This window comes from Somniosus microcephalus, chromosome 4, assembly GCF_052327205.1.
Source record: "Somniosus microcephalus isolate GS21.2 chromosome 4, FLI_Smic_1.0, whole genome shotgun sequence".
Taxonomy (NCBI): Eukaryota; Metazoa; Chordata; class Chondrichthyes; order Squaliformes; family Somniosidae; genus Somniosus; species Somniosus microcephalus.
The window spans coordinates 197577582-197649670 of NC_140990.1; the positions used below are offsets into that span (position 1 = coordinate 197577582).

At 46.5% G+C, this 72089-nt stretch overlaps 1 protein-coding gene and 1 long non-coding RNA gene across 2 annotated transcripts; both read right to left on the minus strand.

The window, feature by feature from the left end:
• Positions 1-25143: 25143 nt before the first annotated feature.
• LOC147120118 (uncharacterized) lies at positions 25144-38224 on the minus strand. The gene is made up of 2 exons (XR_015077847.1): positions 38097-38224; positions 25144-27013 (listed from the first exon to the last, which is right to left on the minus strand). It is a non-coding gene; the product is annotated as an uncharacterized LOC147120118 (long non-coding RNA).
• A 214-nt stretch (positions 38225-38438) lies between these two features.
• On the minus strand, positions 38439-44200 carry LOC147120119 (secreted phosphoprotein 24-like). The gene is made up of 5 exons (XM_085984204.1): positions 44149-44200; positions 43814-43938; positions 43394-43516; positions 40127-40297; positions 38439-38564 (listed from the first exon to the last, which is right to left on the minus strand). The coding sequence occupies exons 1-5, from the start codon at positions 44198-44200 to the stop codon at positions 38439-38441; spliced, it is 597 nt and encodes a 198-aa protein (XP_085840330.1).
• Between the last annotated feature and the right edge of the window lie 27889 nt (positions 44201-72089).

Sequence of the window (72089 nt, forward strand, 5' to 3'; positions counted from 1 at the left end):
GTGTGGCGTACCGATCACAGAAAGGACACAATCCGCTTTTCGGTCCATAGACTATGGCCTAGAAATTGGGTTTTGGCTTAGCCAGGGCTTTAGCGCCGGAAATTAGTGCCGGCGCTAAGTCCCCTGCGCGCGCCAAAAATTCAGTGGCGCCGCGCCCAAACGGCTGCCGGCGCTACTGAAGGGTCTTAGCGCCTGGAAAAGGGCGCTAACTGCCGTTTTGCGCCGCAATTCCGGCGCTGCGGCACCCGATGCGGTGCGGCAGGCTGGGGAAGTGCAGGCCTCCTCCTTCCGTTAAGGAGGAGCTGCCTGCACCCGGCCGCGGCCCGCGCAAATCTGCTTAAAAATGAGCCCGGCACCTCGGACAAGTGCCGGGCTTGCATCTGTTCCGGGGGGGGGGTAGAGAAGTCCGGGGAGGGAGCTGCGGGCAGGCGGCCGGCGGGAAAGCGGCCGGCCGCCGCGGGGCCTTTAATGCGCCGGCGCTAACTGCAGTAAGGCACCTCTGACAAAACGCTGGTTGCGGCTGCCACGGGCGAGGCGGCCGCAACTCAATTTCGGAGTTCGGGCGGGTTACCACGGCAACCGGGACGCTGCGCACACCGATGACGTCATCGGTGCCGGCGCAGCGCTACCGGAGCAACGCCGATTTAGGGCCCCAGGGAATTTCACTACTGGCCATAACTCCGGCGCAAGGCCCTCTAGCGCCTCAAATGAGGCGCTAAGGCTACTGAATTTTCAGCCGTATAAATCAGGCGTCATGCCTTTAAGAAGGATCACACCTTTAAGAAACTCGATCTGCAACATAGTTAAGCCCAGAGCGGGGGAGGAGCAGTCGAAACTGTGGACTGAGGAAAGGCAGTCAGACTTGGTGTAGGCTCTGACGCCATTTTGTGTTCAACATGCAGTCTCAACAATTAAACCTTTTCTGTTGAACCTCTCCGAGTTCAGTATTTATTGCTAGGAGTACGTAGACTCCTACAATATATATATTTTCTGCGTTTCCTTGCCGTTATATTTAACTGGCACCCTTATTTTTCCTCTGGGGTAAACCTTTTGCCCCGTGTATGTCTTCAATGCAATGGACGTGTCCTTTAAGGGTATGTGTGAGAATAGCCGCTCATAGTCTCATTGATTTATGACAGTTAGGGCTGATCCTGTGTCCAATTCCATCTTTACTGGGGACCCTGCTATCGTTAGGGTGACCCAAATGGTTCGGTGATCCTCCTTTGCGGTCACGTTGTGTAACTTTAGACAGCTTAGTCTCCTGCTCCCGGAGTCCTTATCACTCTCCGGATCTTCCGAACTACTGTCTGTCAGTTTCTTTACTTTCCTGTACTGTTCCTTAGTAGTTCTTGTCATGCGGGTTTTCTTCCCTGACCTGCAGACTCTTGCTATATGTCCCATTTTTCCACATTGCCTGCATACTTTGTCCTTAAACCAGCAGTCCTTCTGCTCATGGGTTTTTCTGCCGCAGCGATAGCACTTTTCTGCTCCATATGCCATTTCGTTAGCGCTGTATTCTTGTGGTTTCTGTTGTATTTCCGCAGCTCCCCGTGCTGCTGCTTCGTAGGATACTGCCACGCTGAAAGCCTGTTCTAGCGTCAGGTCCTTTTTTGAAAGTAGTCGTTTCTGGGTTCCTTCACTCTGGAGCCCGCAGACAAACTTATCCCGTAAGGTGTCTGCCAGTCCTGCTCCGAACTGGCAGTGCTTCGATAACTTGCGTAGTTCCGTAAGATAGTCAGCATTGCTCTCATCTTTGTGCTGGTTTCTTTTATGGAACTTGAATCTTTCTGCTATCAGCAGTGGTGTAGGGCTTAGGTGTTCCTGTAAGATATTAACAATCTCCTCAAAACTTTTCTCCATTGGTTTAGCTGGGGTAATTAAATTCCGCAATAGGCCGTACATACTTGCGCCCATCAGATTTAATAATACCGACGCCCTCTTTCCATCGGCCACCTCATTTGCCTTGCAGTACACTTCAATTCTTACCACATACGTGGTCCAGTCTTCTACCTCGTTGTCAAAAGCAGTGATACTGCCACTTTTCGGCATCTTGGGTGATTTAAAATGGCGCCTCCCGCGCTTTTGCTTCTTCCCCAATGGAATAAAATGGCGCCTCCCGCGCTTTTGCTTCTTCCCCAACGGGATAAAATGGCGCCTCCCATGCTTTTGCATCTTCCCCTTGCTGCCACGCTGCTCCTAGCATTCTACAGGGTAATGGCAGCGACCCACGGCTTCAGCGCGTCTCGCTTTCCTTCCCCCCGTTTATTTTCTCTCCGCTGCCCGGTTCTTGAGCACCGACCGTGCCCTGTGCGCTCCACCCTCTCTCTCTCTTGTTTTCTTTTCCTGGCGACGCTGCGCGGCCCGTTTTGTAGAGCCGCTCGATCGAGCTTGAGCCCGCTGCAGTCCGGAAGGGTCAGCGCACTACCTGCTACCAACACGATTTGCTGGAACACCTTAACTGGGGAGCCAAGCACAGCTCTCCACAGTCTCTCCCGCAATTCTCTGAACACCGATGAATTCTTTGGGCGGTTGCCCGCGGTCGACGCCCATTGCTCAGACTACGACCTCCAAGAACCCTCCTCTCAGGGCGAGACCCCCATGAGATGGTGCCACACTGCAGGTGTGTTTGAACTTACTCGTCGCCACTGTAAAGTCCGCGCCTCAATAATACACGGACTTCGGGAGAACAGTTTAACAGGTACTTTACTGAACAGGAGGGCAACGTCAGACTGAAATACAGAAGCCTGCTAGGGCCTTTTATACAGGGGTGGTCACTGCTGGTACTGCAGTCTAAAACCAGTTATTCCCTTAAAGGTACATACACAACATAAACGTCCATTTTTATTAATTTTCTCCTTTGCCTTCACACGGAGCCTGTGAACCGTACAAATAAATCTCCGCAACCCTCCCCCTGTGAAAATATCATACATTAATACTTAAACCAATCCACGTTATTGTTATACGTTATTAAACCAACCCATAGCTCCATAGATTTAGGCCTGCGATATGACTACATTATTATGTACATTCATACTTAAACCGCCACACATTTATGCGCAGAACACTTCTGCGCAGTTTCCAGTCGTTGGCAGCAGTCACTCTGTTTTTTAATTCGGTTTGTTTCAAATTTTGCTTTGGGTCCGTGTGAGATCTGTGCTACCATCACTGTTGCATATTTTGGGACTTCTCTATCCTCTTATCTGTTCAGCTGCCTTGTTTTTGATCACTCTTATAGGTGAGTCCCAACTCCCTGTGCCTTTGAGAGTGCCTTCACTGACCTGAATATTTAGATAATCTTTCAGTGATGTGTCCAGGATAATGAGTGAAACATCCTTTCCATTAAAAACATTTTAACTATGGAATTATACACTGCCTCCCTAGGATTCTTCTCCCATTTTAACTATGGAATTATACACTGCCTCCCTAGGATCCTGTTGTGTATGTAATATGTGTGCTACTTTGAACCTATGGACAGAACTGCACTACTTGTAGGGTGTAGTGATACGCAGTACCACTCCTGGCCATAGGGGTATAAATAGTACTGTGGGTACTGATCTCCCCTCAGTTCCCGCCTGTGGGTATGAAGTAAAGACCTACGTGCAGTCCCTACCTCCAACCAGTAAAGACCTGTTTGAGTTATACGTTTAAGTCTTTGTGTTAATTGTTCAATACAATACACATACTTAACAGATCCTTCTCCCATTTTAACTATGGAATTATACACTGCCTCCCTAGGATCCTTCTCCCATTTTAACTATGGAATTATACACTGCCTCCCTCGGATCCTTCTCCCATTTTAACTATGGAATTATACACTGCCTCCCTAGGATCCTTCTCCCATTTTAACTATGGAATTATACACTGCCTCCCTAGGATCCTTCTCCCATTTTAACTATGGAATTATACACTGCCTCCCTCGGATCCTTCTCCCATTTTAACTATGGAATTATACACTGCCTCCCTAGGATCCTTCTCCCATTTTAACTATGGAATTATACACTGCCTCCCTCGGATCCTTCTCCCATTTTAACTATGGAATTATACACTGCCTCCCTAGGATCCTTCTCCCATTTTAACTATGGAATTATACACTGCCTCCCTAGGATCCTGCTCCCATTTTAACTATGGAATTATACACTGCCTCCCTAGGATCCTTCTCCCATTTTAACTATGGAATTATACACTGCCTCCCTAGGATCCTTCTCCCATTTTAACTATGGAATTATACACTGCCTCCCTAGGATCCTTCTCCCATTTTAATAATGATCATAGAAACAACTAGATGTAAAAAGACCAAGGTCCATCTAGCTCACCTTCTACCATCCTGGTAACAAAAACCACAAGAACTTGCATTTATAAAGCACCTTTAACATAGTAAAATGTCCCAAGGTGCTTCACAGGAGAGTTATCAAACAAAATTTGACATCCAGCCACATAAGCTGATATTAGGACAGACGACTAAAAGCTTGGTCAAAGAGGTAGGTTTTAAGAAGCATCAGAAGGAAAAGAGGGAGAGAGATTTAAGGAGGGAAATCCAGAACTTAGGACCTAGACAGCTGAAAACACGGCCACCAAATGTGGAGCGATTAAAATCGGGGATGTGCAAGAGGCCAGAATTGGAGAAGCACAGAGATCTCGGAGGATTGTAGGGCTGGAGGAGGTTAGAGAGATCGGGAGGGACGAGGCCAGGGAGTGATTTGAAAACAAAATGAGAATTTTAAAATTGAGGCATTGATAAACCAGGAGCCAATGTAGTTCAGCAAGCACAGAGGTGATGGGTGAACAGGTAGTTTTATGATACAATGATAATGGAGTTGTTGTCTAATCATAGCAATCAATATCTAACAATTAATCTATAACAGGCACAGACAAGATATAAGCAATAAATCATTACAATTTTAGACCTTGTTTTAGGTTTAAACTATTAAGTAAATGTATTCAACAAAAGAACCAGCTAATAAATAGTAGTCATACAGGTACATCTTTATAGTGTAAATCCTTCTACCTAACTCCTTAACAGGAAAATAATAAAATTCTTTCATAAATAACTTTTTATATATACAGTTTCATTTACTTCTTACTATTGCAGGAGCTTGTATCAAACTATGTCTTGGAATATTTCAAACCAGTAATCATATTTTGAAGATTTAAACGGACTCTGATTCAGACAACTATTGCCCCCTAAGTATACAGAAAATAGTTACTGGGACTTCCTGTATTTTAAATAGCTGATCACTTAAATTTAAAAGGAACTGCCATTCATATACAACCTGAACCAATAATAACATAAGCAAACAAGAATAAGAGCAGGCCAAACGGCCCCTGCTCCGCCATTCAATAAGATCAAGGCTGATCTTCGACCTCAACTCCACTTTCCCACCGATCCCCATATCCCTTGATAAGAACATAATCACACAGCATTGCTTAAAATCTAAATTAAGTGGTTTGATTCATTGCTCAAGACCATTACCATAGAGATAAACTGACAAATTTGCTAGAACAATGCATCTGGATTTTAAACTCTTGCATTATGACTGGGTTTAAAGGGATAGCCACCGAGCCAAACGTACTTCTTCAGTCATAATGTTGTTCTTAAAAGACAAAACTGATTTGCTGCCCAGATTTAGGTCTGAAATAATTTTTTAACATCAGTTAGCTCGACATTCAGGATTAAAATAGCCTAACGGCACATCCCTAGTGACTTTATGTTCCATTTCTCAAAGGCTTCATGAGTGCTAATTTTGCCATTCACTATTTTAAATGTGTGTCCCTTTGCCCTACCATCATGGTTCAGTTTGAATTAGTGTTGCACAACTATCTTTTCTGTGCCATTTATTGGCCCGGAATTTGCAGTCAGCAGCGGAGCGACGGCGCTCACTGCTGACCTCGAAGAAAGCTGTCCACAAAGATCTACGAATCTGGTGCCAAATCGAGCGAATCTCCAGCGTCCAGCAACAGTGATGTCATCAAGCAGACAGAGCAATCCATCACATTGAAGAATTCTCAGAGAGCAAACCAGGAAGTAAAATGCACAGATTCTAATTTACTTTCTATAAATTTTACAGGGAGTGAAATAAAGATTGGGACATACACATAGCATTAAGGTACAAGCTGAAATATCATAAACAAACTTAAAAAAACATTTTTTAAATCCATGTAATTTTTAATGATATTAATGGAAAAATTTGACATTCCACAAATATAAAATTAGTTTTTCAGGGCCAGAAGAGTTGTTCAGCAGTCAATATGCCGTTCAAAACCCGTTACGTCTCTTTTAACAAGGTTTAACTTTTTCAAGGGGGGTGGTGGGTGGGTCGGTTAGCAGCGCTATTCCAGCGAATTAGGGGAAGTTTTCATCCTTCAGTTTGATTTGAATTGATTGCCGGCTCTGGGGAGTTCCACAGCAGAACCTGTAGCGGAGCAGGAAATGACAGACTGCAATTTCTGGATTTCTGCGTTTATCTGCAGCTGCACTAACTCCTGAAGTTGCTGTCAGTTTCAGAGGGATAATGACGGTGAATCATAGAATAATTATAGCACAGTAGGAGGCCATTCAGCCCGTCAAGCCTGTGCCAGCTCTTTGCAAGAGCACTTCAGCTAGTCCCAATCCCCTGCCCTTTCTCCGTAGTCCTGCAATTTATTTTCTTTCAGGTACTTGTCTAATTCCCTTTTGAAAGCCACAATTGTATCTGCCTCCACCACCCTCTCAGGCAGTGCATCCCCGATCATAACCACTCACTGCATTAAAAAAGTTTTTCCTCATGTCGCCTTTGGACCTTCTGCCAAATCTGTGCCCTCTGGTTCTCGACCTTCCGCCAATGGGAACAGTTTCTCTCTATCCAATCTGTCAAGACACCTCATTTTGCCTGACTGGCAGAGCTGATTCATGATCCTGCACCACTCCAGGCCCCAAATCCTGCCAAACTTCATCTCCATGGCACTGCTGCCCTTCAGGCCAACGAACCCGAACACCCTGTCACAACTTCTCTATTGCAATGTCCAAAGTAGTGACTTTTTTCTTTTCTATTTTTCTTTCCTGTCCTCCTCCCCACTCCTTTTCACTTTACACCACTAATCCACCTTTTTCTTGTCATTTTTCTGGCCGGAATGTTCCCAGTCCTGGGGGTGGGTCAACAATAAAAAATCACGGATATTTCTAGCACATCGGGAACCCGCCGTCATCACACCAACTTTCACACTTAACTCGGACGCGTTTCCCAGCATGCAACGGACCCGCTTGGGAGAGGCGGGCCACCTCATTCAAGTATTTAAATGCTTGTTGAGAGACCCTTAAGAGGGTTTTTAACAGCAGCTTTTGGCTTTAACTTCAAGAGAACAGGAGTCATGCGCCTCAGAAACCTCACCTGTGAAGGGGAGGCGGAAGCTCAGTGCCGTTTGTGCGAGTGGATTAATTTTTTTTTATTCGTTCCTGGGATGTGGGCATCGCTGGCAAAGCCAGCATTTCTTGCCCATCTCTAATTGCCCTTGAGAAGGTGGTGGTGAGCCACCTTCTTGAACCACTGCAGTCCATGAGGTGAAGGCACTCCCACAGTGCTGTTAGGGAGGGAGTTCCAGGATTTTGACCCAGCGACAATGAAGGAATGCTGATATATTTCTAAGTCAGGATGGTGTGTCACTTGGAGGGGAACTTGGAGGTGGTGGTGTTCCCATGTGCCTGCTGCCCTTGACCTTCTAGATGGAAGAGGTCATGGGTTTGGGAGGTGCTGCCGAAGAAGCCTTGACGAGTTGTGCCTTGTAGATGGTGGAAAGGCTTTGGGGAGTCAGAAGGTGAGACACTCACTGCAGAATACCTAGCCTCTGACCTGCTCTTGTTGCCACAGTATTTACGTGGCTGGTCCAGTTATGTTTCTGGTCAATGGTAACCCCCCAGGATGTTGATGTTGGGTGATTCGGCGATGGTAATGCTGCTGAATGACAAGGGGCGATGGTTAGATTCTTGCTTGGAGATAGTCATTGCCTGGCACTTGTGTGGCATGAATGTTACCTGCCACTTAGCAGCCCAAGCCTGAATGTTGCAAATGGAACTGAACACTGCGCAATCATTAGCGAACACCCCCACTTCTGACCTTATGTTGGAAGGAAGGTCATTGATGAAGCACCTGAAGATGATTGGACCTATGACACTGTCCTGAGGAACTCCTGCCGCGATATCCTGGGGCTGAGATGATTGACCTCCAACAACCACAACCATCTTCCTTTGTGCTAGGTATGTCTCCAGCCAGTGGAGACGTTTCCCCCCGATTCTAATTGACTTCAATTTTCCTCGGGCTCCTTGATGCCACATTCGGTCAAATACTGCCTTGATTTCGAGGGCAGTCACTCTCACCTCATCTCTGGAATTCAGCTCTTTTGTCTATGTTAGAACCAAGGCTGTAATGAGGACTGGAGTCGAGTGGTCCTGGCGGAACCCAAACTGAGCATTGGTGAGAAGCTTGTCGGTGAGTAATTGTCGATTGATAGCACTGTTGACGACACCTTCCATCACTTTGCTGATGATTGAGAGTAGACTGATGGTGCAGTAATTGGTCAGATTGGATTTGTCCTGCTTTTTGTGGACAGGACATTCCTGTGCAGTTTTCCTCATTGTCGGGTGGATGCCAGTGTTGTAGCTGTACTGGAACAGCCTGGTTACTTCTGGAGCACAAGTCTTTAGCACAACAGCCAGGGTGTTGTCAGGGCCCATAGCCTTTGCTGTATCTAGTTCGCTCAGCTGTTTCTTGATATCACGTGGAGTGAATCGAATTGACTGAAGACTGGTTTCTGTGATGGTGGGAACCTCAGGAGGAGGCCGATATGGATCATCTACTCGGCACTTCCGTCTGGAGATGGTTGCAAATGCTTCAGCCTTGTCTTTTGCACTGGCTTGCTGGGTACCACCATCATTGCGGATGGGGATATTCATGGAGCCTCCTCCTCCTGTTTGTTGTTTAATTGTCCACCACCATTCATGGCTGGATGTGGCAGGACTGCGGAGCTTTGATCTGAACCATTGATTGTGGGATCGCTTAGCCCTGTCTATAGCATGCTGCTGCCATTGTTTAGCATCCATGTAGACCTGTGTTACAACTTCCTCAGGTTGGCAGTTAATTTTGAGGTATGCCTGGTGCTGCTCCTGGCATTGTTATTCTGCACTCCTCATTCGACCAGGGTTGGTCCCCTGGCTTGAAAGTAATAGTAGAGTGAGGGATGTGCCGGGCCATGAGGTTACAGATTGTGGTGGAATACAATTCTGCTGCTGCTGATGGGCCACAGCACCTCACGGATGCCCAGTTTTGAGCTGCTAGATCTGTTCTGAATCTATCCCATTTAGCACGGTGGTAGTGCCACACAACACGATGGAGGGTGTCCTCAGTGTGAAAACAGGACTTCATCTCCACAAGAACTGTGCGGGGTTCACTGCTGTCATGGACAGATGCATCAGCAACAGGTAGATTGGTAAGGACAAGGTCACGTATGTTTTTCCCTCATGTTGGTTCTCTCACCACCTGCCTCTGGCCTAGTCTGGCAGTTATGTCCTTCAGGACTTGGCCAGCTCAGTCAGTAGTGGTACTACCGAGCCATTCTTGGTAATGGACATTGAAGTGTCCCACCCAGAGTACATTCTGTGCCTTTGCTACCCTCAGTGCTTCTTCCAAGTGGTATCAACATGGAGGAGTACTGGTTCATCAGCTGAGGAAGGGTGATAGGTGGTAATCATCAGGAGGTTTCCTTTCCCTTGTTTGACCTGAAGACATGAGACATCATAGGGTCCAGAGTCAATGTTGCGGACTCCCAGGGCCACTCCCCCCCGACTGTAAACCACTGTGCTGCCACCTCTGGTGGGTCTGTCTTGCCGGTGGGACAGGACATACCCAGGGATGGTGATGGAGGAGTCTGGAACATTGACTGAATGATATGATTCTGTGAGTATGACTATGTCAGGCTGTTGCTTGACTAGTCAGTAGGACAGCTCTCCCAGTTTTGGCACAAGTCCCCAGCTGTTAGTGAGGAGGACTTTGCAGGGTCGAATGGGCTGCATCGTGTCCGATGTCGGTGCCTAGGTCGATGCTGGGTGATCAGTCTTTTTCTTGCTTTTCGTAGGGGTTTGTTACAACTGAGTGGTTTGCTAGACCATTTCAGAGGGCAGTTAAGAGTCAACCACATTGCTGTAGGTCTGGAGTCAAATATAGGCCAGACCAGGTAAGGACGGCAGATTTCATTCCCTAAAGGACATTAGTGAACCAGATGGATTTTTACGATAATCCGATAGTTTCATGGTCACCATTACTGATACTAGCTTTTTTATTCCAAATTTGTTTAATTAACTGAATTTAAATTCCCCAGCTGCTGTGGTGGGATTGAACTCTGGATTACTAGTCCAGTAACATAACCACTATGCTACCATTCCTACTGAGAGCTAGGAAAAACACATAAATACTTTCACATTACACCTGATTACTTGACTAATGGAAAGGTTCTTGCTGACACCATTTTGTGCAGAGATTTAGCTGTCAGCAGTTTGCAGGTCATTTTTGCAACCTCGAACGCACTGTCACCACATTGCTAGTCACTATCTAAACATTGAGGGATTGGGCCTATGATATCCACTTTACCTGCCATCTACTACATCAGCATGGGTGCTGCTTATGCTGTCTCACCTTGGACCTCAGAATTGGACCAAGATGAGCCCCAGCACCAACAACACCAGTCTTGCTGCACAGCAGTGGGGCAATGAACGCTCAAGTCTATGTTTGTATCCCTCCTCGAGATAAGGTCTATGAGCGTCTGCCATCTGTTGTCCACATCAAGCATGTTCTCATGTGACTGGCACATTTGCTGCTCCATGCAGGTGGCCATACTTTCCATGGAGCAGCACATCGTCACTATCACCTGCGAGATGGTGGTGCACATATTGGAGATGGAATCCTCCATTCTCTGCACTTTTGCAGACATCACAGCTGCAAAAGCTGCCAGAGCCTCGTGCAATTGTTGCTGCCCCTCCAAGATCACCCTCTTTCTCGATGGCTCCTGAGGCTCAGCGTCTGCATGCAGCTGAGCAGAGCTTGGAGTGTCCTGCACCCTCCAGCAAGGAGTCTCCACTGCTGTCCCTGTCAATACCTTCTGCTCTTGCGGACTTATGATGTGAGAGACACCAGGTGACAACACTACTCTATCTAGCACGGGACCCACCGAGGTGTGCATATCTGCACTGGTGCTGGGTGCGCTTCGATCTGCTGACGGTGCACCCTCAGAGGCTGGAGGTTCCTCTGAGGAGTCGTCTTGCTCTTACGACTGGACAGTGAGGTAGAGGCAGTTGATGGACCTGTGGGAGAGTAAAGAGATGAATTAGAAGCTTTATATTAAGAATGGGTAACGCTACCATTATGCACATGATGACATTTCACTGGCTGCTGACATCAGTTACCATATGAGTGACTGCTGTATGCCATGTGGCTATATGAGGTATAATTCTGTCATCAGGTTGCTGGGTTGACCCCCTCTGTCCATCTCCCACCCTCAGCAACTCTGCAACTCCAGAGATCTCCAGGGCCTCCTCCTCTGCTGGAGTTAATTGAGTGAAGACTGGAGGGCCACCTCCGGTTCTGGGCTCTGTTGTCCTGCAAGGAGGGACAGAAGAGAACTTTGAGTGAGGACGATGGAATGATTGTAAGGAATGAATGGGTTTCATCTGTAGAGGGTGACTATGAGGGAGTGGCGTGACATTGCCAAATGGTTTCCTTCTGTTGTGTTACTTGCTATGATTGCATTAGGATGAGGGTGAATATCAGTGGTGGTTTGTCAGATGGTGATTTGAGTATGTACATAGACAGAGAGGGATGGGTGGACCTGCAAGGCAGGTTGCTGTGAGGAATGATGTGTAGGAGTGGGCTTGGGAAGGCAGAGTGATGGGGTTATGGTGACAGGTACATCAAGATGTAGGTGATTGTGGCATTGCACTCACCTTTCCTGACCTCATGAGATCATTGAATCTTTTCCAGCACTGGACCCATGTCATCCTGACCACATCTCTGTTCTGAACCTTGGTGCGACCCTCTGCCTTTGTGTCTCCATGACCCACACTTTTATCAGTTTTATGACATTACTCAGACCTCTGGATACCAACTTACTCACTCATACATCAACCTTCTAATGAGATGTGTGCAAGGCTGCTTTAAATATCGGCACTGGAGCCAAGTCATCGATGATGTCTCAGACCCGTTCCATTTAACTGGGCCAGAAACGCGCATGACTGGTTTAATTGGGGCCATTAAGTAAAAGTCGCACTGCAGAATGCGCTATTCACATCTTCAGGTTCCCGACCCGCTACACAGCCTGGAAGCACGTAACCCGACTCCAACGTAAAGATTCCGGCCAGATTGTCTCCTACCTCCCAACCAATTTCCAATCCTAGTCAAAAGACTACCTCCAATTCTGTGCTCTCTCATTTTTTCCATTAATTTTTTGTGTGGAATTTTATCCAATGCCTCCTGGAGAGCCATATAGATAACATCCATAGACACTCCTTTTCTATTTTATTAGTGACCTCCTCAAAAAAAAAATGAATGACATTAATCAGAAATGACTTATATTTAACAAAACCATGCTGGCTCTCTCTGATCAGTTAATATTTGTTCTCTCTCCCACCTCCTCTCCCCACCCTCCTCCCACTCCCTTCTCCCTCCCCTCTCTCCTCCTTCTCCTCCCTCCTCCTTCCACCTCACTCTCCCTCCTCCTTCTCCTCCCTCCTCCTTCTCCTCCCTCCTCCTTCTTCCTCCTTCCCCCTCCCCTCTCTCCTCCTTCTCCTCCCTCCTCCTTCCACCTCACTCTCCCTCCTCCTTCTCCTCCCTCCTCCTTCCACCTCACTCTCCCTCCTCCTTCTCCTCCCTCCTCCTTCTTCCTCCTTCTCCCCCCTCCTCCTTCCCCTCTCCTCCTTCCCCTCCCTCCTCCTTCCCCTTTCTCCTCCCTCCTCCTTCCCCTCTCTCCTCCTTCTCCTCCCTCCTCCATTCCCTCTCTCCTCCTTTCCTCCGCCCTTGACCCTAGATTGATTTGCAACAACATTCTAGTCGGTGTATTTTGTTGTGGGTTACAGTTGAGTGATGAGGACTCATATTTCAGCTGTAGTGTCATTGCTGCTACATAAACTCTCAAATAGGAGAAAAGGCTTTGCTCAATTTCACACTGCAGAAATTATCCTCATCTCTTGCGTCTCACTGAACCAATGAACCTTCTCACAAGCAGACCAAGAGATGTACTTTGTGAGAACTCAAAATGCTGAGTGAAGAATTAAAGAAGGAAGAAATGACACACTTTTGAGGGAATTTGTTCCATTTTATTTTATTCGCTTAATCTAAGGTATAAGAAGAAAATTAAAACAGCGCACACTGAAGCATGTGTTGAATATAGCCACACAGCATCAGTGCATGAGTGTGAGTTACTCTGGTCTGATTTTCATAATTGAAAGAACCTCAAAAATACTTCAATTAGATTTGAATTGCACAGAATCTACAGCACAGAAATGCTCTAATCATTAGGGGAAGTTGAATTTATAGCTGGAACACGGTGGACAATATCAATTACCTTCACTCTAATCAGTAGTCATAGTAGCAATATTAATGGCACGGAGTTGTCTCATTATTATGTGTCAAATAGTTTTCTCAAGTTGAAATATTTAACTAGTTGTTTCAAAAGCAAATAACTTCTCAAGCCTTGAGAATTTCCTATCATGTTTAATCTTTTTCCTCTGCCGAGTGTATATTTATACTTGAAAAGGAAAAAAATTGCAGGACTATTGGGAAAGAGCAGGGGAGTGGGACTAATTGGATAGCTCTACCAAAGAGCTGGCACAGGCACGATGGGCCAAATGACCTCCTTCTTTGCATTATAATTCTATGACTGTCTCAATCCACTCTGGAATTAACCAAATGGGACATTCCAACTTCCTTAGCTAATGTATCAATTGAAGCATTTTTGTGGTACATTACATAAAGCAGCATTCAATCGTGATTATTCTATTAGGATTGATGTGTGCGAGCAGCAGTTATCAACAACAGCTACATGCATTTATATAGTGAAACGTCCCAAGGTGCTTCACAGGAACGATTATCAAACAAAATTGGACACCGAGCCACATAAGAAGGTTGGTGACCTAAAGCTTGGCCAAGGAGATTGGTTTTAAAGAGCATCTTAAAGGAGGAGAGAGAGATAGAGAGTTGGAGAGGTTTAGGGAGGGAATTCCAGAGCTTGGAGCCTAGGCAGCTGAAGGTTTGGACGCCAATGGTGGAGCGAACAAAATTGGGAATATGCAAGTGGCCAGAATTGGAGGAGTGGAGAGATCTCGATGGTTGTAGGCAATGTTCCCCCTAAGGTGCGCGGGCTCTCGGCCACGTATCAATCAAGCGGTCCCGCGCAGCCACTCGCAAGCTGTTGCCGCTGGAAGACACTGCACATGCCACGCTACAAATTTAAAGGGGCTGCGCACGGAAAGAGAAATTAGAGGGAACATTGCTTGTATGGCTGAAGGAGGTTACGGAGTTAGGGAGGGGCCAGGCTATGATCAATTTTTAAACAAGGATGAGAATTTTAAAATCGAGGCGTTGCTGGACCGTAAGCCAATGTAGGTCAGTGAGCACAGGAGTGACCTACAGGGGTCAACAGGACTTGGTTCTAGTTAGGATATGGGCAGCAGACCTTTGGATGAGCTCAAGTTTACGGAGGGTGGAAGGTGGGAGGCCGGTCAGGTGAGCATTAGAGTAGTTGAGTCTAGAGGTAACACAGGCATGGATGAGGGTTTCAGCAGCAGATGAGCTGAGGCAGGGGCGGTGACGTTACAGACGTGGATGTAGGTGATCTTGGAGCTGGAGACGATTTCAGAAAAAATGTGCATCTTTCTCTTTTAGGATTTTTTTGGTGCCCTCATTAGCTACAGTTCTGCAGCCTTTAAAAAGAGAGAGGGAAGAGGCAGTGCAGGTTGTTGGAGGGAGAAAGGAAAAAAGGGCGAGGAGGGAGCGGGCCATTCCTGTTATTGCAATGACTGAGCATAAGTACGTTGAGCACTTGTAACTTTATACAAGCACATCTGCATGAAAGAAATTGGGAGAACTGGTTTTCTCCTCACACTCAAAGATTTCACAAGTTCTCCGATACGGATAAAAATTGCATAGGATTACATAAGATATACGGCACAGAAACAGGCCATTCGGCCCAACCAGTCCATGCCGGCGTTTATGCTCCACATGAGCCTCCTCCCGTGTTTCCACATCTAACTCTATCAGCATAACCCTCTATCCTTCTCCCTCATATGCTTATCTAGCTTCCTCTTAAATGCATCTATGCTATTCACTTCAACCACTCCCTGTGGTAGCGAGTTCCACATTCTCACCACTCTCTGGGTAAAGAAGTTTCTTTTGAATTCCCTATTTGATTTCTTGGTGACTATCTTATATTGATGGCCTCTAGTTATGCGGGAGACAATCTTTTCCACTTCTTCATCAGAAACGGGGTCCCCAAGCATGTCATCCGGTAACTAGCCATTTCATTATTCAATGAATTTGTGAAAAGCAGATTAAAGCAATTGAACAATTACTCATTTTCAAATTCCCAGTACAATAATCTATCACTACTGGTAAGGGAGGCAATGAAGACTTCTCCCTCTGGACCCCCACCCCAACTCCCAGCTGCACCTCTGATGAAGGGCACCACGTTTGGGTGGACAATGGTTCTGCTCCAAACAAGGCCTACAGAAACCGGGTACAGAGATTGGGATACAACACTCAAGAAGCTCGACACTATCCAGGACAAAGCAGCCCGCTTGATTGGCACCCGATCCACCACCTTAAACATTCACTCCCTCCACCACCGGCGTACCGTGGCTGCAGTGTGCACCATCTACAAGATGCACTGCAGCAACTCACCAAGGCTTCTCCGGAAGAACCTCCCAAACCCACGACCTCTTCCACCTAGAAGGACAAGGGCAACAGGCACATGGGAACACCACCATCTCCAAGTTCCCCTCCAAGTCACCCACCATCCTGATTTGGAAGTATATCACCGATCCTTCGTCGTCGCTGGGTCAAAATCCTGGAACTCCCTCCCTAACAGCACTGTGGGAGTACCTTCATCACATGGACTGCAGCGGTTGAAGAAGGTGGCTCACCTTCTCAAGGGCAATTAGGGATGGCCTTGCCAGTGACGCCCACATCCCATAAAATGAATTTTTTAAAAATACAGCGTATCTCAGTCTTGAATATACTCAACGACTGAGCATCCACAGCCTTCTGGGGTAGAGAACCCCACAAGTCACAACCCTCCGAGTTAAGAAATTTCTTCTCATCTCAGTCCTAAATGGCTGACCCCTTATCCTGAGACTGTGATCCCTAGTTCTCGAATCTCCATCAGGGAAACAGCCTCTCAGCAGTGTGGATAGACAATATTTTGGTTCATTGGCTGCAGCAACTGATGAACCAGGTCAGAGAATGCAGAGTCAAGGAACAAGTAGCAGAATGGATTGCTGGCTGGCTTCAGGACAGAAAGCAGAGAGTATTGGTAAAGGGTAGCTATTCACAGTGGCAGAAGGTGGGTAGTGGTGTTCCACAAGGATCAGTGCTGGGACCACTGCTGTTCACAATTTACATTAACGATTTAGACTTTGGAATCAAAAACACAATTTCTAAATTTGCGGATGACACCAAATTGTGGGGCCTAGTCAATACTGAGGAGGACTGCAACAAATTACAGGAGGACATTAATAAACTTGCAGAATGGGCATATAATTGGCAAAAGAAGTTCAACACAGATAAATGTGAGGTATTACATTTTGGTAGGAAGAATAGGGAGGTCACTTATCACTTGGAGGGTGCGAGCCTAGGTGGGGTAGAGGAACAAAGGGATCTCGGAGTACAAATACACAAATTACTAAAAGTTGTGACACAGGTTAGCAAGGCCATAAAAAAAGCAAACCTAGCACTAGGGTTTATTTCTAGAGGTACAGAATTGAAAAGTAGGGAAGTTATGCTAAACCTGTATTGAACCTTGGTTAGACCACACTTGGAGTACTGTGTACAGTTCTGGTTGCCATATTGTAAAAAGGATATAGAGGCACTGGAGAGGGTGCAGAGAAGATTTACAAGGATGATACCAGAAATGTGAGGATATACATATCAGGAAAGAATGAACAGGCTGGGTCTATTTTCTCTTGAAAAAAGGCTGAGTGGTGAACTAATAAGAGTTCTTTAAAATTATGAAAATTTTTGATAGAGTAGATACAGAGAGAATGTTAGCACTTGTGGAGAAGATAGATAAGGGAGAACCAGTGGATGTGGTGTATTTGGACTTTCAGAAGGCTTTCGATAAGGTCCCACATAAGAGATTAGCGTGTAAAATTAAGGCACATGGGATTGGGGGCAAGATATTGACTTGGATAGAGAACTGGTTGGCAGATAGAAAGCAAAGAGTTGGAATAAATGGCTCTTTTTCCAGGTGGCAGGCAGTGACTAGTGGGGTACCGCAGGGATCGGTCCTTGGACCCCAGCTATTCACAATATATATTAATGATCTAGACAAGGGAACTAGATGTAATATCTCCACATTTGCAGACGACACAAAGCTGGGTGGGCATGTGTGCTGTGAGGAGGATGCCGAGAAACTCCAGGATGATTTGGACAGGTTGGGTGATTGGGCAGAAGCATGGCAGATGCAATATAACGTGGATAAATGTGAGGTTATCCACTTTGGTGTCAAAAACAGGAAGGCAGATTATTATCTGAATGGCAATAGATTTGGAGAAGGGGAAGTGCAACGAGACCTGGGTGTCCTTGTGCACCAGTCGCTGAAGGTAAGCATGCAGGTGCAGCAGGCGGTTAAGAATGCAAATGGTATGTTGGCCTTCGTAGCGAGAGGGTTTGAGTACAGGAACAAGGATGCCTTGCTGCAGTTGTACAGGACCTTGGTGAGACCACACCTTGAGTATTGTGTGCAGTTTTGGTCGCCTTATCTGAGGAAGGATATTCTTGCCATGGAAGGAATTCAGCGGAGATTCACCAGGCTGATACCTGGGATGGCAGGAATGACGTATGAGGAGAGATTGGGTCGATAATGCTTGTACTCGCTGGAGTTTAGAAGAATGAGAGGGGATCTCATTGAAACTTATAAAATTCTGCCAGGACTGGACAGACTAGATGCAGGGAGGATGTTCCCGATGGTCAGGGAATCCAGAACCAGGGGTCACAGTCTAAGGATAAGGGGTAGGCCTTTTAGGACAGAAATGAGGAGGAATTTCTTCACCCAGAGAGTGGTGAACCTGTGGAATTCTCTACCACAGAAGGCAGTAGAGGCCAATTCATTATATTCAAGAAGGAGTTGGATATATTTCTTAAGGCTAAAGGGATCAAGGGGTATGGGGAGAAAGCAGGGACCGGGTACTGAATTTGGATGATCAGCCATGATCACATTGAATGGCGGAGCAGGTTAGAGGGGCCGAATGGCCTACACCTGCTCCTATCTTCTATGTTTCTATGTAAGAGCATAACTAGAGGCCATCAATATAAGATAGTCACCCAGAAATCAAATAGGGAATTCCGAAGAAACTTCTTTACCCAAAAAGTGGTGAGAATGTGGAACTCGCTACCACAGAGAGTGGTTGAAGCGAATAGTATAGATGCATTTAAGGGGAGGCTAGACAAGCATATGAGGGAAAAGGGAATAGAGGGTTATGGTGATAGAGTTCGATGAGGAAAAACGGGAGGAGGCTCAAGTGGAGCATAAACGCCGGCATGAACTGGTTGGGCCGAATGGCCTGTTTCTGTGCCGTAAATCCTATGTAAACTTAAGGCAGGCCACCAACTTGGAGAGTAGCAGCATTAAACCAGCAGAGTCAAATCAGGCAGTTTTTAGGCACAAGGAGTAGACCCTGTGATAAAATATAACAATAGGACATAATGAAGAGACAATCAGTAAATGTGGAAATCTTTGGCTGATTGAGTGTTCATGGATTATTTTGATATAAGCCTTCAGGTCTCTTTTCATTGGTTCATGAAGGGTTGTATGTGTCCATTCCCCGAAAGGATGGAAATGTATTCCAAATTTGAGTTCTGTTTATTTATGAGCAATGCAAAGGCTTTTCACCAGCATTACGAGCTCTGAAGATGGGGTTATTCCTTCTAATGGAAAAGGTTTTCGATAATTATCAATAGATTCTCAAGTGCTGCTGGCAATGGTTTGTCTGGTGGAATTTCCTGGGCACCATCGTCCTGATGAGGGGATTGATGGCCTCCAGCTTCTTCCTCTTCATCTTCTGCAGATGGAAGATCCAATACCACCCTAACTGGAAAAAGATTCAGCATGCCACCATTATTCTGGAGACCCAAGCTGGGTTGACCTATCCAGGCAATGGAAGCAGGCTTTCAGCATACTAATAGTCTGTTCAGTAACGATGTGGGTTCCCTGATGTCATTTTGTCACCAGAGGACATATTGGTGTTATCAGCCATTGTTGAACTGGGTAACCCTGGTCTCCAAGCAACCATCCTCTGGTGGACATAGCTCTGGTTAAACAATGCAGGTATCTGTGATTGTTGGAGAACGATAGAATCATAGCTGCTCACATGCATTCACATGCAGAATGATGTGACTGGCACTCACAAGTTTCATATCCACAGAATGAAAAATCTTCCTGTTGATGAAATTTAGGGCATCTTCAGTCAGATCCTTTAATGCTCCTCTGGGTGGCAATAATGATGCTCTGTACTTGGAGGAATCCTGCCACTCCGTAAAATTCCAATGCTTTCTGTCTCTGTTGTGGCGTGTCCATGGGGAAGGATAGGAAATCTGTGGCCCAAAGGCACAGGGTATCCATCACCTGTTTAATACAGTCATGCACTGCTGATTCTATTAGGTGACTTATGTCGCCTGAGGCTGCTTGGAAACTTCTGGTGGCATAACATTTTAGAGTTGTTGTTGCCTTTACAGCCACTGACAAGGTTGTGTCCCTGGTAGACAGAGGCTTCAGTTCCAATGCCAATAGCTGGCACAATGGGGCTCACTAGTTCTGGAGGAATCCACAGCCTTCTTTACATACTGCCTTTGGGAGAATTCCATTGATGATCTCTGTGGTATGGCATGGATACCTATATTTTGGGTAGTGCCAACATACATGATGCTGGATTCTCAGGGCTACCCACCTCTCCTCCCCCCTGTCTTCATCATCATCTTCCTCAAAGCAAAAGAACAATGGACTACCAAAAGGTAAATTCATTTTATATATGGTTATTCTGCCTTTAAACTCTTTGCATATAGCAGCAGCTACTTTTAAATCTTGAATTCTCAGCACTGTACTGTCAGGTGAGTCTTCAGGCTCTTTCAAGAAATCTGTTTACATTGACTTCTGCACCTCACGATCCTTTGTCCCCTCTGGGACCCTGTACTGAATCCCAACACCTCCCCTTATATAAAAACAATGCTTTCTGGGAGTAGGATAGCAAAATATTGGGAGTACATAACCATGCTCCTCCAACTTCACCTACAGAGGGGTGGGCTCAAGATGAGCAGATCAGGGTTATGGTAAGGCCAGTGGAATAAAAGCAGAGCAGCTATTTTTAGGGGTGGTTGATCGACAGAAGTCTCCCCACCCTATTTCCCTTGTCAGATCACTGATATACCACCCAGAAAATCCAGACACATGTATCTTGGATCCAGCCATCTTTTAAATGGGCTTTATAGCCCCAGTCCCTTATCTCTCGCTAAGGTGAAAGAAAGAGAGGTGTGAGTCACAGCTTATATTCTGACATACAAACTGCTCTAAAGTCTATGGTTAGAAGGTCCACACAGAATGGTTGTCTTTGAAAGAATGTGTAACAGGAGGAAGGAAACTTGAGGAGTTTGGGGAGCTACTTGTAGGATAATCCACATCAGAGCAGTGGGAGTCTTTCAGAAAGGAAATAGAGAGAGTACAATGGCAACATGTTCCTGTAAAGGTCAAGGGTGGGACCAACAAGCCAGGGAACCCTGGATGTCAAGGGGTATACGAGAATGGATTAGGAAAAAAAGGGAGGCTTTTGGCAGATACAAAGGACTAAAAACGGTGGAAGCCCAAGAGGAGTATAGAAAGTGCAGGGGGGTACTTAAAAAAGAAATTAGGTGAGCGAAGAGGGGACATGAAAAAACACTGGCGGGCAAAATAAAGGAACATCCCAAGGTGTTTTATAAGTATATTAAGGGCAAGAGGATAACCAGGGAAAGAGTAGGGCTCATTAGGGACCAAAGTGGCAATCTGTGTGTAGAGCCAGAAAATGTAGGTGGGGTTTTAAATGAATATTTTGCATCTGTGTTCACTATGGAGAAGGACGATGTAGGCATATAAATCAGGCAGGGGGATTGTGATATACTTGAATAAATTAGTATTGAGAGGGAGGAGATACTAATGGTTTTAGCAGGCTTAAAAGTGGACAAATCCTCAGGCCCAGACGAGATGTATCCCAGGCTGCTGTGTGTGGCAAGGGAGGAGATTGCAGCGGCTCTGACACAAATTTTCAGAACCTCTCTGGCCACAGGGGAGGTGCCAGAGGACTGGAAAACAGCTAACGTAGTACCATTATTCAAGAAGGGTAGTAGGGATAAACCAGGGAACTACAGGCCAGTGAGCCTAACATCAGTGGTAGGGAAATTATTGGAAAAAATTCTGAGGGACAGAATTAGTCTCCACTTGGAGAGGCAAGAATTAATCAAGGATAGTCAGCATGGCTTTGTCAGGGGGAGATCATGTCTGACCAATTTGATTGAATTTTTCGAGGGGGTGACTAGGTGTGTGGATGAGGGTAGTGTAGTTGATGTGGTCTACATGGACTTCAGTAAGGCTTTTGACAAAGTCCTGCATGGGAGACTGGTCAAGAAGGTAAGAGCCCATGCGATCCAGGGCAACTTGGCACATTGAATCCAAATTGGCTTAGTGGCAGGAGGCAGAGGGTGATGGTCGAATGTTATTTTTGTGACTGGAAGCCTGTGTCCAGTGGTGTACCGCAGGGATCGGTGCTGGGTCCTTTTGCTGTTTGTAGTGTACATTAATGATTTAGATATGAATGTAGGAGGTATGATCAGTAAGTTCGCAGATGACACGAAAATTGTTGGGGTGGTAAATAGCGAGGAGGGAAGCCACAGTCTACAGGACGATATAGATGGGTTGGTCAGATGGGCAGAACAGTGGCAAATGGAATTTAACCCTGAAAAGTGTGAGGTGATGCATTTTGGGAGGACTAACAAGGCAAGGGAATACACAATGAATGGTAGGACCCTAGGAAGGACAGAGGATCAGAGGGACCTTGGTGTGCATGTACATAGATCCCTGAAGGCAGCAGGATAGGTAGATAATGTGGTTAAAAAGGCATATGGGATACTTGCCTTCATTAGCTGAGGCATAGAATATAAGAGCAGGGAGGTTATGATGGAGCTGTACAAAACGCTAGTTAGGCCACAGCTGGAATACTGTGTGCAGTTCTGGTCGCCACACTATAGGAGGGATGTGATTGCATTGGAGAGGGTGCAGAGGAGATTCACCAGGATGTTACCTGGGCTGGAGCACTTCAGCTATGAAGAGAGACTGGACAAGTTGGGGTTGTTTTCCTCAGAGCAGAGAAGGCTGAGGGGGGACCTGATTGAGGTGTACAAAATTATGAGGGGCATAGATAGGGTAGATAGAAAGGAACTTTGCCCCTTAGTAAAGGGGTCAATAGCTAGGGGCATAGTTTCAATGTAAGGGGCAGGAGGTTTAGAGGGGATTTGAGGAAAACCTTTTCACCCAGAGGGTGGTTGGAATCTGGAACTCACTGCCTGAAAGGGTGGTAGAGGCAGGAACCCTCACAACATTCAAGAAGCATTTAGATGAGCACTTGAAATGCCATAGCATACAAGGCTACGGACCAACTGCTGGAAAATGGGATTAAAATAGACAGGGCTTGATGGCCGGCACGGACATGATGGGCCGAATGGCCTCTTTCTGTGCTGTATAACTCTATGACTCTATGACTCTATGGGGAGCATTGCAACAGGAGGCTCAGCTGCATAAAAACCTCTTGGTCAGAAACAGCAAAATGATCCCAGCAGTTAGGTTGAGAACTCAGAGTGTCCTTCGCACTTGTTATTTGACATCAAGAGGAGTGACCCTCCCTTCAGGTAGTTTTCTGCTCTAACTCTATTCCCAAGGCTGTTCTGAATCACTAAACATCAGATCCTATGCCGACTCCTCAGATTAACTTACCTCCCAGCTAAAGTGGTGTTTTTCCACAGTTGCAGAAAAAGGACAAGACTGGCAGTTCATAAATCCTTGTCAAGCTTTAAAGCCAATGGCCTTTGATTGAACATGCATGAACCCAGGATGGTTTTTTTTGTCAGGAAGAAGACTTGTTTGTTTGAAAAATGAAAATTCAGCTTGAGCATCATCATTTTCTGGGTCTCCTCCCACCTCAAGCCTCACTGAACAGCCTAAAGCTGGACCGAGACAACATCCAGGCTTGGGCTGAAAAGTGCTTGGTGATAATCGTGTCAGGCAATGACCATCTCTGACAAGAAACAGCACTACTATGTCCCATTGGCCTTTAGCATCGCCATGATTGCCAGGTCTGCCATATTAAAAGAAAGAACTTGCATTTATACAACACCTTTCACAACTTCAGGATGTCCCAAAGTACTTTACAGCCAATGACGTACTTTTAAAGTGTAGTCACTATTGTAATGTAGTAAACGTGGCAAACAATTTGCACACAGCAAGCTCCCACAAGCAGCAATGTGATAATGACCAGGTAATCTGTTTTTTAGTGATGTTGATTGATGGATGAATAGTTGCCAAGACTCCGGAGAGAACTCCCCTGCTCTTCTTCAAAATAATGCCATGGGATATTTACATCCACCTGAGAGAGCAGACGGGGCTTCAGTTTAACATCTCATCCGAAAGGCAGTACCTCCGACAGGGCAGCACTCCCTCAGTACTGCACTGGAGTATCAGCCTAGATTTCTGTGCTCAAGTCTCTGGAGTGGGAATTGAACCCACAACCTTTTGACTCAGAGGTGAGAGTGCCACCAACTGAGCCACAGCTGACACTGTAAACATGTTGGGGAGTCTCCATGGACCAGTTATATCAACACCATGGCAACAAGAGCAATTGCAGAGGCTGGTACTCTGTGTTGAGTGACTCACTTCCTGGTCCCTCAATGCCGCTCCACCATTTACAAAGCTGAAATCAATAATGTGAATATCACTAGTCTCCTGGATGGTGCAGACACAATAACACTCAAAGGGCTCAGCTCCATCCAAGACAGAGCAGTTTGCTTGAATGGCACCATGCCATTGAAATCGGTATCCACTTCCTTCATCACCAGCGCAGTGGGAGCAGGGAGTTACAGAGGGACATAGACAGGTTAAATGATTGGCAGATGGAGTTCAATGTGGGGAGGTGTGAGGTCATCTGCTTTGGATCTGAGAAAGACAAATCAGAATATTTTCTTCATGGTGAGAGACTAGGAGCTGTGGAGGAGCAGTGTGATTTAGGTGTCCATTTATATAAATCACTAAAAGCTAGTGCACAGGTACAAAAAGTTATCAAAAAGGCGAATGGAGTGTTGGCCTTTATCTCAAGAGGACTGGAATTCAGAAGTGATGCTTCAGTTGCACAGAGTCTTGGTGAGACCACATCTGGAGCACTGCGTTTAGTTTTGGGCACCGAACCTCAGGAAATAAATATTTGCCTTGTAAGGGGTTCAGCACAGATTCATCAAGATGGTACAAGGGTTTAAAGGGTTAAATTATGAGGAAAAGGTGCATAAACTTGACTTGTAGTCCCTTGAGTTAGTTTAGAAGGTTGATGAGTTGTATAACAAATCAGCCATGATCTAATTGAATGGCAGTAGAGGCTGAATGGTCTATTCCTGTTCCTATGTTCTTTAGCTGCTGTGCGAGCTCTCAGTGGGAGGTACAATGCCTGTGGGCAGTGGCAAGATAGGTTCTAATCAGTTTCACATTGCAGAAATTATCCTAATTCCTGGCTCTCACGAAACAATGAACCCAATCATGAAAATGGAGCTGACAGAGAGCTGGAATTTGTGACAACTCACCAATGATACATAATGATTTAAATGAGGATGATACAGAACATAAACAAAGCCATTCCATATAATTAATTTTATTAATCTGAAATACAGCAAGCAAATCAAACCCGCTGACACTGTGGGATATGGCACTGGCGATGTTGATTGTGGGAGTTCCATTGTGGTTGTGAAATCTCCCAGATGGTTAACGCCCCGGGTGTAAATTACTTCTCATATTGTTTTCTTCTTCTTAGGCAGTCCCTCGGAACCGAAGATGAGTTGTTTCCACATTAAAAATGAGTTCTCAGGTGACTGATGAGTCCAATGTGGGACCTACAGTCTCTGTCACAGGTGGGGCAGATGGTGGTTGAAGGGGCGGGTGGTGTGCTTGGGTTGATGTGCGCTCCTTGTGATGCCTGCGCTTGGCTTCCGCTTGCTCCAGGCGAAGAGACTCGAGGTGTTCGGTGCCTTTCCGGATGCTTCTCCTCCACTTTGTGTGGTCTTGGGCCAGGGATTCCCAGGCGTCGGTGGGGGATGTTACTTTTTCAAGGAGGCTTTGAGAGTGTCCTTGAAGCGTTTCCTCTGCCCACCTGGGGCTCTCTTGCCATGCCGGAGCTCCGAGTAGATCGCTTATTTTGGGAGTCTCGTATCGGGCATGCGGACAATGTGACCTGTCCATCGGAGCTGATCAAGCGTGGTCAAAGCTTCGATGCTGGGGATGTTGGCCTGAGCAAGAACACTGACGTTGGTGCGCCTATCCTGCCAATGGATTTGCAGGATCTTGCGGAGGCAGCGTTAGTGGTACCTCTCCAGTGCTTTGAGGTGCCTGCTGTACATGGTCCATGTCTCTGAGGCATACAGCAGGGCGGGTATCACTGCTGCTCTGTAGACCATGAGCTTAGTGCCGGGTTTGAGGTCCTGGTCTTCAAACACTCTCTTCCTCAGGCGACCGAAGGCTGCACTGGCACACTGAAGGCGGTGTTGGACTTCGTCGTCAAGGGAGCAAGAAAGCAGCTCTACAGAAGGCTGAAGGCCGAGGTCCAACAAAAAACTCACAACCTAAAGAACAGATGGTGGGTGGAGAAAGCGCAGGAGATCCAGCAGCTAGCCGACAACCACGACGTGCGTGGATTCTTTAGCGTAGTCAAGACCATCAAGCCCAAGCACCCAAGGCCCTACCCCACTGCGGGCCAAGAACGGAGAGGTACTCATCAAGGACAGAGAGGCAGTCAGTGCCCGCTGGAAGGAGCACTTCGAAGATCTCCTTAACCGCAACTCTGTCTTCAACTCCATTCCGCAGCATGCTACCCGCCACCATCTCAGCACAACCCCAGCCCGGCATGAGGTTGAAAAGACGACTGAAGAACAACAAGGCCTTAGGAGCAGATGGAATCCCTGCCGAGGCACTAAAGCACAGCGGAGAAGCACTACTGGTGCGAATTCATGAACTCATTTCTCTTATCTGGAAGGAGGAGAGCATGCCAGGGGATCTCAGAGACGCCGTAATTGTGACCATCTTCAAGAAAGGTGACAAGTCCGATTGCGGTAATTACAGAGGAGTTTCCCTGCTGTCTGCCACAGGGAAAGTCATCGCAAGAATCCTCCTCAATCGCCTTCTCCCAGTGGCCGACGATTGTTTTACAGAACTGAAATAGCCCCGGCGATACAGTAATTGTTTCTTATCTGGGTTCACATTGACATCTGGTATGAAATGTATCACATGATTTAGTTAACTGGCAAATTGTTGAGCAATGACAATATCAGGAACACTAGTATGATAGCACTCCATACTATAGCCTATCAATTAAATAGTAAACTACTTTCTCATATTTAAAAATATTAAACATAATGTTTTAAAAATGAAAATGGTTCAAGCTGTATGGAATTTTCTTCATGTTTACCATCTTTGCCTTGATATCTCCATCCACTCTTCCATTTTCTTATAAAATCTGTAATTCAATCATCAGAATTAATTTAATTGGGCTTTCTACCAATTTCAGCTGAATATTAGTTAAACATTTTACTAAGAGATTTTTGGTAAACATTATTCAGTTAGTGGCCAACTGCAGTGAATGAACTGAAAAATTTCTTCTCATTAAAATGAAAACTGAAATATATAGCCAAAACATTAATGTACAAATTGGTAGAAGTTATTCTTCAGTTGCAAGAGGCCCAGTTCTAGTCACCAAGACCAGAGATTTTCAAGCACTGCAGATGGTTCAGATAAGAACCATTACGACAAAAGCAAAATATTGCGGATGCTGGAAATCTGAAATAAAAACAGAAAATGCTGGAAATATTAAGCAGGAATTCTGATGAAATGTCATCGACCCAAAACGTTAACTCTGTTTCTCTCGCCAGACATGTGGGGAAAAATTTGGTCGCGCCCCATTTGGGGTGCTAACTTTGATGGGGCGCTACTTTTAGCGCCCTAAAAACGTTAGCACCCCTGCACCGTAAATTGAGTGGTAGCGCCCCAAGCAGGAGGCGGGGCGTTACTGGAAACACTCCCCCTCCTTCTTGGGGCACTATCATTGAATATCGCGGCACTACGTGCAGCAGTGCCATGCGCGTCGTTATGTAGCGCCGCGATATTACAGGTCTCCCTCCCCTGATTAAAGGAGAGGGGCCTAGTGCAGCTGCACCACCGGGGAGCGGGATGCCGGGAAAACAGCACCCAGCAAGAGGAAGTACAAGGGGGCAGGTGCTGGCAAGCGGCCCCAAAAGAAATGGCCACCTAGCACCTGCCCTTTAATTTATGCCGCCGCGACCGCAAAAGCGCCACCCTGACCCTGTCGGACATAGCGTCCGGCGGTAGGTCAGGGGGTGCAACCAAAGCTTGTGCCCGAGGCGCTGTGCACGGCGATGACGTCACCGCTGGAGGTGCAGCGCCGCTGGGTGCTACTGGCTACCGCCGCCACCAACCTCACGTTGAATTTCGCGGGAGGCATTAGCGGTGCTGCGCCCGGGCGCTAGGGGATTTGCGCCCCATTAGCGCCCACGCGGGGCGCTAATGGGAGGCGCAAAGCAACCCAATTTTTTCCCCATGGTGCCTGATCTGCTGAGTATTTTCTGTTTTTAAGAACCATAAGGAGCTGAAAAGTGTGTAATATGGAATACTGCAGGTACGTTGGCCTAGAAATTGGTCTCGGGCGGTGGCACAAAACGGGCAGTATCGGATCGGCCGCCCGTTACACGCAGTGCCTGAGATTAAGTTCTATTGCAGTCATTGGAAGTGACTATCAGGAGCTGCGTGTAACGGGCGACCGATCCGATACCGCCCGTTTTTGCGCCACCTCCTGAGACAAATTTCTAGGCTATTGACGTGTCAGCCTTGAAAGGACTAAGAGGTGACCTTACAGAGGAAGATAAGATTGTACATGCTATAGAAAAGTTAAATCTTGAACACAATTCACACTCAACCATGACAATAGGACAAGGGAGAGCAAGTTTAAACTCATCAAAAACAGATTTAGGACTGAAGTCAGGGAAATAGAGTTTCCAAAATAACAACAGAAAATGCTGGAAAAACTCAGCAGGTCAGGCAACATCCGTGGAGAGAAATTTGAGTTGACGTTTTGGATCGAAACCCTTCTTCAAAACTGGAAAGAAAAGAAAATGGATCGAAGGCAAAGCTGTGATGGAACAAAAGGAGAAAAAGAGACAATAAAAGGTATTCGAAGCCAGACGAAATGGTAATAGGCCCGTAGAGACAAAAGACAGCTGAGATTAGGTGTGAAGTGTACTGTCAGGTAAGAGACAGCTGCCAGGTGAGAGAGAGAAACAAAAGGAAAGGAGGCGGGGGGGGGGGTGGGGGGGAGAAAGGAGGACCCAAAACAAAGGGGTGGAAAAAATTATAAGTAAAAAAGTAATAGGGGCCGAGGTTATGATCTGAAATTGTTGAACTCGATATTGAGTCCGGAAGGCTGCAAAGTGCCTAATCGGAAGATGAGTTGCTGTTCCTCGAGTTACGTTGAGCTTCCGTGGAACAGTACAAGAGGCCAAGGATGGTGAGGACCGAGTGGGAATGGAGCGGTGAATTATTTCCACTTTGGGTGCAATCGGCAATCTGGGCACAAATTATGCTTGAAATTGCCCTGGTTTTCTGAAGTGATTTTATGGTTCAAGCTTCCGTCCAAACTTATTTGCATATTCATAAGCGTAAAATCTTCAATGAACCGGTGCAATCGGCGTAATAGAACATAATTGTTTATTTTTTTCCCTTGCATTAAAAAATATTCATTGATGTGTTTAAGAGTGATAACCTGGTGCAGTTTTATTAATTCAGCTGAAAATGTGTTTATCACAAAAGATAAGGGGGGAAAAATTGGGTTTTGCCCATTTTGGGGCGCTAATATCAGCCGGGCGCAAAGTTTAGTGCCCAGCGCTAATTATCGCCTCCGACTGCAAAATTCGCCTCTATCGCCCCTGGAGGTGATTTGAACGGTAAATCAAGCATTACACACCTCTCAAGGCACTAACGTCAGGGAGCAAGGCGCTATCTCAGAACACTACCGAAGCTCAGGCGATATCAGTTACCATGGAAGCCAGACAGACTGACGCCATCCAGTTCTTAAAGTGGAGGGGCCATCTTGCTGGCCAGCCACACCCTGTTCATTGCAGCCTTGAATCTCAGCCTGGAAAGACCTCAAAAGCAATTGTGTTGGATGCACTAATGGATAGGCCCAGCGAAAGAAGTCGGCGCTTAGGAACCTCAAAAGTGGTGCTGAGGACCAAAACTCCTTAGAACAGCATTAAATCTCTCCTGACGTCTCTCTCCCTCTCAACCTGCGTGTACCAAAAATTTTGCCGACAAGAAAAGGCATGAAGCGCCCGTCTTTAAATAGCGCTCCCTCAGCCCCTCCCCTCTACCTGTTGTTCCCAGCGGCAGGCGCTAAGGCAAGGGGCGCGACTCAATATTCAGTCCGGGGCTTTGCATGCTTGACTGATGTCACGATCTGTGGGAGCAGGAGATCATGGCGGTAGTGTTTAGCGCCGCCGCAAAACGACTGGTCAATTTCGCGAGCGGCGCTAAAATCACCGTGCTCGGATGCTAAGTTCCTAGCGCCCCCGTTAGCGCCCCCCAGAGGCACTAACGGGAGGCACTAACCAACTGAATTTTTCCCCTAAGCATTTTTAATGAATGTCCAGTCCAGCACCTGTGAGTAACCTGATTTTAAATCACTGAAAAATGACTTTAAAAAAACTATACTGCACCATTTACTAGTTTCATTGGTGTATATGAGTCAGTTTCTTGATAAATTAAATATTTTAAATATGTAAAAATCTTTAAAACGTGCCTACTAGAGTCTTTGCACCTAAAACAATTAGCTTAATTTGAACAGCCTCCTCCAACAGTTGCAAATGGACACAATAGGTGGAATAATTCCGTTCCAAACGCGTGAGTACGGTCGGGGTACTCACGCGTCTGGCCGGAGGAAATGCCGGTTTTCAGCATGCACAGCGCATGCGGGGAAAACCGGCATTTCCTGTCCTCTGAACGAAGGGGTTCAGAGGCACAGCGCGTGCGACTGCACAGGCAGCGCGTGCGCAGTGAACTTCGTCGATTCCATTCATGGATTCAGTGAGGTTAAGTCCTTACAACTTACACATGAAAAAAGCATGAGTAAAGTTGCTCCAGAGGCTGCGGAGGAAGATATATTTTATCGTGGAGCTTCTGAAAGGCAATATTTTTGTTTGGGAAAGGGAGGAAAGTTATTTTAAGAAATGATGAGGTAAGTTTTAAAGTTAAATTTTTTTTTTTTTTTAAACGGGTTTTCAGTACTGTAGGTAGAAGGAGCAATTGTGGCTGTGTGAATTGAATTTGCTGTGTTTATTAAATGTGAAAATGACTGTTCTAAAATGAGTAATGTAACATTTCCAACATTTTTAAGAAAGAAACTGTTCATCAGTAATGGCCCAGTAATTCCTCTCTGAACGCGTGAGTACGGTCGGGGTACTCACGCGTCTGGCCGGTGGAAATGCTCGTGTTCAGCATGCACAGCGCATGCGGGGAAAACCGGCATTTCCTGTCCTCTGAACGAAGGGGTTCAGAGGCACAGCGCGTGCGACTGCACAGGCAGCGCTTGCGCAGTGAACTTCGTCGATTTCATTCATGGATTCAGTGAGGGTAAGCCCTTACAAGTTACACTTGAAAAAAGCACGTGTAAAGTTGCTCCAAGGCTGCGGAGGAAGATATATTTTATCGTGGAGCTTCTGAAAGGCAATATTTTTGTTTGGGAAAGGGAGGAAAGTTATTTTAAGAAATGCTGAGGTAAGTTTTAAAGTTAAAAATTTTTTTTTTTAAACGGGTTTTCAGTACGGTAGGTAGAAGGAGCAATTGTGGCTATGTGAATTGAATGTGAGAATGAGTGTTCTAAAATGAGTAATGTAACATTTCCAACACTTTTAAGAAAGAAACTTTTCATCAGTAATAAGTAATTATGTATGTATGTCCGCATATATTCCTTTACGTATATGTATGTATGTTTTATATTCCTTTACTTATGTGTATGAATGTATGTTTTTAATTATGATTTTCCAATAAGTTACTTTCTCTGAAAGTCACAATTAAATACATACATTCATACACATAAGTAAAGGAATATATACATACATATACGCAAAGGAATATATACAGACATACATACATAATTACTTAAAAGAATATATTACTGATGAAAAGTTTCTTTCTTAAAAATGTTGGAGTCATTTTCACATTTAATAAACACAGCAAATTCAATTCACATAGCCACAATTGATCCTTCTACCTACAGTACTGAAAACCCGTTTTAAAAAACAAAAATAAACTTTAAAACTTACCTCAGCATTTCTTAAAATAACTTTCCTCCCTTTCCCAAACAAAAATATTGCCTTTCAGAAGCTCCACGATAAGAAATATCTTCCTCCGCAGCCTCTGGAGCAACTGTACTCATGCTTTTTTCATGTGTAAGTTGTAAGGACTTGACCTCACTGAAAGCATGAATGAAAGCGGCGAATTTTACTGCGCACGCGCTACCTGTACAGTCGCACGCGTTCTGCCTCTGAACCCCTTCGTTCAGAGGACAGGAAATGCCGGTTTTCCCCGCATGCGCTGTGCATGCTGAAAACCGGCATTTCCTCCGGCCAGACGCATAAGTACCCCGACCGTACTCGCGCGTTTGGAAGGGAATTACTGGGCCAACATTTTACATGTCAATAAAATGAAAAATTTAACAATTGCACGATTTGCCCCCTCGCATCTGCGACTGAGGTTCCAAGGAGGTGCATTGCGCAAGAGGTCATCGTCGTACGTATCCTCACACTGTTCCCTTTCGGGAACTGTATGAAGTGGTGGAAGGATTTCTGGCCACGTTAACACTCCTTCCGTGACCATAACCATCTTCATACCAGCCATTAGGGTGGTTAGTCCTATGGCGTGAGGGTTTTACGGGCTCCCACAACCCATCTGAGGGGGGGGGGGCCACCCACACCCGCGGACGCAAGTATCCCGCTGGATGTCCACCCAGAATTTATAGTTGGAGCTCCGACTCCACTTGCCGGGACTGTCTGGAGCGGGGTTCGAAACCCTACTCCTTCTGGCCCAGCGGCGGGGATGCTTACCGCTACGCAAAAGGCCCGCTCCGCGCAAAAGGTGACACCCATATGTTTCCTGCGCCTTTTCCCTCCCCGTGACTGGAGCCCTATGCTGCCACTTGAAAGACCAAGCTATCATCTGTCCTTTTTGCGGCGCCTTTGACTTCTCATTACCAATGATGAGCAGGCGCTGCGCCTCCACCTCGTTGAGGAGATTGCTGAGGTCATCATCAGTTCAATTGTGAGTTCTTTTAATGCCGTGAATTGTGCTCATTCCAGCCATTTCACGTTGCTAATCGGATTGGGCCTTTGGCGTAGCGGTAGGATCCCCGCCGCTGGACCAGACGGGGTAGGGTTTCGAACCCCGCTCCAGACAGTCCCGGCAAGTGGAGTCGGAGCTCCGGCTCTAAATTCTGGGTTGACATCCAGTGGGATATTTGCGTCCGTGGGTGTGGGTGGCCCCCCCTCCTTGTATAGCTTGTGGGAGCCCGTAAAACCCTCCCGCCATAGGACTAACCACCCTAATGGCTGGTTCAAAGATGGTTACGGTCACGGAATAAGTGTTAATCACGGCCATAAATCCTTCCACCACTTCATACAGTTCCCCAAAGGGAACAGTGTGAAGACACGTATGACGACGACATTGCTAAATAAATGGAATTTAAAAAATTCTTTTAGGGCTTTTAAAAGTCTTTAAATTGCTTTAATTCTGTTTAAAACTACTTCAGATTCTTCAAAATAATGTAAACATTTTTAAAAGTTTATAAAAGTTACCAAAAGCTTCATAAAAATACCAAAAACCTATTTAAAATGCTGCTTTGCATGTAAAAATGCTTAGCAGCTTGTGAGAAACATTGGGGGCGTGTCCTATTAAACTGAGACCTCAAGGGGCGTGTCTCAGTTGCACAGCGCGCTACAGGCTTCGCGCTGGCTGCACTCCTCGGCGGCGTGACGTCAGACGCTGCCCGGGAGTCAACATTTTAAAACAGCAATTCCAGGCGCCACTGAAGCTCAACGGCCGGCGCGTCGGGTAAGTGCATATCGGGGGCTTGCACGCGCGGCAAGCCCCCGACCCGAATTTCTGGGCCATTATATTCTTTTATAAGTAATTATGTATGTATGTCCGTATATATTCCTTTACGTATATGTATATATTCCTTTACTTATGTGTATGAATGTATGTATTTAATTATGATTTTCCAATAAGTTACTTTCTCTGAAAGTCATAATTAAATACATACATTCATACACATAAGTAAAGGAATATATACATACATATACGCAAAGGAATATATACAGACATACATACATAATTACTTAAAAGAATATATTACTGATGAAAAGTTTTTTTCTTAAAAATGTTGGAGTCATTTTCACATTTAATAAACACAGCAAATTCAATTCACATAGCCACAATTGCTCCTTCTACCTACAGTACTGAAAACCCGTTTTAAAAAACAAAAATAAACTTTAAAACTTACCTCAGCATTTCTTAAAATAACTTTCCTCCCTTTCCCAAACAAAAATATTGCCTTTCAGAAGCTCCACGATAAAATATATCTTCCTCCGCAGCCTCTGGAGCAACTGTACTCATGCTTTTTTCATGTGTAAGTTGTAAGGACTTAACCTCACTGAAAGCATGAATGAAACTGGCGAATTTTACTGTGCACGCGCTGCCTGTGCAGTCGCACGCATTCTGCCTCTGAACCCCTTCGTTCAGAGGACAGGAAATGCCGGTTTTCCCCGCATGCGCTGTGCATGCTGAAAACCGGCATTTCCTCCGGCCAGACGCGTGAGTACCCCGACCGTACTCACGCGTTTGAAACGGAATTACTGGGCCAACATTTTACATGTCAATAAAATGAAAAATTTAACAATTGCACGATTTGCCCCCTTGCATCTGCGACTGAGGGTCCAAAGAGGTGCATTGCGCAAGAGGTCATCGTCGTACGTATCCTCACACTGTTCCCTTTCGGGAACTGTATGAAGTGGTGGAAGGATTTCTGGCCACGTTAACGCTCCTTCCATGACCATAACCATCTTCATACCAGCCATTAGGGTGGTTAGTCCTATGGCGTGAGGGTTTTACGGGCTCCCACAACCCATCTGAGGGGGGGGGGGCCACCCACACCCGCGGACGCAAGTATCCCGCTGGATGTCCACCCAGAATTTATAGTTGGAGCTCCGACTCCACTTGCCGGGACTGTCTGGAGCGGGGCTCGAAACCCTACTCCTTCTGGCCCAGCGGCGGGGATGCTTACCGCTACGCAAAAGGCCCACTCCGCGCAAAAGGTGACACTCATACGTTTCCTGCGCCTTTTCCCTCCCCGTGACTGGAGCCCTATGCTGCCACTTGAAAGACCAAGCTATCATCTGTCCTTTTTGCGGCGCCTTGGACTTCTCATTACCAATGATGAGCAGGCGCTGCGCCTCCACCTCGTTGAGGAGATTGCTGAGGTCATCATCAGTTCAATTGTGAGTTCTTTTAATGCTGTGAATTGTGCTCATTCCAGCCATTTCACGTTGCTAATCTGAGTGGGCCTTTGGCGTAGCGATAGCATCCCCGCCGCTGGGCCACACGGCGTAGGGTTTCTAACCCCGCTCCAGACAGTCCCGGCAAGTGGAGTCGGAGCTCCGGCTCTAAATTCTGGGTAGACATCCAGTGGGATATTTGCGTCCGTGGGTGTGGGTGGCCCCCCCCCTCGTATAGGTTGTGGGAGCCCGTAAAACCCTCCCGCCATAGGACTAACCACCCTAATGGCTGGTACAAAGATGGTTACGGTCACGGAAGGAGCGTTAATCACGGCCAGAAATCCTTCCACCACTTCATACAGTTCCCCAAAGGGAACAGTGTGAAGACACGTACGACGACGACGTTGCTAATTAAATAAATGGAATGAAAAAAATGCTTTCAGGGCTTTTAAGTCTTTAAATCGCTTTAATTCTGTTTAAAACTACTTCAGGTTCTTCAAAATAATGTAAACGTTTTTAAAAGTTTATAAAAGTTACCAAAAGCTTCTTAAAAATACCAAAAACCTATTTAAAATGCTGCTCTACATGTAAAAATGCTTTGCAGCTTGTGAAACATTGGGGGCGTGTCCTTTTAAAATGACACAACACCAGGTTATAGTCCAACAGCTTTATTTGAAATCACAAGCTTTCGGAGCGCTGCTCCTTCTTCAGGTGATTTCAAATAAAGCTGTTGGACTATAACCTGGTGTTGTGTGATTTCTTACATTTGTCCACCCCAGTCCAACTCCGGCATCTCCACACCATGGCTTTTAAAATGAGACCTCAAGGGGCGTGTCTCACTTGCACTGCGCGCTCCAGGCTTCGCGCTGGCTGCACTCCTGGGCGGCGTGACGTCAGACGCTGCCCGGGAGTCAACATTTTCAAACAGGAATTCCAGGCGTCCCTGAAGCTCAACGGCCGGCGCGTCGCGTAAGTGCAGATCGGGGGCTTGCACGCGCGGCAAGCCCCCGACCCGAATTTCTGCCCCATTATTTCAATCCGGGGGCATGGCCAGCTTTGTGGGCGGGGCCGGCTTTTAGCTCAATGTTTTTTAAACCAGCGTTAAAAATTGCGGAAACTCAATTTACAGCTGAGGTAACTTGCGCTTAAAATTCCGCAATCTTTTATGCTGGTTTTGCAGATTGCAGGCGAATTGCGCAAACTCTAGGCCACGATGTTTTTCTTTACACAAATACTGATCAACACATGGAAGAGACTTATAGGTAAGGTAGTGAAAGCAATACACCTAGAATCATTTAAAAAAGAATTGGATGCTATGATCAGGTCATTCTGGATGATCGAGAGAAGTTTCGACAGTTTTCCTCATCTATCTAGAGATATTTTGATAGTGTTCAAAAGGCTCTGGTGTAGCTGTTCGTCAATTAAATCAGGGAGCTTTGATGTCGATATAATGCTGACATCATGTATATTAGAATTGGAAAAAACCATTTCAATGGTTGAGCCTCATCTACATCTGACAGATGAGCCGCTCACACATTTCCAGCACTGATTGGTAGCTCACCAATCAGGGGGCTAGGAAACCCTGTTTACGCATGTAAATGAGGTTCCTGCCGTACTTCCGGCAAAGGTACGGCATCGGAGTGGGAGCATCTCCGACAAAATTCCCAGCCTTTGTTTCAAGACATTTGTTGTTTCAGAGTCTGTGTTCTGAAGCATTAATATACACTCTCCAATTAGCACAATATCAATATCTAGGCATAATGAACTGCTGTACAACAGGCGATCCTAAAGCTGGGACTATTTGTATACGTAGAAATACTCTAAAGCATGGTTCTACTCTTTCTCTGCTAAATATCTAAATTTTCTTGTCAAATTCAAAAAGTAAAAACAACATAAACCACAGCGTAGAGGGTGACAGCTTTGAGTCCCTCATGCTGCTGGGTTCCTGCTCTCACCATTGGGTAGTAGAATCACAGAACATTACAGTACAGAAGTATTCAGCCTATCGTGCCCATGTTGGCTCTGTGAAAGAGCTATCCAATTAGTCCCAAACCACTGCCCTTTCTCCATCCTCTTTTAATTTTTTTCTTTTTCAACTTTGTATTCACTTCCATTTTAAAAGCTACTATGGATTTTGCTTCCATCACTGTTTCTGGTAGGACACTCCATATCCATATATATGTGCAGAAAAATAGGGGCGAATTTTAACATGGGTGAGTGGGCGTGGGTGCTGGTGTGGGCGGTTAAATGGGCAAAAAAAATCTAAGCCTGTCAGAAAGCTGGCTCCAAGCCGCCAACTTCCAGGTTTTACTGAGGTGGGACAAGGGGCAGGCAGCCAACCTGCTCCCAGGAGGCGGGTTGGCGTTTTAAATATGTTAATGAGGCTGGAAGCCTCGGATTTAACCTGCTTTGCAGGTTTTACAGTGGCCGAACGGGTCCGGGAAACTCGGCAGCGAGGCGAGGACAGGCTCTGGGAGAAGGTAAGTGGGCCAGGAGGAGCAGGAGTGCGTCCTCCCGGTCCCCCAAGCTTCCCCACCATCAGAACCCCCCCACCAATACAACCCCCCCCCCCCGGGGTCAGGGATCATATGGCCCCAGGGATCAGATCCCCCCGGGGTCAGGGATCGTATCCCCCCGGGTTTAGGAATTGGATCCCCCCGGGGTCAGGGATTGTACGGCCTCGGGGTTAGGGATTGGATGCCCCAGGGTCAGGAATCGTACGGCCTCGGGGTCAGGGATCGGATCCCTCCTGGGGTCGGGGATTGGTTCCCTCGGGGTCAGGGACCGTACGGCCCCGGGGTCAGGGATCAGACGGCCTCGGGGTCGGAGATCGGATCCCCCCCCCCCGGGGTCAGGAATCGTACGGCCCCGGGATCGGGGATTGGATCCCCCTGGGGTCAGGGATTGGATCCCCCCCGGGGTCAGGGATTGGATTTCCCCCGGGGTCAGGGATCATATGGCCCCGGGGCCGGGGATCGCACCTACCTGGTTCCTCGGCCTCCTCCGGCGTGCTCCCCACCCGACTGGAAGCCAAGGCTGTCAATCAGGCTGACTTCCAGGTGGAGAACCTGTCACTGACAGAAGGCGCACCGTGTGAACTTAAATCTCCACAGCGTGTCGGGAAGGCCAGACTTCCGGGTTTCCTGCGCATTACCGGACCCCCCCACTCCCAGCGCATTCGGAAGTAAAAACTTCCCCCATAATTTCCCCTAACCTTTTCCTTCATATGCAGAGGCTTTGGACTCATGCACCAGGTCACCTACCCAACTGTTATCTATGATTTACCTGGAAAAACCACAGACTTTTGAGAAAACAAAGGAGAATTCATCAAAAAATCGCAAACAATCCCCATTTATACTCACTGAATTTCTTCATCCCTTTTGTGCAGTTGCGCTTTCTGTTGTATCCTCTTCCTTTTCTGTGTCTGTTCCTTCCTCTGTAACGGCAACCCTCCTAAATTAAAATATATCGATTATCTTTTCAGTCCAGAGAAAACAAAGTTGTTTAGGTGTTTAAGAAGTTTTCCAAGACGTTAATATTAAATATCCGAAGAAGTATCCCTCTGCACTCATTCGAAGTCAGGTTTCATTTGCAGTGAAGCCTGTCAATCTTTCTCTTTTCCATCTCACTTCAGGTTCTCTACATAGACGGGTTGAATTAAGCCTGCATCAGTTAATATTGGCACCGATAAATGGGCCTCGATATTAACCCTCGCACGACGGGCGGGAGTGGGTCGGGTAAAAAGTGAAATGCGCAGAACATGACCCCAACCCGGCCCTGCTCCTGGGCCTGGCTAAAAGAGCAATCAATTGGTCCAGGCAGCGGGCGGTCGAGGGGGTCGTCCAGCCAGATTGCCTGCCTCTCTTCCGCGGCCATGTTCGCGCCCGGGTGGCCCTGGAGATGGAGCACGCGGTGTCCGCCAGTGTGCTTGAGTATTTCCGCGACCGGTGGGCGCCGCGGGGACTGGAGTGCATCATCAACTCGGAAAACCGAATTTTAATTTGATTTGTTAAGATTTAGTTGAACTTTTGTTTATTTACAGTCCAATTGGTTTTTTTGGGGTTCAAACAAAAAGAGGACCCCAACCCGGTGTGCACAATTTGGGGTGTCTGATTATCCCGCTGTGGAGAGACAGGGCACTTATTAACATATTTAAATTGGGCTCCTGCATTGCAATTGGGAGCCCGATTTGAAGTTAACTGCTGCTGCGTGGATTTCCCCGGAGTCGGGAAACTTGACAGTGAAAGTGAGGCAGGAGCTGCCAGCTCCCCAAGGTAAGTGGTACAGAGTGTTAGACAGTGACCTTTCACCTCTTGGGCCTGGATTCAAATCCAGCCTGGAGTGTTGGGATGACACTTTGCTGGTTGTAAGGGTCCTATGTGAAATGGTTTTAGGTATTCTCAATCCAATTCCTGGGCATGGGAAATTGAACAAAAATGGCACTGCAAGGGGTATTCTTCTGCATTTGGTGCTGTGACAGATTTCCAGGCTAGAGTAAAGAGAGCTTTACTCTGAGTCTAGCTGTGATACCTGGCCTGTCATTGTTTGAGTGCCTAAAATGAAAACTGCTCCATTCCACAGCACTAAAACATCGCTCACCTTGATGAGCACAAAATGAAAGTGTTATGACTTGTTCACATGCATTCATTGCGATCTTGTTACTTATCTCTTCCCCTTCAGGCAGTTGTTGGATTTTAGCAAATAACTCCTTATTAACTTTGATATGATCAGTTGTTACATTCATCACTAGGTCAGAAATGCAGTGATAGCTACAGGCAGTAATTATGCAGTAATGATTAAGTACTGGGGGGAGGGGAGGGTTTATCAGCCACAGTCAGTTGAGTCAAGACAATGGCAAATGTTATGATTATTGGGCTGATTAATGTGTTTCTCAACTTTATTCAAGGATTCATCCTGTGCCTCACTGGCTAATTACTGTTCCTTCAGGCTGTGATTTCCAAAGAATAATTTACTGCATTCAGCATTAAGTTCAACAAAAAATGCCTGTTGAATACCTCACTACTGCTTTCGTCTGATGATTCATTGCTTTCTGATGAGGATTCAGATTCCGATTCAGAGATTAGGCGTGGCGTGGGTGTAATCCGATTCGTAGCTGTGCACTTTACCTCAACATTCACAATCACATCAATGTCAAATGTCACACGGCTTATACAGGTGGCAGTTTCCTACAGGTAGAGAACATGCGGCAATAATTCAATAACAGCACTGTTAAGCACTTTTCTGCATCCTCCAAATAACTTCACACAGATTGATCCCTGGGCACAACAGGATGGTAAAAGGCGAACTAGATGGACCGTGGTGTTTTCTCATCTAGCAATTCCTTTGTTTCTATTGCAGGAGACTGTCATCTACCACTGATGAGCCTGCTGTAAACAGCAGAAAATAGAAAGCTGATAAGGATTGATTTATTGTGTGTGTTAAGCATGGCCACAGTTGGGGTCCAATGGACTGTGAAATTGGGCAGAAATCAGTTGCGTCTGATTTTTGCTCAACTCGCTGCCTACCAGATTTTGTGGTCAGGCTTGGGAAGAGCAGTAGAAACTCTCACCTGAAGCAGGTGGGGGCTTGATTTTGATATTAAAAAGGAGGCGTGGAAGGCCCCTGCTCCAATTTCTGGTGGATAAATCCAAAGCAAACCCAGGGAACCAGACCTAGAGCATTGGTAGACGTGGATCTTCAAGTGGGAGGTGCTTTAAAGGGTGCTGAGTTTAACAGTTAATTGTTTTTAGGCCATTTCTGGGCCATCACTGTTATTGTTCTTTCCTGTTGGCACTTGGACTTCCATGAGCCTTTGTGCTAGACATCCTTATTTAGTTTTTGGCTCAGCATCTTTCCTGGAATCAATGGGTTTCCCAATGAAAATCGGATAAACTAATACATTCAGAAGAAGATTAGAACCTATGGAGGGATACCAAGCTCATCAGGCTTGCTCGACAGTTGCTTCCTGTCCTTCCACCGATGTCCACAATAGTGCAGCCATGTGAAATTACCTCTGTTTGGCAGATGTAGTGTTGGTGGAGGCTCTTCGTCCCAGAGGAAACTTCACCAGCGGATGATGGGATCACATGAATGCCTGACTAACCTCAAATAGGCTCAATGGTTCTTAAGATGGAACCCAATTATGGCATGTCATGGTTTATATGGCAGTGCATGAAAGAAGGCATGTCAGAGTGACCAAGAGCCAGGGTTGCCTGATTGGCTGCAACTGCCAAGATGCAACCGCCCATTTTTGCCGGCCCTTGCACAACTCTCTGGCAATGACCATGGCAAAGCTGTCTTCTCAGGATTCATGTCTGCAATTAGGCAAATGAAGATCTGTGCCATGTGCTGCAAGGATACCTACAGCTACCATGCAGCATAGGGCCGGCACATGCAGGGACAACAATAGAAATATAGAAACATAGAAGATAGGAGCAGGAGTAGGCCATTCGGCCCCTCAAGCCTGCTCCGCCATTCAATGAGATCATGGCTGATCATCCAAATTCAGTACCCTGTCCCTGCCTACTCCCCATATCCCTTGATCCCTTTAGCCTTAAGAAATATATCCAACTCCTTCTTGAATATATTTAATGAACTGGCCTCCACCACCCTCTGTGGCAGAGAATTCCACAGGTTCACCACTCTCTGGGTGAAGAAATTCCTCCTCATCTCAGTCCTAAATGGCTTACCCCTTATCCTTAGACTATGACCCCTGGTTCTGGGCTCCCCGGCCATCGGGAACACCCTTCCTGCATCTAGTCTGTCCAGGCCTGACAGAATTTTATAGGTTTCGATGAGATCCCCTCTCAATCTTCTAAACTCCAGTGAGTATAAGCCCAATCGACACAATCTCTCCTCATACGTCATTCCTGCCATCCCAGGTATCAGCCTGGTGAATCTTCGCTGCACTCCTTCCATGGCAAGAATAGTCAGCTGTGGCTTGAAACCTGGCACCTTGCAGGTATGGTGGTCTATGGGGATGGTATTGTCGGTGGCACAGAGGGCACCCCTGCTTGTAGGCTGCCCGTGCAACCGTCTTGACTTCAGCTGCCACTGAACATCGCTTGTTTGTAAAGTCATCTTTATCCCTGTGTTTTTACGGCCACTTTTTAATCCCCTGCCCCTTTGGCCTTGACAAAGACTGTTGATGGGTTAAGATGCCTTTTTAGGCTCGGGAGGCTTGCAGAATGTTTGCCCACTATTGGCATAATCTTTAATCGATGCCCACCCCTTTAAATTTTACTAGCATGCTCTTCTCCCACCACTCTTTCTCCGTAGGTCCAACTGAGTGTACCTGGTGCTATTGCTATTAATAATTACGCAAAATTATATAGATTTGTTACCTAAGTTCTACAGCACACAAATAGGCCATTTGGCCCAACTGACCTATGCCAGTGTTTACGCTCTACATGAGCCTCCTCCCACTCTATTACTTCTTCCCACCCTTCCCTTTTACCCGTCTTCCTTTCTCCTTTATGAAGCCTTCCCTTAAATGCATCAATGCCATCTACTTCAACCATTCTATGTGGCAGGGACTTCCTCATTCTCACCACTCTCTGTATAAAGAAATTCCTCCTAAATTCTTTATGTGATCTGGTAGCAGCTATCTTATATGTATGCCCCCTTGTGCTCCACTCACCCACTAGTGGAAACAGTTTCTCCATATTCAACCACATCAATTTTAAAGATTCTATCAGATCTCCTCTTAGTCTTTCAAAGTAAAAAGCCCCAACCTGATCAATTTTACCTGATAGTTGCATCCTTTCAATTCTGGTAACATCCTTATAAATTTTTTCTACACTTTCTCCAGTGCTTCAATATCCTTTTTGTAGCTTGGAGACCAGAACTCCACACACTGCTTCAAATGTAGTCGAACCAATGTTTGAACTTCTCAGTCTTGTTTGTGGTATCACCTACATGATATATCCCTTGATGTGTTACTGTCTTGTAACTCACTGCAGCCTATGTGTACTGACATGAATCAGTCATTCATGAAAGAAAGACTTATGAAATAATACTGAGTGGCCTGCAGGTGGCGCTGTCCAGGGAGAGTATAAATACTCGGGCACAGGCCCAGCTTGCGCAGGACATTCTTAACAGGAACTAGTGAAGGATGCAACTAGACCTCCATGTTGTAAAACAGTTGATTAAAGCTTTGTTTAACACTTAGACCAAGTGCCTAGAGTTTTCCTACGTCATGTACAATATCCCTAATCTCAGGACCGAAGAAGCTAGGTCAGACAAGTTAATGTGAGATCTTGAGAATGTTACACAATACTTACAGCAGTTGGTAAAGGTTTCAGTGCACATTTTGACCAGTCTAATCCAGTTTTATGGGGGCACACAGTTTCTTGGACATCAAAGGCTAATTCTACGAGGAACAAGCGTTCTCCTATAGAAATAATCTAACAAAAGGAACAGCATTATATTTGTGACTGCTAAAAAAAAATCAAGGAATGGTTTGAAGTAATACATTTAAATAATAAGAGTATCAGACAGTTTCTCCTGTATTACAATCAGTACAAATGGAAGCATTTACCAAGATTGTGAGCATTTGCATTGGGAAGGTTATACAGTGATCAGAGATTTGTGCCTAGACACATTAGTGTATTCAAACAGCGAGGATAGACATTATTTAAATACTCCCTTGCACAGGCAGAGAGACGCAGACAATAAAATGAATTAGATTTGGTGATACTCACTTCTTTTAATTCACTCTTGGTCACAGCAAACAGATTGTTAATTGTAGAATCTTCATTCAGCTTTACAACTGAAGCAACTAGTGCCTCATCAATCACTGGGAAGGTACAATTTCCACATGGCTGTCCTGAATCAAAAAAGAGCAAATTGGTGCCATTTACAAAACAGTTTTATTTTACAAATTATTGTCTTATTCAGAATTAATCCATCACAAAAGCACCAAAATGCATTTGTGTTTGCTTCATTGTTAGGTGAAAAAAGAAACTTGAGAAAAAATTTACATTAACTTCTTGTTACAAATTTATATAATAATTTGAAATGACTGATCAGTGCCTACCAGAACAGTAGAGAATCTGGACAGTGGCAAGGACAAAAAGAATGATCTTCATTCTGCCTGTAAGTGCCTTTGTGTGGTGATGGAGGACACTTCCCTTTCTTCACACTGTCTGTTGTCTGCCTGTGTTCAGTCTTTATATACTTCAGATAAAAACAACAGTAAAAATTAATAAATAATGTTGTAATCAGACCACAATGACTGCACCAACTCACCTCCCTTCATTTCCCATAATCTAATTCTTAAACTGCTTGTTTTCCAAAAGTACCATATAGTTACATGTAACTGTTTTCGTAAACAGTGATGTGTAATGTTCCAGTTTCATAATCATTGTTGCTAGCAATTATGGTAACTTTACTATATTTTTTCTAGTGAACTGCAAGGTAAGTAATTTTTGACAAAAAGAGTGACTGAGCTGGCATCCTGAAACTGATTGATCATTATTAGATCACTGGGTGGTGCAGTGTGTGGCAACAGGACTGTTATAAGCTGGCTTCAAACTGAACAAATAAGCTGGCCGTGACTTGTCAAAAGTCTTACGGAAAATTAGTTTGGACTTTTACAGTCAAAGTCATTGACCATGTAAAATCAGTAACTGCTCAGAGATTCTGCCCACTGACCTGAATTTGGCCCATTGCCTCTTAGATTCTGCAGTTAGAGAAATGAAAAAGCCATAATAATTAGGGAGCACACAAGAACAAGTTATCCTGTATCACTTTACGCTCAGAACTGGCTTTTAGACCAACTCTATTCTGTTCATAAGAAAAAAAATGTTCACACTTACTTGTTTCCTGGCAATTTTTTAGAGAATCCTAAATTCAGGCACAGAATTGATCTTAAATTTTAATGGCACATCCTCGGGTGCACAGAGAGGGAATTGGCATGCTGAGATTCTGGAAAACGGGCTGCGGCTTGTAAAAAGAAATGGTAGAAAAAAAGCCAACACAGAATGGCCATCTAAACTTGACCATGGAATGTTAATAATTATAGCTTAAGTTGCAAAAGCAATTGGGGGTCATGTGATTAGGTTCATCAGTCCGAGCTGGCAGACAAAGGGTATATTTTCCAACCATCACCACTGGTAGTAAAATTTCAGAAGTTGGATGAACCTTTAGAATAGTGATAACCAAGTGGGCACCCTGCATCATTCATCATATCGGTTAGTGGTGTGTTAAGCTAGCTTTGTGTGGTCACCTTTCCAAAAGGTCACATAACGGCAAATGCAGCTTCAAGTGACAGTAATGAAGTGTTTCCCTGTGGCATTATGGACAGGAAAAGTTGTTTGTTGAGGGCTACATATATGACCTCAGTCAAGGTGCAAGAGGGTGAGAGGAAACATCTACTTGATATATTGTAATGCTGACTGCCCTTACTTTGGAAGGCTTCTTGAGGCTGTTAAAAGGGTAACGTTACAAATTCCCAATCCTGGCACAAAGCGTCACCTTCCAGGAGTGCATGTGGAAAATTCGATGCACCCCATCCCGCTCAGTTTTCCATCCACTATAATGAATGCCTGTAAAATCATAGAGGGGTGTACTGGAATTCCCAATTTGTAATCCTGGTGGACAAAATGTCCGCACCAAGAGCACAAACCTGTTAAATTACTTGCAAAAAGAGCAACTGGGGTCACTCATTTTTTTAAATAGAATTCCAATGGGAAACTACCAGGCATGGAGATGTAATGCTGAACTTTTCCAGAGTACTATTAGCATGTGTTTACACAGCCACTTTAGTGTTGGTGTGAAGCTGAGGTCACTGCATATCAATGCTAAACTGACAGTGTAAATTTGGAGTCAGGGCTCAACTGGAGTGAAGCAGAGTGAGACTCCCTGCAAGGGTAGCATCACACCAATTCAATTCACTATCACGTGGATGCAAATCATCTTGTTTTGGCAACATGACACCATTGCTTTTTTAAACTGCCATGGATGGTGTCTCAAAAAGTGTTGGACATCTGCCCATCTGATTCTAGTGGCATTTTTCCCAAACCTTCTTCTGGGTAGCTCCCCAAAATATTTCCCATTATTCTACCTCATATTAAAGTAAAGTAGTACTATTGTCAGACCGTAGCTACTGTGCCAATAACAGAAATGCACTGAACAAATGTTTTCTGTACCTTGGCTCATTTTCCAAGATGGAATATTCGCTGGGAATTTCTTCCCAGGTTCTCCCGGTTGGCCACTATAACTTTGGTGGAAACCCCGGAAACACACAAAAAAGGTCTCTACTGATCTTCAACTGTAGTTATGGCAGTCAATCAGGAACTCCCCCACAATGGATTTCCTGCTGTATGTGAGAAAGAGACAGAATGAGATAGGACCCCAATGGAGTGACCTAAACATTGTTTTACTCTTAAAGTGAGATGTATGGAAACAAAATAATAGCCCTGATTTTGCAGTCAGCAGCGAAGGGACGACACTCACCGCTGACCTCGAAAAATGCTTCCCACAAAGATTTAGCGGACTCCAGAGCGTGGATTTCCTCTATTCCAACGTGACTTTGAATTTGGCACCATCTGTGGCATCCAGCAACAGTGCAGACAGCAGGCAGGGTGGTCCGCCAATCAGATTGAAGAATTCTCACAGACAGCAAAGCAGGAAGTAAAAAGTAGGGATTATTACTCACATTTTAATCATTGTACAGAAAGTGAAATAAAGATCGGGACATATACATGGGATTAAGGTAGAAGCTGAAATATCATAAACAAACTTTAAAAAAAAGTAATAAAAATTTATTTTTATTATTTTAAAAATCATGCAATTTTTAAATGTTCTTCTGAGGAACTAAGACTCCACAAACTAATTGTAAAATTAGTTTTTCAGCACCAGAGAAATATGACTTAGTACATTGTGAAAAACTGAGTTACACCTGATTAACTAAGGCTCAACAATTTCATTGGTTTTTTTCAGCGAGAATAGTGCATAAAACGTTGAAGTTCATGTCAATTTATTGATTCTGTATTGATTGCATCTGCGAAGACTGCAACAGTGCACCCTGTGGAGTAGCAGGGTATCACTGACAGCAACCTCTGGATTTCCGCATTTAACTGCGCATGAACGGATCCCAGATGTTGCTGTCAGTCTTACACAGTAATGACGGCGAGCACTGACAGTTTTGCTGTCATTCCAACTGCAAATTCCGGGCCACTGAGTTTCCCCAGACAATCTGCCTGCCTCAACAAGTCTGCATTGGCGAGCACTTCTGAAATTCTTCTTAAGGCTTTCGTATTTTTTTAAATTACTAAACATATGTTAAGAGCCAAGGCTGATAAGTGCAGGATTCTACCAAGAGTGAAAAAAGTAGGAGAAAAAATGAGGTAAAACAAGGAGAAGTAGTTAGATGCCACCAAGCCTTGCTTCTGCCTTTGATCCTGTTTTCACAGGCCTGTACATTTTATTTTGCACACACAAGGAAAACACAAGGAAGTGCACAGAAACAATAAGACAGCTGGGGGGAAAAATGGGGTCGCGCTCCCTTTGGGGCGCTAACTTTGCCGGGGCGCTACTTTTAGCGTCCTGAATAAGTTAGCGCACCCGAAATTCACCAGTAGTGCCCCAAGAGGGAGGCGGGGCGCTACTGGAAGCGCTCCGCCTCCCTCTTGAGGTGCTGCGAGTGAATATCACGGCACTATGTGCCGCAGTTCCACGCTCTTATTGAAGGGGAGGGGCCTAGTGCAGCGCGACCAGGGGCCCAGCTGGGCAACCAGGGATCGGGGTGCCGGCAAATAGCCCGGCACTCAAGAGAAGTGCCGGTCTCACGGAGCGCAGCCTGTGGGGCGAGGTGGGGGGGGGCTGCTCAAAAGGCCGGGGATGGCAAAGCGGGCAGGTGCTGGCAGGCTGCCAGCAACAAAAATAGCCGCCCGGCACCTTCCCTTTAATTTGCGCTGTCCCAGCCACAGGTAGGCCCCCCTGACCCTGTCGGACATAGCGTCTGGCGGTAAGTCGGGGGCCGCTACTGAAAATCACAGCCGGGGCGCGAGTGGGGCACTGCGCATGCCGATGATGTCATTGCCGGCAGCGCAGCGCCGTGGGGCGCTAACGGTTACCGCTGCCGCTAACCTCCCGCTGAATTTTGCAGGAGGCGTTAGTGGCGCCACGCCCAGGCGCTAGTTGCTTTGTGCAAATCAACTGAATTTTTCCCCCCTTAAGTTGCTTTTTTGATGCGGACTTGGAAGTTTTGAAGTAAGTACCTAATTTCTGGGGGGCTTGTTCACAATAACACTTCTCATGCCATAATGAATCATCTAGGACAGTGTGCGTGACTAGAGGCCTATAAAGATCGTGAGCTTTCCTTCCCAATTTGTAGTGAGAGACAAGAACAAAAGGATTGATGATGGTTACGACTCTCTACCCAGAGGAAAAGGAGTGCAGTATCATTTATTTCTCTGTATGACTACAGCTTGGACATTGAGGGCAGGATTTTAACTCAGGTGTGGGATGGTGTCGTGTTATCCGCATTTCGTGTTATCCATCCGAATCTAAATGGCTGTGGGAGATTGATGCAATTTTAACTTAATTGTCCAATTGATTTCCAATGTGTGGGAACCCTTGGCAAATGGGTTTTTCATACTGAAAGTCGCCTCCGATGACGTCATCATTGCTGCTGCATTTGAGGTCAACAGCAAGCCTTGCTTCTTCTGCAGGCTTTCTCCATTTGCTTTAAGAGAGACCTGCAGGAAAGATGACAAGCAGAAGGCCCAGATCAGCTCCTCGTTTCGACAAGGTGGCCCTGCAGGCATTGGTGGATGGGGCTATGAGGTGCTCTTCCCTTCCTCAGGGAGGAAGAGGCCTCCCAAGCAGACTAAGGCAGTGTGGATGCAGGTGGCGCTGAGGAGGTCAACTCCTTGGGAATCACACGACGAACCTGGATTCAGTGCCGGAAAAGACTTCAGACACTGGAAAAGTGACTATGAATTTCCCATCGCCCTCAATCTGACCCCCGTTGCCTTTCCTCACCAACACTCAGCTTTAGCAATCTCTTCCTCCACATCCCACTTGACACTGACATCCATGCACCCTTACCCATTCCCTCTCTCTCTATGCTCATATTCACACAACTATTCGACTATGCAGCCCTCACACTCCCTATCACTATGATGCTATGAAAACAACTGACAACACACAGGGAGGGCCCTTGGTCTTGCCACCTCACTTCATCTTTGTCTCCTTCTAAGTATCTATGCTATGCAATCTCCACACTCCTTCATTCTCACTCAACCTCCACTTGTCTCCCTCATTGCAGGAAAAGAGAGCTCACAATAAAAGAGAGCGAGCGAGGACAGGAGGAGAGACAGCCTCAATAGTCCACCTGACCCCCTGGGAGGAGGCGGTACTCAAAATAGTGGGACTGGAGGATGATGCAGATGTGGGGGATGGACAGACGGGTGCAACACAGCAAGCTGGTGACAGAAAAGATTCCCATCTCTCTCTTTGACATTGCATGAGTCGCTGATAATGATTGTGAAGCTCTAACAGATGAACTTATGAGCATCTGCAAAAAGCAATGTGCATGTGGCCTTGGCATCACATCTCACTCTTTCCTTTACTCTCCCACAGGACCATCACAAGTATCCGTCCCCCCAAGCCAGGAAGAAGAGGCTGAGCAGCCAGACTCCTCAGAGGAAGGTGCAACCTCTGAGGGTGCAGTGTCACCAGAAATCTGTGCACCCAGCAGCAGCGCAGACACTCACACCTCGGTGGGACCTTCAGGACATAGAGTAGTGTTGTCTCCTGATGTATCACAAGTGAACATCAGCAGATTGTGGAGACAGGGACAGCAGTGGAGAGTCCTAGTTGGAGGGCGCAGGACTCTGCCAGCTCGGCTCAGCAGCATGTCGACCCTCTGCCTCTGGGTCCATCCATGAGATCAGCGGTGATGGAACTCCAGGCACAGATGCAGGAGTCTCTGGCAGGTTTTGTCTCTCGGGCCGCTGCGAGTGTGGAGTGAATGGAGGAGTCCATAGCGAACATGACCAGAGCCTTTGTGGAGTCAATGGCGCATGAACACATCACCACAGAAAGGATGGCAACCTCCGTGGAAAGGATGGCTACTGTAGAGGAGAGGATGGATACGGTAGAGGAGAGGATGGCTACGGCCATGGAGGAGCTTAGTCGCCAGGGTATGGAAAACATGGTCATTGTTCAGAATAGAATGACATCTCTTGAGGAGCGATGGGCATCTATTGAACAGAGAAACCAGACCTTCATGGAAGTTCTTCTGAGTAGGACTGCCATTGCAGATATGGGTCCCCATGGCCCCCCTGATGCGCAGCAAGGTGCTCTCCAGCCACTTGCAGGCACTGAGGGGGACCTGACCCATGAGAGGGAGGTTGGTGGCAGTCCTCAAGGAAGTGGGGGCTAATCTCCAAGCGCTCACACTTTCATGCCACTGCAGAGCCCTCGGTCAGAGCCCCACCGGAGTCCACACCCAAGTGAGATAGGCGTCTCAACCCCTGCACAGCCGCAGGAGCAGCAGACTGTTGACTAGCCCTCACAGGCTCGCCACCCCATAGGACGCCCGCCAAAGGTGTCGAGACAGGAGCAGCAGCAAAGTGAGCAAGGGGCCTCCACAGCTGCTGAAGCCACAGGGGAGGCACCACGTAAGAGCACACGTAAGAGGAAAATTCTGCACAAATAGTCACAAGAGTAGTCACTTGGGTGCAATTTTGTGTGTACTGTAAAAATGCCATCACTTCGTTATTGTACATAAAATTCCTGATGGAAAATGTTGCAGTTGTATCGTCTGTCATTTCGCTATTGGGACTTCCACATTGAGGGCTTCGGCATACTTGCAACTGTCAGTATGGTGGTCAGAGTGCTAGGAATCCTCTGGTTCTTGGCCATTGTCAATGCTCTGGTAAGAAGCTGCGAGGCAAAAGTGTTTGATTGACTAGGCTAAGCAAATCTGGCCAGGATGAGTGCGTTCCTTGCATCCCGGGCAGCAATGTTCTCGCGTAATGCTGCCGCTGATTGATGGGCCTCTGCAGGATGTTCGTTTTCGCCCTCCTCCTCTTCCTCCTCCTCCTCCTCATCTGAGGAAGATATGTGAGGAGCCATTTGGTCTTCAGGAATCTGCAAGCCACGACACTGTGCCATGTTGTGACGTGCACAGCAAACCACAACGATTCTGGAGACCCTGGCTGCTGAGTACTGCAGGGCTCCACCTGATCTATCCAGGCATCTGAAGCGCATCTTCAGCAAACTGATGGTTTGCTCGATTATGGCTCTGGTGGACATGTGGCTGGAGTTGTAGCTCTCCTCAGCTTCGTTGGATGGTCTCCTCAACGGTGTCATTAGCCACGTCCTCAGGGGATAGCCCTTGTCTCCAAGTAGCCATCCGTTAAGTTGGTCTGGCGGACTGAATAGCGGAGGCACACTAGACTGGCGCAGTATGAAGGAGTCATGGCAACTGCCAGGGTACTTGGCACATATAAGCAAAATTTCCTACTTGTGGTCACACACCAGCTAAACATTAAGGGACTGGAAGCCCTTGCGGTTGACAAAAATACCTGGATTGCGATGGGGTGCCTTAAGGGCCACATGTGTGCAGTCAACAACACCCTGCACCCTTGGAAAGCCTGCCAGATGAGCTAATCCAACTGCTCACACCGTGACACTTGCTCGATCCTTGGTTAAATGGATGTGATTGTGCACGAGGGCAAAGAGGTCATCGGTTACCTGCGTGATGCAAATGTGTGCGGCCGCCTGGGAGATGCTGCTGATGTCTGCTGCTGATCCCTGGAATGAGCCTGAGGCAAAAAAGTTGAGTGCGGTGGTGACTTTGACGGCCACTGGTAATGCTTGTCCACCTGGTCCTCTGGGCAGCAGGTCTTGCTGTAGCATTGCGCAGATGTCACTCACTACCTCTCGCGAAAGTCGGAGCTGCCTTTGGCACTGCTGCTCAGACATGTTGAGATAGCTGACCCTGTGTCTGTAGACCCTGTTCGGGGGGTATCTCCTGCACTGACAGGCTTCCAGGCGCTGGCCCCTTCTGGCCTGTGCAGCCTCAGGTGGGTGAGCAGCAGCCTGGCGCTCCTGCTGCTGCTGCTGTTGCTGGTGCTGCTGTTGTTCCTGGTTCTGCTGGTGCCGCGGCTGGTGCTCGAGCTCGTCTAATGCCCAGATGGGAAGAAAATAGATGGCTCCCATGCTTCTGGTATATGCCTCAGTTGAGGAAGCGCTGAGGGAAGCTGGTGAGAGGGGTTTCCCAGGAGGTCACACTGGAGATGGGTGTCAGGCTCCAACCTTCCACAGGTGTGGTTAAGCCTTCTAAAAGTTGCCCCAGACCTGAGACCACTAAGTCCTGCCACCTGCAAATGATGGCTGATCAAATCTCCTCTTTAATGGTTGACCTGCAGTTGATAGTCAGCAATCCAATAGTGCTCCCGCCAGGTTTCACCGTTGTGTTTCCCACCAGGCGTGTTTCATGTGGGAAAAGGGTTAAAATCGCAAGGGCCTTTTAAAATAGGATTATAGAGGCCATTTAGTGCTTGTTAAGGGCCTTAAAGACCAGTCCCGCCTGATGCGGGACGGAGTCGGGACCATCAGACACGCCTGAGTAAAAATTGCTCGGAGTCGGGAACCAGGCGGGTTTGGGGGGGGGGGGTCCCGCACGCCGGTTTCTGCGATTTTAACCCCCCACATGCCTCCAATCCCGCCTCCACGGCTCAATGAAAATCTTGCCCTGAGTGTTTCAAGACTTCGTCGAACATAATAAACGATTTAGTTGCAACCATATTTGGTGTCAGATTCGAATTCTCTTACAGGTGGAGGGTGATAAGTATTGAGCTCATTTATCTCCTCATTGGTCACTATAAGAGCGGCTCTCTATGGTCAGTGGGGGAGGGTTACCCTTTCCTTATGTGTGATTGACCTGGTGTTGCAGCGCTGGAGCTGAAACTGTGACCTGGAACTTTTCCAGAGTTGTATTAGAATTCTAAATCTCCAGACCTTGGAATCTTACCCGACTAAATCTTGCAATTTAATTATGGACTGGAAGGGAATGGTCTAAAGGGAGGAGAAAATTAAATAAAACAGGTAATAAATACAAGCAAAATAAACAATTGGCATTTACATAAGGAGCCTCAACAACCTAAGATGAAAGTAAACAGAATTAAGTGCCTTTACCTAACTGGGTTTTGGAAGCATCTGTAGCAGAAAATTGTAGTGACTACAGAATCAAGGCTTGCATGAGACATTGGAACAGGAGGAGGCCATTCAGCCCCTCAAGCCTACTCTGCCATTCAATTAGATCATGGCTGATCTGTATCTTAACTCCATTTACCTGTCTTGGTTCTATATCCCTTAATACCCTTACCTAACAAAATCTATCAATCCCAGTTTTGAAATTTTCAATTGACCCCCAGCCTCAACAGCTTTTTGTGGGAAAGAGTTCCAGATTTCCACTACCCTTTGTGTGAAAAAGTGTTTCCTGACATCACCCCTGAACAACCTAGCTCTAATCAGCTTGAGCTGAATTTTCCGGCATGGTAGTGGGTGAGATCAGTGGCAGGTCGGGTGGGAAAGTTGTTATTTTGACAGCGGGTCGGGAACCCGCTGTCATCTCGCTCCCACGTGCCTTTCCCACAGGCACGTCTGACATCGTGGAGCCGACCCGACCTGCAGCGGCGGGGAACCCAATTGAAATCATTATGAAGTAGTTTACAGGCACTTAGGAGCCTTTCTCCCCCTACTTTTTAAATTTCTCTGCATGGCCACGGGATTCACGTAGCTCAGGAACCACGTCTGTCAAGCTGAGGCGTGAGTTCCGTGGCCATTGCTCTAGTTGATTACTTGACAGCATGAAAAACAAACCAAAATAAAAACATGTTGATTACATCAGCTAACAGATTGATGGAGATTCTGTTCCACTTGAAAAGCTACTGGTAAATGTTCATTCAGAAATTCTTGAAGGGATGTAAGTGCTACTCTGGATGGTGAGGGAAAAACATTTTTCACTGGCTATTCTTGGCTGTTGCTTTCCAACTGAATGGTAATTGCAGGGAATTGATTTGCACTATAATAAAATGACATTTACCATTTAAATACATTTTTGTGTTGTTTTTAGTCAGGTTTTTCTCACAGTATACTGTGATTGTCCAGTTACACATTAAATTAAGTCATCAACCATAACAATTTAATTCTCATCACTCATTCCACTGGTTCAATTTGCTTTCAGTCCCTGAATATAACTAATTTAATGTTTCAGTCTGAGACTTTAGGGTGAATTTCTGTGGAGGTTCTCTCAGTTGTCCATTGTTAACTTCAACAGAAGAGCTGCAGAAATCCAAGAAACACATTATAAACACCACTTACACTTTTTGTCAGGGATTCCGCAGCTCTTCCACTGAACTTGCATAAGATTGTAAATCCACCCCTTTACAATTACATTTAAAATCTGCTGAATTTTATGCAGTACCTATACACACACATCTTTTATTTGTGCCAGTTACTGATACAAAAAGCATTAGCATTAGCACCTCTGAACGAAGCTCAGACTGATGCTCTTCAGGGTCTAGTCTACACCATTTCCTCCACCTTTGAAAAGCTGGGGGAATACATTGGTGGGGGCTTCAATAATGTCACGGAGCTCCTACAGATCCGTGGGAGTGCTGAGCCACAGCCCCATGGTAGGGTCAGTGATGTAGTGGGAATGGCAGATGTTGTCCTCTCTCACAATGGCAGCACTGGGCGAGGATCCAAACCAGGAAGATGAGCAGGCTCCTTACAAACCCTCAATCAGATGGAGGAGGACGCATTAGACAGCAAACCTGCTTTCCTGCCATCCCCTCAACCAATGTCCACCATGGTGCCAGAAGGCCAGCTAGGCTGGACTGCCACTGGAGCAGCTCAGATGCTGCAGTCAGCAGCTGGGCCCTCTCAGGCCCAAGCTCCTAGAAGTCGCTGACCATGAGCATCTCAAAAACCCTCATCTGAGCATCCCATGATGAAACCACTGGGGGAGCATACAAAAAGATGAAGGACCAGAAAAGATCATCTGGTCTATCGAGCCTGCCCCATACAGCCATGATGCCCCAAGCATTTACAACAGCCACAGCCATGATGCCCCAAGCATTTACAACAGCCACAGCCATGATGCCCCAAGCATTTACAACAGCCACAACTTGACTGCAGCCATATGAATTCTGGGGAGGGGAAACAAAAACAGATAAAAGCCAATTCAAGGAGAAAAAAAATCTGGAGAATTCCTCTCCATTCCCCTTTGGTGCTCAACACTAGTCCAGGAGACCATATTGATCGTGATTTATATTTATATTACTTATTATTCCGCTTATCTTTTGTATGCCATGATCTCCACACCAGCCAGGAGCTTGTCCAGCTCGCTTTTGAAGGTATGCAGCAAATCTGCACGAGCTGGCAGCTTGTTCCATAGGCCTACTACCCTCTGGGAAAAGAAGAACCTACTGACATCCAACCTAGTTATACACTTGCGCAATTTAAATGCATGACCCTTGGTCCTTGTAGAAGTTCCAAGATAGGCAAAGAGAGGCAAAAGAAAGATACTTTGGGCAGACACCTGGCAGATTATTATTTATTCTGAGATTTGTGAACAATGTTAAATTGTAACACCCTTTGATTTTATGATGTTTTCTGCAGCATGTTTGTGTAGTAACTGTGGACAGGGCAAAGCCAGTGGGAATGTATAAGAATCATAGTCCGTTGGATGGAAGTTCTTTACTGGAGGGTGGATGGACTAGTTCAGATGAAGTTCTGCACAGGAAATGAATGCGGGTGATGGGAGGAAGGAGCAGTTTAGAAGAAGCAATGTTCAAAGAGTTGCTCGTGTACGGCTCTGCCTGCAGACCAGCTGCATCTTCCTGACCGCAAATTCTGGGCCATTGTTTTACAGAACTGAAGGAGCCCCAATGATACAGTAATTAGACAGCAACATTCTGCTTACTATCAGGGTTCAAATTGACATTTGGTCTGGAATGTCCCCGAGCAGTAATAATATCAGGATCACCAGTAAAATAAGTTCAGTCATGAAATATTGATTATTAAACAGCAAATTACTTTCTTACATTTAAATGTTACAAGTATGATGTGGGAAGCACAGGGTTAATGGGAATGTTGTTGTGAAATGCTGTAGCTATGTTGGAAGCCATGTATTAGATTGCCACCATAATTACAAGGCATGATGGGAAGTTTGGCCAAAACAGACAGAAGCATAGCGTCAGCAGTTAATAAGTAACAATTGGTCATGAAACCTTGTTACAGAGTCGATGGGCAAAGATGAAACCTTGTTACAGAGACAATGGGCAAAGATGAAACCACGGGGGCGATTTTGCCAGCCCTGGGGAGGTGGGTTTGGAGGTGGAACTGCCGGGAAAATGGCAGAATCTGGGGGCGGGTACCCATCCCGCCCCCAACCCGCCTCCGTGCCTTCTTCACAGGAGGCGGTTACCCGACCCACGCCGGGTACCGTCTCCTGGAAGCGGGAAGGGGATTACAGCCACTTAACTGCCTGTTAGCAGGTAGTTAACAGGCAGTTAAGAGGATTATCCCCATTTTTCCACTAGAAGTGCAGGCTTCCCGACGTTGGGAAACCCCGACAGGGTCAGCGAGGCGAGCAGTGGGTCTGCGGGGGTGAGAGGGGTTCAAAAGTGCGCTGTGGAGGTGAGTGATGGGTGCAAGTATGGAGAGGTAATTATGTGAGGTGAGTGAAATGTGTTAGAAATGTTTGCTTACCTTTGTTCCTGCAGGCTTCAACCGTTGGGGATCCGGAGGCTCCGGCATCTCCATGGCAGAGATGACAGAATGGCTGCTGCATTCTCCGATGCAACAGCCATCTGCTTTCTGTTCAGGAAATAGGTTTGGTGAGCCTTGAGTACAAGAACTCACCAAACAACAGAGAATGTCAAAGCTGTCAAACGATGACAATTCATCTGTCAAAAAATTTTGACAGATGAAACGTCATACGCTGACGTTCTCTGTCACCGGCTTTCCCTTAATTGGCTTGCTAAGCCCGCTGGGCAATCAAGGGAAAATAACGTGGATTGGCCACAAGTCAATGGAGGCGGGACTAAAACCCGACAAACAGCAGTCCCGCCTCCAACGTGGTCCCATTGGCAAAATCACCCCCCACGTTACAGAGACAACGGGCAGCGATGAAACCAACAACATAGGCAGGACAAAGAAAGAGGTTTTGCTGAGAGAATTTGAGCAGCTAGGGACTAAATTAAAAAGCAGAACCACAAAGGTCATAATCTCTGGATTATTACTGGAGCCACGAGCAAATTGGCATAGGGTCAATAGGATCAGGGAGATGAATGTGTGGCTCAAAGATTGGTGTGGGAGAAGTGGGTTTCGATTCGTGGGGCAGTGGCACCAGTACTGGGGAAAGAGAGAGCTGTTCCGTTGGGACAGACTACACCTGAACCATGCTGGGACCAGAGTTCTAGCGAATCGAAGAACTAGGGAGGTAGATAGGGCTTTAAACTAAATAAGGTGGGGTGGGGGGTCCCAGTGGAGAGAAAGCTAGAATGCTAAAGAGAAAAGACAAGGAAGCAGTGCAGGAAAGTGATTGGGGTAAGGATAACTAGATTTTGTCAGGAAGGGACAGAGCGTACAAACAAAGGAGTGCACTAACAAATAGGGTCCGGGTAAGAAAAAATGGTAATAAGACAAAAGGGCCATAGTACAAAAAAATGTTAAGATGTCTAAAAATGTTAAAAAGACAGATTTAAAGGCACTGTATCTGAATGCACGAAGTATTCAAAATAAGATAGATGAATTAACAGTGCAAATAGATGTAAACAGATACGATATAATTGCGATTACGGGGACATGGCTGCAGGGTGACCAAGTATGGGAACTGAATATCCAAGGATATTCAATATTTAGGAAGGACAGGCAAAAAGGAAAAGGAGGTGGGGTGACGTTGTTAGTAAAGGATGAAATCAGTGCAATAGTGAGAAAGGATATTGGCTCAGAAAATCAAGATGTAGAATCAGTCTGGGTGGAGCTAAGAAGCACCAAGGGGCAGAAAACATTGGTGGGACTTGTCTATAGGCCTCCAAACAGTAGTTGTAATGTAGGGGATGGCAGCAAACAGGAAATTAGAGATGCATGTAACAAGGGTACTACAGTAATCATGGGTGACTTTAATTTACATATAGACTGGCCAAATCAAATTAGCAATAATACTGTGGAGGATGAATTCCTGGAGATGGTTTTTTAGACCAGTACATTGAGGAGCCAACTAGGAAACAGGCTATCCTAGATTGGATATTGTGCAATGAGAAGGGGTTAATTAATAATCTTGTTGTGCGGGGTTCTTTAGAGAAGGGTTGTAAAGGAAATAGCCATGTTCCAAGAGATACACCATCCTATGAACAGATTTCTGATATTATTAATACATGACATACTGGGTTTAAAAGTCTGGAAAGCTTTGGCGACACAGGCTGTCAATACAGGCTTTTGAGATAAGATCAGTTGTTAACACAAGTTGTAAACACCACACAAGCTTTTGAAATGGGAATTAATTGTTAATACTAAAACAATGGCCCTATTGAAAAAGCAAAGGCTTGCTTCTGAAAAGTCTGCAGTTTGGAACCAACACAATAGCAATGCCCAAGTAAAGTGTTAAAAACTGACACTTCAAACTGAAACATAGAACATTTAAAAACCATGCGCCTTTGTAAAAGTAACATCAAATGAAACAGGAAACACAATTAATATACAACTATTTGAAGTAGCTAAGAAATGCATGGAACACCCTAGATGAAGTGTTTTTGATTTACATGTAAATATGATACCTACAGAAGACTTTGTAGATATGACTTCAATAGATACACCAAGCAATTACATTGTGTTTGTGTTGAACTTGGAACACATAGGAGTCACGACGTCTGCTTTCAAACAGCAGAGGTCATTTAGAAATTGAATGAAAGTCTTCGATAAGAATGGCATCAATGAGATAAATCTGTTATAACCATTTTATGATAAGCTTTTGAAACACCTATACAGTAGACAGGATTCTGAGAGTTGACAGCTGAAATGACAGTAAGAATAGAAAAGAATTCAACAAAGAATGACCATAGATAATTAGCTTACATCAGCAGAAAACTTCAAAAGATAAACCACTAAAAAAAGGTATAAAAATAGAGCTTTTGAGATGGAAAGTCAGAAGTCACTGGAAAGGGCAAGCGTTCCTCAACTCTCTGGCCTAGAAATTGGGTGGCTAGCGCCACCTTTTAGCGCCTAAAGAGGCAGTCAGTGGCTGTAGCGCCACTGGCTGCGCCTTGCGCCATATTCAGTTGGGGCGCTAATGGTGGGGTTAACCTGTTGCGCTGCGCCACCACCGATGATGACATCGGTGTGCACTGCGCCCTGATCGCGATATTGGGTAGCGATCGCCACTGCTGCGCCGATCGCTACCCGCGCCCGGTTCTCGGGGCCTTACTGCGCCGGCAGAGGCACAAGTTAAGGTGGAGGTGCGGGGCAGCCGGTTTTTCCGGCAGCCGCCTGCCAGCACCTCTGTCCCCGGCCTCCAGATCCCCCCCCCCCCGCGGCATTGCCGGCTGTTTCCCGAGAGCCCGGCACTTCTCCACGGTGCCGGGCTCTTTTGCCGGCATTCGCGATCGGGGATCGCGCTGTTGCAGGCTCCTCCCCCTTAACTTTGGGAGGAAGGCCTGCAGTACCGCAGCGTGCCATGCCGCAGCGTGTGGCGCTGCGGCACGTTGCGCTGCGAAATTCAGTTTCAGCGCCCTAAGAGGGACGTGGAGCGCCTCCAGCCGTGCCGCTTCCCCTCTAGGCGCACTGAAACCGAATTTCCGACGATCGCTAATGCTCGAAACGCTGCGCAAAATCCAGCGCCCAGGCGATCTTTGCCCCGTTTTGGTGCCTCACCCCAATTTCTAGGCCTCTAAGTTTTTAATTCTTTGAGTCTCGGGGATCGAAAAGGTACTCTTATTTGATTTTGGTGGATATTCTGGATTAAGAAATAATAAGAAATGTAAAAATGTCTGAAGTTAAGATTTGAGAATAAGGATCTCTGAGAATAAGAAATGTAAGCTATTTGTATTTTGAACTGTTAAAGTCGTGATTAACTCACAAGCTGTTAACTGAATGTCTTTTTTTAATAAATTTATAGATTTTTAGAATTGTCTCAATTAGTATTTCTGTATCAAACTCGCGAACTCAATCTCTATATACTGTTTTGTGAGGAGTTGCAGAATTCGGCGGGGGGGGAGGTTTCCAGACCCTCATAATATCCGGAATGTTACAGTCTAGTTAAACTTATTAAAAGTGCTCTCTGGACTAGGACTAGGACTATTAATTATCCCTTCAGAGTGACCATAACATGATAGAATTCTTCAATAAGATGGAAAATGAAGAATTCCAATCCGAAACTAGGGTCCTAAATCTAAACAAAGGAAACTACGAAGGTATGAGGAGTGAGTTGGCTATGATAGATTGGGGAGCTTCATTTAAAGGCACGATGGTGGATAGGCAATGGCTAACATTTAAGGAATGAATGCATGAATTGCAACAGTTATACATTCCTTTCTGGCGCAAAAACACAAAAGGAAAAGCGTCCAACCATGGCTAACAAAAGAAATTAAGGATAGTATTAGATCCAAAGGTGAGTCATATCAAGTTGCCAGAAAAAGTAGCAAGCCTGAGGATTGGGAGCAGTTTAGAGTTCAGCAAAAAAGGACCAAGAGATTGATTAAGAGGGGAAAAATAGAGTATGAGAGTAAACTTGTAAGCAACATAAAAGCGGATTGTAAAAGCTTCTACACGTATGTAAAAAGAAAAAGATTAGTGAAGACAAATGTAGGTCCCTTACAGTCAGAAACAGGAGAATTTATAATGGGGAACAAGGAAATGGATGAGCAATTAAACAAATACTTTGATTCTGTCTTCACGGAAGAGGACACAAACAACTTCCCAGAAATGCTAGGGAACCAAGGATCTAGTGAGAAGGAGGAATTAAAAGAAATTAGTATTGTAAAAAAATAGTGCTGGAGAAAGAGATAAACTGTACCATGGAGGCCATTGGAGCCCGTTTAATACCAACACGGGCTGCTTATGTTGACAAAGGAGAGTACTGTGTAACCACCAACCAAAAAACTTTTGAGTACGCGGACCAGATCTGTGAGATTCCCAGCCCGGTGTTCTGTTTCACCCCGGAGGTACCGGTGAAGATTGGACGAGAAGAATTGATCGATATACACAGACGAGAGTTCACTTCAATCCAGGTGTCCGAAGGCATCAAGAAGGAACTACCAAACTACATTAACAAATTTGGGTACGAAGTGCCCCCACTGCCGAAACACAAGGTGGAGCTACGGAAAAAGATCACTGAATCCCAGACGATTTACTACATGCTCCAGCAACAGAACAAAGACATAAAAAAGGAAATAGAGGAAATTAAGGTCACCACTTGGTGGGATGACTTATGGGACTGGGGACAGAACATTCAGATCCATTTGTGGATCCAGATAATATCGCATGTGTTAGTGGTGATTCAACTGTCGATTGTTGTATATCTCCTTCATGACATCTGTGGACAGGCCCAGTGAAGGAAAGCCAAAAGGTTGGCTAAAGCAATAACCCGAGTAAGGTAAGAAGGGTAAAGCACACCTCCCAAACCAGGCCCATTTCTAAGTATGGAGAACACCAGTGAATCAGATGAAAGGTCTCCTGCACAGAATGAAAGTGACCACATGATGTGGATGCATGTGTTAAAATGTGGTACAGTATTCAAAGAATCATAGAAGTTTATGGCACAGAAGGAGGCCCTTCGGCCCATCGTGTCTGTGCCGGCCGACAAAAAGCTATCTAGCCTAATCCCACTTTCCAGGCCTTGGTCCGTAGCCCTGTAGGTTACGGCACTTCAAGTGCATATTCAAGCACCTTTTAAATGTGATGAGGGTTTCTACCTCTACCATCCTTTCAGGCAGTGAGTTCCAGACCCCCACCACCCTCTGGGTGAAAAAAGTTATCTTCAACTCCCCTCTAATCCTTCTACCAATTACTTTAAATCTAAGCCCCTGGTTATTGACTTCTCTGTTAAGGGAAATAGGTCCTTCCTATACACTCTATCTAGGCCCCTCATAATTTTATACACTTCCTCTGCTGCAAAGAAAACAACCCCTGCCTATCCAATCTTGCCTCATAACTAAAATTCCCCAGTCCTAGCAACATCCTCGTCAATCTATTAGCCCAATTGGGAATCTCAAAGATATTGCTAGGAAGATTCAAGGGACGTCTGTCCCAATTGTTGTTTCATATCAGCACCTGGGGATCCTGGTGAATGGCAACTTCAGTGAACACAGTCTTCTGAGAACATGCTGAGAAGGGACAAAGTGCACTTAGGCCTTTGTTGTCTTCATAAACATGGAAATCCCCAAGCTGGAGAGGTCTATTTAGTCTACCTTCCTGCTGTCACAGTATTATATCTGCTAATGTGATTCTGTTCAAGGTACCTATTCAATTTTGTCTTGAAGATGTCTAAGCTACTTGCTTTTACAAACGCCCTTAGTAATCCATTCCAATTACTAACCATCCCCTCAATAAAACAAGCTTTCCTTACATCCCATTTGAGCCTACCTCTTCTCAGCCCACTCATATTCCTAGTTCTGTTGTCTTTTGCCAATACAAGTCGCCCTGACTGATGATCGTATCCTCAAGCATTATTATTTTAAATGCTTCAATCATATTCCTCCTCATTCTTCTTTTCAATGAGACTGCCAAATCCTGGAATTCCAGGGACAATATGTGTTTTAGAGAAAGGTTCTCAATCACCAGTGCAGTCTTAGGTTTGTTCGTACAGTCTAAGCCAAAGCACTATTGATGGAGCATATTATCAATACTTTGTTGTACCCCTGTCCAATGTGGCAAATCTTCTTCTTCCTTCTTCTTAGGCAGCCCCTCGGAACCGAAGATGACTTGCTTCCACATTAAAAATGAGTTCTCAGGTGACTGATGAGCCCAATGCGAGACCTACAGTCTCTGTCACAGGTGGGGCAGATGGTGGTTGAAGTGACGGGTGGGTAGGGTGCTTGGGTTGACATGCGCTCCTTCCGCTGTTTGCGCATGGCTTCCGCTTGCTCCTGGCGAAGAGACTCGAGGTATTCGGCGCCTTCCCGGATGCTTCTCCTCCACTTTGTACGGTCTTGGGCAAAGGATTCCCAGGTGTCGATGGGGGATGTTGCACTTTTTCAAGGAGGCTTTGAGGGTGTCCTTGAAGCGTTTCCTCTGCCCACCTGGGGCTCTCTTGCCGTGTCGGAGCTCCGAGTAGAGCACTTGTTTTGGGAGTCTCGCATCGGGCATGCGGACAATGTGACCCGTCCAGCAGAGCTGATTGAGCGTGGTCAAAGCTTCGATGTTGGGGATGTTGGCCTGAGTGAGAACACTGACGTTGGTGCGCCTATCCTGCCAATGGATTTGGAGGATCTTGCGGAGGCAGCGTTGGTGTACCTCTTCATTGCTTTGAGGTGCCTGCTGTACATGGTTCATGTCTCTGAGGCATTTGAGTTGAGAGAGAGTGTGGCTTAGACAGCACTGTGGAAGCGGAGCAGCGAGACGAGTCAACCAAACAGGCCCCACAGACAGCATTCAAAGAGGAGGTTGGTGATCAGCTGGTTGGTAGGTTCTTTTCCTTCTCTTTTATACCTTTAAGTTGGTAAGTCCTCTTGAATAGGGTGTGATATTATCATCTATATCTGGGCAGGGTCTTCATAACTAATAATAAGAAATTTAATTAATTATATAGAATGGAGCAGGTGATGTGTTACTGTTGTGAGATGTGGGAGCCGGTGGACCCCATTGAGGCGCACGGTGATTACACCTGCGACAAGTGTTTGCTGCTAGAGGAACTCTGACTCTGTATTGAGGTGCTTGAGACCGAGCTTCAGACACTGCGACACAGCAGAGAGTGCTGTGAGTTTGGGTAAGTGTGAGAGTTCTTTAATTGTTATTTCTCTTTAAATCATTCTTGATAAGATTACTTAAGCAGTTTAAGTAAAGGGGAAAAGTTAAATATTTGGGATTCTGTTGGTTTAAGAAGAGTAAAACAAGGTTACACTGCAGTAGGAGTAAATTGGCACAGCAGGCAGTGGAAACCAGTTTTCTAACCAATCAGCAGTGGTGACTCATTTGGCTGTAAACAAACAAACAGTATAAAAAGACCAGTGCTAGTGCGAGCAAGCACTGAGTGTGCGTCAGCAGAGAGTGCTGTGAGATTGGGTAAGTGTGAGTTAGGGTAAGTGGGGTGTTAGGTGCTCTTTTCAAACTTTAAGTCTGTGGGTTGTAGTTCATAAGGCCTTTCTGGTGCAGAGTGACTGATGGTAAACCATTTAACTGGTGTAATTAGAGTGATTGATTTAATTTAAATCCAATTAATTAAAGGGGATACTAGCATCTAAAATCGGGCAGAGAGTGTCCATAACTAACAATAAAAAATTTAATTAATTACATAGAATGGAGCAGGTGATGTGTTACTGTTGCGAGATGTGGGAGCCGGTGGACCCCATTGAGGCTCATGGTGATTACGTCTGTGACAAGTGTCTGCTGCTACAGGAACTCCAGCTCCATGATGATGAGCTGGAGTCTGAGCTTCAGACACTGCGACACATCAGGGAGGGGGAGAAGTACCTAGACTCTGTGTATCAGGAGATGGTCACACCTATGAAGTTAATTAATTCAGATGAAGTTCATTAATTCAGATGTAGCCCATGGTCAGGGACAGGATGGTGTGACTACGAGTGAGGCAGGTACGGGGATCGAGGAGGTAGTGTTGGAGGAGCCGCAGCCCTTGCTCTTGTACAACAGGTTCGAGGTTCTTACTCCCTGTGGGGACAGGAGCAGGAACTGCAGGGAGGATGAGCAACCTGGCCACAGCACCGTGGAACGGGGGGCCATTCAAGAGGGGGGAGTAAATAGAAATGTTGTAGTGGTAGGGGATAGCATTATTAGGGGGATAGATAGAGTTCTCTGCAGCCGAGAGCGAGAGTCCCGAAGGCTGTGTTGCCTACCCGGTGCCAGGGTTAAGGACATCTCCTCTGGGCTGGAAAGAAACTTGCAGTGGGAGGGGGTGGATCCAGTTGTCGTGGCCCATGTTGGTACAAACGACGTAGATAGGACTAGGAAGCCGGTTCTGTTAAAGGAGTATGAGCAGCTAGGGGCCAAATTGAAAAAACAGAACCTCAAGGGTAATAATCTCTGGATTATTACCTGAGCCACGAGCGAATTTGGCTAGGACAAATAAAATTAGAGAGTTAAATGCGTGGCTCAAAGACTGGTGTGGGAGAAATGGGTTTTGCTTCCTGGGACACTGGCACCAGTACTGGGGCAGGAGGGAGCTGGTCCGTTGGGACGGGCTTCACTTGGCCAGTGCTGGGACTAGAGTCCTGGCGGATCATATAACTAGGGCTGTAGAGAGGGCTTTAAACTAACTAGTGGGGGGGAGGTTCCAAGAGAGCAAATAATAAAAATGACAACAGAGAAGGTCATAGACTTAGGTAGCAGTGGGGAAATTAAAAACCAGAGCGTGTCAGGAAGGGGCAGAAGGTATGGAGTAAAAGGTAAAGTAATAAAAAGGGCAAAAGCAGGAACTAGGTGTCACAAAACATATTTGAAAGTTCTCTATCTGAATGCACGCAGCATTCGTAACAAAATGGACGAGTTAATGGCACAAATAACTACATATGGGTATGATCTTGTGGCCATTACAGAAACATGGCTGCAGGGTGACAATGCCTGGGAATTAAACATACCAGGTTATTTAACGATCAGGAAGGACAGGCAGGAAGGAAGGGGAGGTGGGGTGGCTATGTTAATAAAGGAAGGAATCACTGTAATACAGAGAAATGATATTGGGTCAAAAGATCAGGATAATGAAACAGTTTGGGTGGAGATAAGGAATAAAAAGGGGAAAAAAACACTCGTGGGCGTAGTCTATAGGCCTCCGAACGGTTGCAACTCTGTTGGACGGGGTATCAATAGGAAATGGTTGATGCTTGTAATAAGGGAACATCTATAATTATAGGGGAAACCCACTCATGGAACTGAGTATACATATTGATTAGAATATAAGTACAGGACAGATTTGGGTAGCAGGATGAGGCCCATCATGAAATGGGCGGACAATTGAATGAACACTTTAACCCATTTACTGTACAAAGGAAAAGCCGTTTAACAGCCATCAGGGCCATCTCCAGACTGATCAATATACAAGCCGAGTTACGGTGACAAAGCAAAGACATTATCGGCCCAGGAAGGCCAGTTCAGCAATCACCAACTCCCGTTATGAAGACAAAACACCCCTGCAGAGAGTTCTGCCCGCCAAAATTATTACAAAGACAGGACTATGATTTGGCGGGAGATAAGAATGTTCCAAAAAGGTATAACTGTGGATTGAAAAAAAGTCCATCAGTAGCTTCGGGAAGTACGCTCAACGCTTCGGAGTAGCTTCGGAACTTCTACGGTACTTTTAGTGAGTTCTCCATCGGTACGCTTCGGGACAGACTCCATTGGAACTAAGCAGCATTTCGGTTCGGACCGAGTTCGGTGTTCGGGCAGGCAAGGCCCGGCCACGACGAGAAGACGACGAGGGTGGCCCGGGTACTTTTGTCGGGAGATCATCGACGACCCAGGCCGAAGAAGAAGACACCCTCAGAAGGACATTATGACTGCATAAAGAAAGCTTTTTGGGACCAGCGTCCCGCCCCGAGGAAGACCATCGGGAGATCGACGACCCAGGCCGGAGAAGAGGACTCTCAGGGCCCAGCACTCCAGTGTCTCAACATCACATCGGTAATGGATTCACCCATGTGCATCCAGTTCTTAAAGTCACGTCAGTAACGGATTCATCCGTGGCGAGCGCTCACCAAGGCTGTATCAACTGCCTCATCGCAGGAGAACCAAGAGGAAAACAAGCTGCGCCAGAACTTTCCAAACCCACGTGGCGACGGAAAGCTGTGTCAAAAGGCTGCAAACCCCTTTTCGCAATTCTTAAAGTGGTGAGCATGATCCCGAGTTCCTCAAGTCGAAACTTAGTTTAGGTCTAGGGGAGGGGGTTAAGGGTAGTTGTAATGTGTTACCACTTTTACGATGTGCCGTGTGTTCCCCATTTCCATAGAGTTAAGTTTATAGATGTGTGCATGCTTGTAGTTTCTTTAATCTGTGCATATGACATGTATTTTATAATGTTGCAAACTGTTCAATAAAGGCATCCATTTCGTGCTATTCGACCTGGTCTATTGAGTTTTTCTGCACTACAGCTCCCTGCACCTAAGTCCAAGGTTGAGAACCGTAGGGGCGAGTGGGTCGAACCACTCACGGGTAATTATTGCAAGAAGCCTGGCAGGAGACCAGAGCAAGCAAGAGAAACCCCCTACAGATGTTCCCAATGATGAGTGAAACTAGAACTAGGGAGCATAATCTTAGAATAAAGGGCTGCTCTTTCAAAACTGAGATGAGGAGAAACTTCTTCACTCAGAGGGTAGTAGGTCTCTGGAATTTGCTGCCCCAGAAAGCTGTGGAAGCTACATCATTAAATACATTTAAAACAGAAATAGACAGTTTCTTAGAAGTAAAGGGAATTAAGGGTTATGGGGAGCAGGCAGGAATTTGGACATGAGTCTAGGTTTGGATCGGTCATGGCCCTGTGGGTAGTGGAGCGGGCCCAGGGGCCGTGTAGCCTGATCCTGCTCCTATTTCGTGTGTCTAATTCTGTTAGATTCAGGAGATGGTTCTGTGATAGTAGATTGGTGGTTAGGATCAGATCAGCCATGATCTTATTGAATGGCGGAGCAGGCTCGAGGGGCCGATTGGCCTACTCCTGCTCCTATTTCTTATGTTCTTATCAGGGAGGGGGAGAAGTTCCTGGACTCTATGTTTCAGGAGGTAGTCACATCTATGAAATTAAGTAATTCAGATGTAGTCCGTGGTCAGGGACAGGACGGTGTGACTATGAGTGAGGCAGGTACAGGGATCCAGGAGGTTGTGTTGAAGGAGCCGCAGCCCTTGCTCTTGTCAAACAGTTTTGAGATTCTTTCTTCCTGTGAGGGCGGGAGCGGGGACTGCAGGGAGGATGAGCAACCTGGCCACAGCACCGTGGAACAGGGGGCCATTCAAGTGGGGGGTGTTAAAAGAAATGTTGTAGTGGTAGGGGATAGTATCATTAGGGGGATAGATAGGGTTCTCTACAGTCAAGAGCGGGAGTCCCAAAGACATCTCTTCTGGGCTGGAAAGAAACTTGGAGTGGGAGGGGGAGGATCCAGTTGTCGTGGTCCACGTTGGTACAAACGACGTAGATAGGACAAGGAAGAAGGTTCTGTTAAAGGAGTATGAACAGCTAGGGGTCAAATTAAAAAACAGAACCTCAAGGGTGATAATCTCTGGATTATTACCTGAGCCACGAGCGAATTTGACTAGCATAAATAAAATTAGAGAGTTAAATGCGTGGCTCCAAGACTGGTGTGGGAAAAATGGATTTTGCTTCTTGGGACACTGGCACCAGTACTGGGACAAGAGGGAGCTGTTCCGTTGGGACGGACTTCACTTGGCCAGTGCTGGGACTAGAATCCTGACGAATCATATAACTAGGGCTGTAGAGAGGGCTTTAAACTAATTAGTGGGGGGGGAGGTTTCTAGACAGCAAATAATAAAAATGACTACGGAGAAGGTCATAGACTTAGGTAGCAGTGGGGGAATTAAAAAACAGAGCGTGTCAGGAAGGGACAGAAGGTATGGAGTAAAAGGTAAAGTAGTAAAAGGGGAAAAAGCAGGAATTAAGTGTCACAAAACATATTGTGGTAAACCACGTTCACTATCGTTAGCACTGTTCACCACTGTTCGTTATAACTGTATCACTGACCACTATTGTATCACGGTACGAGGTCGCCTCTTGCCACACTGCTATACCTGGGATGACCACTGCCGACTCCGCCTTGGCTCCACCCACCAGGCCAGGTATAAAGGTGAGCGACTGGCTGGTATTCCTCCTGCTTGGATCGGATCACCCACGAGAGTGGGCTGTTATTTAGTCAATAAAAACCTTTAGTCACCTTCGTAACTCTTCGCCTTTTATTGGAGGAATTGATAGGTATATCAATTTTATTGACTAAATTTAATGATGTCCGACAACGAGTCACAACCGGCGGAGGAGCCACCAGCGCAGCTCCCAGGAGCACAGCCACACCAGCCAGCTTGGCTGCGAGCCCTCAGACCGCCGTACCTGGACCTGAACCCACGAGCAGCAAACTCAGCCGCAGACTTTAAACACTGGCTGGTCTGCTTCGAATCATACCTGAGAGAATCCAGCGTCCCTCAGGCATCCAAACTAAGTGTCCTGCAGGCACAACTGAGCCCGAGAGTATACACTCTCATCGAGGACATGACTACCTACGAGACCGCCATCAACCTGCTGAAACAGAAGTACCGGACCCCGGTAAACTACATGTACGCTAGGCACCTCCTAAGATCACGGCCGCAACAGCCAGGAGAATCAGTAGCCGAATTCTCACAGGCGCTATATGCACTCGCCAGGAACTGTGACTTTAAATCGGTGTCGGCAGCCGAAAATACTGAAGATAATATCCGCGACGCATTCCTGAAAGGCCTACGGTCCGAGTACTCACGGCAAAGACTGCTGGAAGCTAAAGACCTCAGCATGGAAAAAGCTGAAGCCCTCGCTATCTCCCTGGAAGTGGCCCACCAAGATCAGGAAGCATTCACCAGGTACTGCTCGCGACCCTGGGACTCGGGCCCGACCCCTACCACAGCACCCTTCCCAGCGCCGCCCCCGGGACCTACCTCTGCGTCGGCGTCCCGGACCCGACCGGCCCCGCCACCCCCGGCACCGGCCCCGACATCGGGCATCCGCGATCGGGCCGCCGGCTGTTTTTTTTGTGGCCAGGAGAAGCACCCGAGGTCGCGCTGCCCAGCCAAGAACTCCATATGTAGAACCTGCCTGAAGAAAGGCCACTTCTCCAAGGCCTGCAGGAGCGGATCCTCAGAGGCCAGCAGTGCCGCATGCGAACTATGGGGGCGGCCATCTTCGTTTAGGGCAACTGAGGCCAGCATCCCCACACATGAGTCATGGGGGCGGCCATCTTTGTTTAGGGCAACTGAGGCCAGCATCCCCACACATGAGTCATGGGGGCGGCCATCTTTGATTAAGGCAACCGACCCCAATAGTGCCTCATGGGGCCCTACCTCGTGGGAGACGCCATTTTACTCACCACGCCCGACCGCCTCGCCCGCAGATGACAACGACTCGCTCAGCTACACACTAGCTTCCGTCACCCTGGACCAAGCCCGCCCGCACCATCTGTCCAAGTCAATGATGGACATCAAAGTGAACGGCCACGCCACGACCTGCCTGTTCGACAGCGGAAGCACGGAGAGCTTCATCCACCCAGACACGGTGAGCCACTACTCCCTCTCTGTCCTACCAACGCGCAGCCGAATCTCGATGGCATCGAGGTCCCACGCCACGGACATCAGCGGCTACTGTGTCGTGACCCTGTCGGTTAAGGGCACGGAGTATAAAAACTTTAAACTCCTCGTCCTCCCCCATCTCTGCGCTGCCGTCCTACTAGGGCTGGACTTCCAATCCCACCTCCAAAGCGTAACCCTAGCATACGGTGGACCCCTCCCCCCACTCACAGTCAACAACCAGCAAACGTTAAACCGCCCACCGCGTAACACCTGCAGCCTCTCCACCCTCAAGGTCCCGCCACCCTCTCTGTTTGCTAACCTTACCCCTGACTGCAAACCCGTCGCTACCAAAAGCAGGCGGTATAGCGCCGGGGACAGAGCCTTCATTAGCTCTGAGGTGCGGCGCCTCCTGAAAGAGGGCATTATCGAGGGGAGCAGCAGCCCCTGGCGTGCCCAGGTCGTAGTCGTAAAGACCGGCGATAAAAACCGCCTGGTCATCGACTACAGCCAGACCATAAACAGATATACCCAGCTGGACGCATACCCCCTCCCCCGCATATCTGACATGGTCAATCAGATTGCACAGTATAAAGTATTCTCGACCATCGACCTGAAGTCGGCCTACCACCAACTCCCTATCCACCCTGAGGACCGCCAGTATACCGCCTTCGAGGCGAATGGGCGCCTATACCACTTCCTTAGGGTCCCCTTCGGTGTCACTAATGGGGTCTCGGTCTTCCAAAGGGAGATGGACCAGATGGTTGACCAGAACGAACTGCAGGCTACATTCCCCTACCTAGATAACGTCACTATCTGCGGCCGCGACCAGCAGGAACATGACGCGAATCTGGAGAAATTCCTCCGTACGGCCCAACGGCTGAACCTCACCTACAATAAGGAGAAATGCGTGTTTAACACCACGCGCCTTGCCATCCTCGGCTGCGTAGTGGAGAACGGAATCATCGGCCCCGACCCAGAAAGAATGCGCCCCCTCATGGAGCTACCCCTCCCCCACTGCCCTAAAGCACTTAGGAGAACCCTGGGGCTTTTCGCCTACTATGCCCAATGGGTACCCAATTACGCGGACAAAGCCAGACCCCTCCTGAAAGCCACTTCCTTCCCCCTCACGGAGGAGGCGTGCGCGGCCTTCTCCCTCATTAAGGGAGACATAGCCAAGGCCACGATGCACGCAGTGGACGAGTCCATCCCCTTTCAGGTGGAGAGCGACGCCTCCGACTTCGCCTTAGCCGCCACCCTAAACCAGGAGGGGAGGCCAGTGGCCTTCTTCTCAAGGACCCTACAGGGCCCCGAGATCCGACATTCGTCGGTCGAGAAAGAGGCCCAGGCGATCGTGGAGGCAGTACGGCGCTGGAGGCACTACCTGGCAGGCAAACGATTTACCCTCCTCACCGACCAGCGTTCGGTGGCTTTCATGTTTAATAACAAGCTGAAGGGCAAAATCAAGAATGACAAGATTTTGAGATGGAGAATCGAGCTCTCCACCTACGATTATGAGATCTTGTACCGGCCAGG

Excerpts from the sequence above, each read along its gene's own strand:
- LOC147120119 (XM_085984204.1), bottom strand. The coding sequence starts at position 44,200 with ATGAAGATCATTCTTTTTGTCCTTGCCACTGTCCAGATTCTCTACTGT. Across the intron at positions 43,939-44,148 it reads CCAGATTCTCTACTGTTCTG|GACAGCCATGTGGAAATTGT; the intron begins GTAGGCACTGAT and ends TTTTTGATTCAG. Across the intron at positions 38,565-40,126 it reads CAGACGAAAGCAGTAGTGAG|GAGGGTTGCCGTTACAGAGG; the intron begins GTATTCAACAGG and ends ATTTTAATTTAG.